This window comes from Ochotona curzoniae, unplaced genomic scaffold (genome assembly GCF_017591425.1).
Source record: "Ochotona curzoniae isolate NIBS_2020 unplaced genomic scaffold, NIBS_Ocur_1.0 scaffold_4683, whole genome shotgun sequence".
Lineage (NCBI taxonomy): Eukaryota > Metazoa > Chordata > Mammalia > Lagomorpha > Ochotonidae > Ochotona > Ochotona curzoniae.
This window is the reverse complement of record NW_024467121.1, coordinates 33,300,892-33,372,980: the sequence shown is the minus strand read 5'-3', so window position 1 is coordinate 33,372,980 and position 72,089 is coordinate 33,300,892. Positions and strand designations below refer to the sequence as shown.

Below are 72,089 nucleotides of genomic sequence, written 5' to 3'. Positions count from 1 at the left end.
CACCATACGTACAACTGCTTTCAAATTTTGTGTCTGACCTTCAAAAGTGAATTTGCCTTGTACTCCAGGACATCAACCTTTGATACAATATTTAGGATTTACTTAGTTTTAGGAGAAGTCATTCCCTCCTCCCTCACTTCTGCCCACAGCCTGGGTAGGAAGCTTAGCTTTCCACACATAGACAAACCAGGCACTGCAAGTTGAGTAATTCTGTTCACTCAGGGCATAACTAAATGCTTCATGAAATCATGGTATATACTTCAATGTGCCGGAAAATCACTAGCAAACTGTATTTTGATGGTTTGAAGGCTAACCTTTTTTAAAATAAAGTTGTTTCATTTACTAACAGAAATAAAAGAAACCCCTAATCTAGATGATTGTTCATTTTTTTCTATTGAAAATCACAACTTGATTTTTTTTTAAATATTAAAGAAAAGGCAACACAAAAGCACAGAGATTAAAAGCTCTTCTACCCACTGGCTCTACTGAGATTTTCTTAGCGAGTTATGGCAATGACTTTGGCGATTCTGCTGTGCTCCCAGCAATCCTGACATTGTAACTTACTCTGATTACCTTGTGGCAACTCAGAAGCAGTCCTCGATAAGATCACCCACTCTTTTGTCCTCATGATCCAGCCCTAAAACCTTCTACCTTCAGGAATGATTTGTAGTCACAGTTTTCTGACTGTCCACAGTAAAAAGGCTCTTCAAAGTGGGGGTCATGGTCAAGGTGTGTATGTGGTCAGCCTCTTGGCACCCAGCATTCTCTGCTGGCACTGCCCTGAGAGCCACCAACAAACCGAATTGGCTGGTCTAGCAGGATTCAAGAGATGTTCATTGTACTTATTAAAATGGCCTCAAAAATATGTAAATTCAGATGTACTTAAAATCATATCTACGGTATAATAAAAATGTTTAGCAAGAAGAAACCGAGCTGCTTAATATCTGTTCTACGGCTACACTCTTCCCAGCTTATTTCCTGTTCTTATTTGTGAGCTGCATCAGCAGCATAGACTTGCACACATCCATGCCTGTGTGTGTGTGTGTGTGTGTTGAAAGCACATTCTGTCTGACATAACAAAGAAGATGCCCATGTCCCAGAAATACTTGCTACTGGTCTTTCAAGGATGCTCACTTTCTGGCACAATGTAACAAAGTTTTAGATACTCCCAACAGATGGACCTCAGTGCTTGAGTCACCTGGGAGTTAGGCAGCTCGCTGCACCTGTTGCAGTGGTGAAAGCAAACAACACATTCCGATCTCCACTAAAGGAAATATGGGACCCCACTAGCTTTCCTCCACACTGTGCCTAATTTTGATTATGTTCACACAATAGCAGCACAAGCTGGATTCAGGAGAAAAAAACAACAATGGACATGTCTCCTTTTTGGTCTACACAGTAGGATGTTTTTGTTGCTTGTTTTTAAATCTTAAGGAACTGGATATTATGAAATGACAGAAGTGACTAAGATTTTGTCAGGCAGAGGTCTCATGCTTTTTTTTCCTCCTACTTTTGTTCTCAAAGGAAAAGATATGGTTTGTATAGTGTTTCAAAGTTACCAGCTGTAATTAGTATGGCTGATCCATGTGCGCAATGCTCTGTACATTAAGTAGCCCTTAATTAACAGAGGGTTAGCCAGACAACCCCACCTTTGCTGTTCTAGACATTCTAGTGACATACACTTCTGAGGTGCCTTTTTCATATTATATATAAATTAATCCAGAGTTCTAAAGCACTAAATTCCAGAGTTATGAAAAAGTCTTAACTTACTTCAAAAACATCTTGCATAAGTGTGTCATCCCCTAAGTTCAAGCGAACGGGAAAAGTAAAGGCAAGGAAGAAGACATAAATTGAGAACTCTGAGAACACACACACACACACACACACACACACACACACACACACACACACTTCTCTCTCTCTTTCTCTCATTCTCTCCTGGTTCTACACAGTATGAGTTATTTCAGCTAATATAGCTTCTAATGTGGATTTCATCTGAAAATAGCCTTTCTGGGTGTCTGGCGGCATCATACAAAGCAGCAGTACTTCTTCCACCAGGACTTGGAAAGGTTTTTCACTTTGTCCGGAGTCCTACTTTTAGACTTCTTTGGCTGCTGCTGCGAGTCTGAGTACTGAATCCCAGCAACAATGGCCGCGTCAAATACCTCTTTGAGGTTTTTCTGAGTCAAAGCGGAGCACTCAATGTAGGAGGCGGCTTTGATTTCCTCGGCACACAGCTTAGCTGCCTCCTCCGGCACTGGCTTCTCCTTGCACTTGTCCAGCTCAATGAGGACTTTGACATCTTCTCTGAGGTCCGACTGTGTTCCGACTAGAATGATGGGGGCTTTGGGACAGTGGCAGCGGATCTCTGGCACCCATTTCTCACTGACGTTTTGGAAGGACGAGGGGCTCACAACACTGAAGCACAGCAGGAAGATGTCTGTGTTGGTGTAGCACAGAGGCCTCAGCTTGTCAAACTCATCCTGCAACCAAGCAGAGCAGCAAAAAAAAAAAAAAAAAAGATTTCTGAAATCCATCCTCACCAGCAAAACAGTTTCACATCTGTCCTGGGAGGAGCTGGCAGGTCATCCAAAGCCACTGGCTACCAAAGGAAGAACCAACATCTTAGCAGCAGCTCTGACACTTGTCCAAATGCACCCAGAGATCCAGGAATCTGGACAGGTGCAGCAGCAGTCTGCTTTGAGGACCAGCTATGGCCCTTACACTGCCAACTGCGTTTGTGTTTTGCATCAGATCTGCACCTGATCATAGGAAAAGTATTTCAAGTCACTGTTTTAGAAATGAATTTAATTTTACCTAGCCTTCCACCAGAAGGACTCAGACTTCTCTGTTGGCTCTTGGTAATTAGCTATTCTACTGAAATTCAGATTGCATCCCCAACCTGTCCCTGGCACAGGCCAGTTCAGCAACACAGTTGTATGGTGAATGATGCCGACTTCATTGCATCTGCACCTAGCACTCATGGTACCTAGAATCATGTTCCGGAGACACAAGGACAGACCCAGGGATGGAGCTGAGGAGCTTGGCTGGGCCTCTGTCTCTGGCAAACGCGGGGAATCTGGCCTTCTTGGTGTCAGCTCATGCACTCCAGTTACCGCCTCCTTATTCTGGTTCTATCTCCTGCTTTGCCCTCCTTGCCTCACTGTCTCTTTATTCCTTTTCCTTTCTTTATCTCTGCCAACACCGTAGGCCGCCACCATCTACAATAAATACAATAAACACTCTGGATGGATTTTTTACAAAAAAGAAACAAAAACAGAAAATGGGCATATCCACCATCCCCTTAAAGCCTAGAGAAATAAGTCAAGTAAGTTCTGGTTGGTTATACATAAACTACCCTTGCGCTCTTAGTCTTCATTTATTGGAAAAACATACTCAATACCAACTCTATGACTAGGTATGGTAAGGGAGTTTGATTGTAAACAAATGACACAGGACTCCAAATCATCAACAACATCTCTCTCTTTCTCTTTCTCTCTCTCTCTCCCTCCCTCTCATTTTCAGAGGGTCATGAATTAGCCAAGTCCTGGGGCCAGAGTGGTGATGTATCTGGCTGATCCACTACCCTGTGGCACTAGCATCCCATGTGGGTTCTGGTTCATGTCCTGGTTGCTCCACTTCCCATCCAGCTCCCTGCTTATGGCCTGGGAAAGCAGTGGAGGATTGGCTCAAGGCCTTGGGACTCTGCACCCCTTGGTACCCCGCTCCATGTGGAGACCCTGAAGCTCCTGGCTCCCAGCTTCAGATCAGATCAGCTCTGGCCATTGCAACCATTTGGGGAATGAACCAGTGGATGGAACACCTCCCTATCTCTCCTTCTCTCTCAGTAACATCTGCCTTTCAGATTTAAAAATACATAAATGAATGCATCTTAAAAAAAAAAAAAGGAAAAGAAAAGAAAATGGAGCCTTGTCTTCAGGCAGCCCCTCTTGGAAGGTGGCTCCCGGTGTGCTCTGGAATCTGGAGTTCTATTACCAAACAAGAAAGAAAAGGCAAGCCATGGCAGTGCAGGGGCCAGCCAGGTGCTTGGGCTTTGGAATGCTGGCTAAGGGCTCTGGGCAACAAAACAGAAATGAAACCTCTTGTACAATGCCTAGAAATCTTGGCTATTTGCTGAAATAATACAGTCCACACATGTATGCCGAGGCCAGCTGGAACGCACCCTCAAGCAAACATGTTCCAAGGCCAGGTGCTTTGCAAGCACTTGCCACGTCTGCCACATGACTGTTCCACAGGGTCCCTTTAGGGTGCTGAGGCACTGAGACTGGGGCTGGACTGCAGCATCCCTTCGGTCAAGATGAGCCTGAGGGTTTTTGTGTTTTGTTTGAAGTATAAAGATGTTCCCAAGCTCCTTATGAGTCAAAGGGCTGGAGAATTTTCAGCTTCTATTGGCAATTCTGCAGTGAGCTACTCTCATTTCAGCAACAAGCTTTTCTTTCATGCCAAAGCCACATATCTTAAAGTCATCAGGCTCTCTCTGATCCCTCTGTATTTGAGTGAGACTGTGAATCCAGTGTTAAAAACCCCTTTTGGCATCTTACAGACCCACTTGCCTGCCTATTAAAGAAAAGCAGCGACCTCCAGATATTTATCCAACCAGCAAGTCTACCTCTCTGCTCCCAGCGCAACACCTTCTTTAGTAAGTATTTTGGCTTCCTCCATCCAGTCTAACTATGTTCACTCGAGGCTGTCAACTTCATCAAGTGTTGCATCGAATCCTGTAAACGGTACCTTATCCGATAGGAACAAGGGCGAGTGGAAAATGTCCACCATCTTGCCTAGTTACGCAACTGGAAAATCTATTGGGTCACTTCCCAAATGGCAACCCCCAGCCACATCTGGACCTGGCTGAACTGGGGACCAGGAGCATCATCTAGATCTCTCATATGGGTGGCAGGGACCTAAGTGCTTGGACCATCTTCTGCTGCCTGGAAGTAGAGTAGTAAAGTGCTCCAATATGGGAAGCTAGCACCTCAAGCAATGGCTTAACTTGTGTCACAGTGCCAGCCCTTCCAAATGTTTTTGTGAAAGTATTTCTAACATTTCAAAAGTGTCTAATTCTTTCTGATAATTGAGTCATTTTTAACAAGTGGTTTTGTTTTTTTGTTTTTTGTGAAAATCCCCAAATCCTACTCTCCTTTGAAGCCTCTGTTTAGAGGTCTTCCTTCCAGGCCCACCAGCCTGTGTCCCCAGGCATCGCAATTACTGTACTTTGTCACATTTCTGCCACGAGCTGCCCTGCCATCAACCAGTCTGTCCTCCCCACAAACTGGGCTGAATGAATGGCAGGCCAATGGTCTGTGTCACCACCCTGAGGACCCAGCCTTCCTCCCCTAGCCCTGCAATGCTTCAGGCACTATGCTAGACTCCAGAAGCAGGAAGTCATGTCCTTGTGGACAGCCAGCACCTGCCAGGGAGTCCAGGGATGGAACGACGACATCTCAGTGACATCCAGTAGGGGTGCTGAGCTGCCTGCTCCCTTCTTATAAGAGAGCCCTGGGAACCGCATCTTTGGACTTCATGTTTTCCTGTCCCCGCCCCTAGTAGCTGTTACGTACCTGGGATGCTCCTCCGCCCATATTTTAAGATCAGGAAACCTGACCCTCAGGAGGTTACCCTGGTCAGCACTTTTACCTGCCTCCAAAGTAATTGCCAGCACTTTGCAAACTCTATAGCGTGCTGGGAAAGCACCTAGCATGTTATCTGTCACTTTGGCAAACTCCAGTCCCCCAAGGGAGTACTCACAAGGCCAGTCTACACTGAGTGACGTTACACCCAGCAGGAAGTCACAAGCCAATCCCACACCTCTCCATCACTGCCTTGCTATAACTTCCAAGCACCTGGCCCTTGCTCAGGATCTGGAGTGAGTGCCAACCATTTGTGCCTGCAGCTTAGGCTTGCTCTGACAACTCTCTCTTTCCTAACTCCCCACCCGCCACCTTGCTTCTTGGGCAACTGGCTGTTAGCTTAGAAATATTAATATTACTGATAAAAGTTCCATCTCTTTCTGAGCAAATTTCTTAAGATATCAGGCTCTTTGGGGCTAGCATGGTAGTGTAACAGATAAAGAAAACTCTGGTCTGGCGTGCACCAGCATCCCATGGGGCACCAGTTCCAGTCCCAGGTGCTTCACTTCTGATCCAGCTCTCTGCTAATGTGCCTGGGAAAGCAGCAGAGGATGACCCGAGGGCTTGGGCCCCTGCACTCATGTAGAAGACCAGGAAGAAGCCCCTGGCTCGTGGCTTTTAGATCAACCAAGCTCCACCTGTTACTGCCATTTGGGGAATGAATCAGCAGAAAGAAGATCTCTCTGTAGCTCACTCACACACACTCTCTCTCTCTTTCTCTCTCTCCCTGTAACTCTGACTTTCAAATAAACAAATCTTTAAAACAAAACTGACTCATAGACCATCAATGAAATAATCATATCACCTGTTTACTCTGATAAACGATTACACAGCTTCACTGATGTGCTCTCGGTGGAAAGCCCAACTTTGCCATCAGTGGTATGGGGAATGCCTGGTTAAGGAGAGTCCTTGAAGACTCTGGCTCATCCTACTTGGTGGGTTGGGAGGGCCAGCACCAGCAGCAAGGGCGGGTCTACTCCACAAGGCTACAGAGTGACCCAGTTACCGTGACAATCATTTGGAAGCACATCAACAGTGGTTTGTAAACCTTTGAAAGGGCCGGTTCCCAACCCAGCACAGTAACATGATACTGACCTGACCAGCGGTGTCACAGAGCTGGAGTCTCACAGGTCGCCCATCCACGGACACCACAGCTTCAAAACAAGACCAATAGGACCGTCAGCAGGTGCCTTCCAACTGTTTTCCCAAGTCTAATCACTTGAGCCAGGAGGCTGGTGGAGGAAGCGATTTTGTACACAAGCTGTCCTTCCAGAGCTGGCCATCCACTCCATCGCTCCCAGCCCTGAGCTCTTTGATGGTGCCCCCAGAAGGACCCTGTGCTTTGCTCCCAGCCCCGGAAGATTTATTTTCCTGTCACACTCCTTTCAAAGGATCTTAACACATCACGGAAGGAGGGGGGGGCAGGCTAGAAGGCTAGTCATTGAGACGCGACCTTGCAGTTTCCAATCGGTGGCAACTCTCACAAATCATGAGGTTGTTTTTGTTCTCCTCCTCCCCCTTGGGAAATGCTCCCCCACTTTCAGGGTTTGCCATGGAACTCTAGCTTGTGTTTTGAGAACTTGTGCAAACACAGGCAAGGCCCCGCATGGTCCTGTTTATAAGAGAGGACATTCTTATCTTGGTCTGTCAGTTCAAAGAGAGGATTAGAAAAGAAAAGGAAGGAAAAGAACTCGGGCGCCCACCTTTTGACCAGGATCAGAGCCTTTGGGGTAAGGGGGAGGGGCTGCGCCTGGGCAAGTCAGCAGGCTTGCCAAGCACTCAGCGTGTGTCTTGGTCTGCAGCGCTTTTCCAACTGTTTACAAATGTTTATGGGAGTTGGCTGTGGGCGGGAGGAAAAGAGGCAAGGCTCTAATGGGAAAGCACAAGCGGGACACCCTTTATCTAGGGTCCCTAGGCACTGAAAGACACCCCAACTTTGCCATCAGGAACTACGAAAAAGATCAAGGAAGTGTGCGGGGTGGGGTTTGGAGTGTGGGTACAGAGGACAATGTTTTCGATTAGTAAGGCACTGATTTCTCACTAGCTTTTGCGAATTTTAACTTTTTTTAAAAAAATTCAAGATCTGACACATCAAGATCGACGGACGAATTATGTTTAAGTCGATCAAACCACAAAACAGAGCACTCCATACATTAAGAGTCTTCCTAGGTAACTGAAGGAGATCCTCTCGGGAGACACGCTGACCATCGCCAACAGCCAACGGGCTCCGAAGGTCGAGGCTGTTCGTGTCTGGGGTTCAACGCCCTTCTCAGCCTTCTCTGGCGCCACCAAGGCGGCTCTTTAAAGTGTGGAGACGCGCCCCAAGGAAGGAAACGGGTGCGGGCGAAGGCACCTGCGCATCACCTGTCCTTAGAAACCGGCCGGTGGCGTCAGCGACGCCGAGCGGACGCAACTGTTCTGCGTGGCACACTGGCACCCAAACTCCACCTGTTCAACTCCCCGTTCCATGGTTGCCAAAGCCAGCTTTTTCCGTAAGGCACCGTTTGCGTCTCCCCAAGCTCTGGTTTCAAGGTTCCTCACTACGTTGCAGTGTTCTCCAGCTGCTCCCACCCCAACCCTTAAAAAAAAGCGTCTCCCACCGTTCCGCACTCGGCGGGCTTCCCCCTCCTCCGTGTGCCTCCCGACCCCGCACCCCTCCGCCTCAGGCCCCTGCTCACCCGAGAAGTTGTCGAAGGCGGTGGGGATGTACTCGGTGGGGTAGCCGTTGGTGGTGTAGCTCACCACCAGGCTGGTTTTGCCCACCGCGCCGTCGCCGACCAGCACGCACTTGACGCCGCGCCCCTCCGCGCCGGCCGCGCGCCCCCGGCCCCCCGGCGCCCCGACTCCGCGCGCCCCGCGTCCCCCGCGCTCCCGGCGGGGCGGCACGGGCGGCGCCTCGCAGCGGCCGGAGAACGCGGGGTCCCCCTGCTGCGGGGGCATCGGTCCTCGTGCACAGACTTGCAGGCGCGGGCGATCAGGGGCCCGGCCCGGTCGCCCCTCCGCCCGGGAGGGCCGAGGGAGGGTGGAGCTGTCACCGTCTGCGGCGGCCGCGTCCCCGGCTCCGGAGAGCGGCGCTTCCTGGCCCCGCGGCTCTCAGACAAAGGCAGCCGGGGAGGGTTGCGGCTCCGCGCTCCGGGGGTGCCAGCCGGCTCGGTCCCGCGCGATCGGTGCACTGCGGACCCGAGCGCCGTGTGGCCCGATCGCTCTGCCTCCGCCCGGCTTCCCCGCGACACGACGCGTGGGGGGCGGGCAGGCGGGCCGGCGGGGAGGGGAAAGAGGCGGGTCCAGCCTGGCCACTCGGTCCCCTCGCCGAGGACACAGCGCCCCCAGCCTGCGCCGCGCGTCCTAGCACACGCGGGGCGCAGGCGGCTCCGCGCCACCCGGCTCCGGGATCACCAAGGCGCGCGTTCCTGGGTTTGCGGAGTGCGAACTGGAGCTTTGGGGAACGGCGAACACCTGCTCCGGGAGCAGCGCCCGAAGGAAGAGCTCCGGAGTAGGCAACTTTTTTCCAGGCTCCAGACTGCGACCCTGAATCCGACCGGCAGGGACGGTTCCGCTTTTTTTCTTTTTTTAATGCGTTTTATTTTTAGACAACCTACATGACCATGTCTTTTTCCTTTTTCATTTTACTTCCTCCACTAGAAGTAAAGCACGAAATAAAGAGCTCTTGTTAACCTCAGTCCCATTTCTTCCAAGCCCTGGTGCTGTGGGTGCCAGCAGCCACCAGTTAGGATGAGCAGTGATAGTTCCAAAGTAATTGCCGATTTGGTTGGTTTTTGGAATGAGCAAGGATGTGCTATATCTGTTCTGTTGCCCCTGTCATAAAAGGTTTGACTCTTTCTCGTCTCCGTTCTTCAAGTTTGCCTTTGGTTTCACGTGGTCTTTGATATACTTCGTGAAGCTGGCTTCCTACAGCTGATGACTCATGACAATATCCACCGCAATAATCCTGTGTTTTCGGTCCCTTCATGCCGGTGCCTCCTGAGAAGGACTTCTTCTGGGTTTCCTCCACCCCGTCTCCTTGTCCCCACCCGTCTGTCCCAAGTTTGTACGACTCAGAGCCAATGGAAGGCAGCCCCACTGCTAGTGCCCATTGGATTTTTTGTGCCTCCATGCCATTACAGGCTGATGAATCCCATTCTTCTGTGACTTAAGTATAGTTTTGAGACTTAATGGTTAACTGAAAATGAAGTTCATTTGTTGATGACTCTTCTGTTTAACTTCCCAACAAATAGTCCATTCAAACAACAGGACCAACGCTGCTGAGCCTACTATTTAAAGAAGGGCTCCTTGGGGACAGGACATCACAGTTAACCAACAGACATAGCATCGCTCTGCTGCAGTTAACTTTCAAATTACCATGATTTGGACCCATTTTACAGAAGGGAAAACATGAGGCACAGAGCTTGTAAGTCATGTGTTTCAAGTTCCACAAGCTCCTGAGTTTCAGGGCCAGGGCTGGAGGAGAAATTCATAAAGTCTTTCTCCATTTTAAGAGCTCCTAATCAATTTTCTAAAGGTATGAAAGAAGACAATGGGGTCAGCTCAGACTTAGAAGCATGGCTGTGATCAGGATGCTGAGAAAGAGTACCAGCAGGCTAGAAGCTTGGATCCCAGGCCCCTCACCCGCAAACAGCATGTGGAGACCAGGAAAATGAGTGCACGTCAATATGTTCTTGTAAATTTCGCAAATGTCCGTGTGCTATCTTTTTTTTTTTTTTTTTTAAGATTTATATGCTTGAAAGGTAAAGTTTCAGAGAAAAAACAACTAGAGGTCAGCAAATTTTCCATCCAAGGACTCACTGCTCAAATGGGCAGAGCTGAGCTAGTGTGAAGACAGGAGTTTCTTCTGGGTCTCCAAGTAGGTTCAGAGGCCCAAGCACTTGGGCCATCTTTCACTGCTTCCCCAGGCATGTCAGCAGGGAGCTGGATAAAAAGTGGAGCAGCTGGGATTCAAACTGCCGTCCACATGGGACGCCCACTCCACAACAGCAGCTTTGCTGTGGCCCTGGCCCGCCTACCACTTCTCTACACCGTCTCTTTTGATTCTATCTTCCCTTCCTACTGAGTCATCTGACAATTCTGAGGCTCAAATCAACAAAAGTGAAGCTGGGGAGAGACTTTTTAAATTAATGGGATGCAGAGCTATGAAAAGAGAGCCACCAAAGGGGCAGAAATTAAGAGGAGACACTGGTCTTAAAGGTCAGACAGGTGCTCATCCAGCACCTGCATGAACCTGAACCCCCTTAAGGTTTTGAGCCTCAGCCGCCTGGTTTGCCTCTCTCAAGCCCCAACTTCAACATGTTGTATGGTTTATGGTTCTCCTATGTTGCATTATTGCTCATCATCCTGCAGTGGGTATGGCTACCATGGACACACCTCCTGCAGGAGTCAGATTGGTGTCCTGCGATGCCTGCACTAAAAAAGCTTCCACTGTAAAATGTACATGTTGCTGCAGAGGGTTGGCCTTACAATATACTCCAAATGTAGTCGGTGTGGCAGTTAGGGCTTGGAGGATATGGGTCTACACGCTGATACCAGTTCTTCCATGTCTAGATATCCCTCTGTCACTTGCAGTAACCTTTAGAGTAAAAGGCAGGGCTGAAGGGCAGGAGGAGGGAGGGAGAGAGAGAAATCTTCCATCTGCAAGATTACTTCCAATATGTCTTCCATCTGCTGGTTCACTCCCCATATAGCCACAACTGCCAGGGATTAGTCAAATGGAAGGCTGGGTACCAGAAGTTTCAAATGGCTCTCCATTTTGAGTAGCAGGGATCCAAACTCTTAGGCCAATTGCTGCTGCTTTTCCCAGGAGAAGAAGCTGGAACAGAAGCGGAGCAGCCAGGACACAAATGGGTACCCATATGGGATTCCAGTGCCGCAGGCAGTGGCTTTACACAATATGTCATGACACTGACCCATACTTAGAAAAATATTTCTGGATATAAGGTTTATATTGTGTGTACTTAGGTTAGGCTGTGCTCAGTGGCAAATAAGCTCAAAGTGTTAATGTCTAGAAAAATAGGAGTCACTTTTGAGTACACACAATTCGCAGCAGGTTTAATGACTCTCAAGGGCAGCTCCCTTCCAAGTAGCAGCTCAGGACTTCAGCTTGCCCGTGTCTTGTCACTGTGCCACCTGGGACACACGCATGAACACACACATGTAGCAGCAAATGTGCAGAGCTGAAGGTAAAAATCAAGCTTGATGTCCAAAACAAGAAAATGAGTACGTTAGCCTTGGAATGTCTGTTACCTTGTTTAGTCAAGAAAATGAGTGAGGGCCCAGCATTGTGGTAGAGTGGGTGAAATGCCGCATATGGGCACTGCTCTGTGTCCTGGCTGCTTTGTGTTTAATCCAGCTCTTTTGTTAAATGTAAGGAAAACAGAGGAAGATGTCCCAAAGGCTAGGCTCCTACCACCCCGTGTGGGAGACAGGGATGAAGATCCTGACTCCTGGCTTCAGCTTGGCTCAGCCCTGGCATGTGCTGTCATTTCTGTCCTTCCTCTCTCTATGTAACTGTTTCAAATCAATCAATAAATATTTTTTTAAAAGTTTCATGGAAAAAAGATGTGATCAAAAATTTACACTCAGATTTCAATTATTTTTTTGTGTCAACCCTCTTTTGGTTCCATTTTTCTTGAACTTTTAAAAAGTACCCTCTTAGTAATTAGTTATGTCATATTTTTGTTAGTCCTACTCTTGTTAAAAAATATGTTGCACTAATATTTCAAAATTATAAACGGTTAAAATAGTCTAACCTACACATCGCACTCAGGACTCACGGTTATTTACATTCCAAAGAGCTATTTACTTTAGCAAAGAATGGTGATTATCACATACTGCACACTTTTTGAATTAAACAACACTCTTAGCACAAAATTCAAACGTGATTTGAGTGACCAAAATCCTTTTTTACAAAACTTTCCCAGGAACACATATCATGAAGTATTACTGTACACTGTTTACATTGCTAATGTTTATTTTTAATAGGGATATCATCGTCCATGAGTGTTATTTATAAGGGTTTTAATAATTTTTAACCAACTGAACTGGTTCTGCAGGGTTGTTACAAAAGAGACAAATGGCAATTTACATATACAAGTTACAGGGGAAAGAAATGAAAGTTCCAGGAAGGGCCCTGGGCAGAATGGCAGGTAAACTGCTGGGGAGGAAAAGTCACACTCAACTGCTGATGTGCCAAACAGATGCTGGGCCAGGCCGGCTGGGCTGTGCAGCCGCGGCTTCCCCCTCCAGATCTTCCCAGCTGTTGCAGCTCTGTCATTCACTTTTGATGATCCAGGCCTTTTCAGTCCCCTCCAGAGCTGCTGGGGTGTTCCCAGCTTTTTCTCCCAGCTGCCTGAGTTTTCCCATTGCAAAGTTCCTTCCCAGGCCTTGGAAGCAACTGGTGTGCGTCCAATTGCACATCACAGAAACTCCCCAGGCCAAACAGTTTCCAGCTGCCCAGTTCCTTGCGGATGATAAGAATGCTTTAGAAACCCCTCTTAGCTATTGCAAAACCTTCACCTCCCCTAACTTTGCAGTCACCCAAAGATAAGAAACTGACCACGTAATCATTTCCCACCAACCATATAGTCATCTGGACCAGCTCTTGTGTGGTGATGGAACTGCCTTAGTCACTACTAAAAATCGCAACCCTTTCTTGTCTCACTCTTCCCAGCTGGGGGGTATGGAAACTCCAACAATCCTACAAGAGAAGAGGAAGTGTGTTTTTATATAGTGTCTCAGTAGTTTTCAAAATTCATCGCTGGGTTTGCAATAACACTGTAAGACTTGGAATAAATGTGTGGCTATTCAAATACCACACCAATCTGCCAAAGTCAGGGTTTGAGAAAAAACAGAAGACTACTCTACCAGGAGCGCTTCTTTCTCTGTTATGTACAACCTTGAATAATATAAGTGGAAGAAGATTGTTTCTATCTAGTGAAATTAGGAAGCAAATTTGATTTCAGAAGAGTATGGTTTTAACATTATTGAGTCTAATTCATAAACAGTGTGACTACATAGGAGTAGTGGTCATTAAGACAAGGATGGTTAGAGCATGCTCTGGGTGTCAAGGAAGTTGTATTCCCTGGAAGGGAGAAGATGGTTGTAAAATAATGATGCCTGAAGAGTTTAAAAGGATGTACAAAGTGTGATAGAAAGTATGTGCCTGAGGACGCAGTGAGACTGCAAACAAACTTGCTGAACCATGGGAGAGAAGACAGCTTGGTGCAGCCAGGGGGATGCAGAATGCCCCACCTGCCCATCATCATCCAGGTGACATGAACTTAGAAGTGTAGCCTCAGTGATGTAAGTCACACTGCCCTATGAGTTTTTCCATGCCCCGTCATACTCAGTCCTCACAGATTCCGAGCTTGTAAGTTACTGGTTAGAAGATAATGACTCAGCGACACTGATGTTGCCTGGCTGGTGACAGAGCTCAGTCCCTAGTCACAGGATACTGCCACACCCTACGCCGTGCTTTGGATGTGACGTCTCCCAAGGGTTCATGTGCTGGAAGTCTCAACCTTTAAGTAACAGCACTGGAAAGTCATGCGACTTTCAAGAGGTGAAACCTACTGCCACGTAGTGGGGTCAGAGGGGTTGCTGCCTTCAGAAGGAGATGTAATGGTCACAGGCGGGTTGTTACAAAAGGCAAGATGGACCCATTCTGGCTCCCTGTGTGGCCATGTGACCTCTTCCTCTGACATGCTCTCCCGCCATGATGCCATTGGCCAAGAGCAGATTTAGTAGCTAGGAGATCTCTGTCTCTCAATTAAAAAAAAAATGTTTAACAGATTGATTACAAAAACATCAGTTGAGTAATTTTGTTTAAGACTTCTTAAATAATCAACTACTTCATGTCTGAAATTTTTTTTTTTTTACTTTTGCAACATGTCATTAATTCAGATGGCTTTCTCATTAATCAAAATTGGGAAGTTTTGAGTTGGGTTAAAAATATTTATAGAATTGTGGGGCCCAGCACAAAAGTATAGCAATAAAAGTCCTCGCCTTGAAAGCACCGGGATCCCATATGGGCGCCGGCTCTAGTCCCGGCAGCCCTGCTTCACATCCAGCTCCCTGCCTGTGGCCTAGGAAAGCAGTCAAGGACAGCCCAAAGCCTTGGGACCCTGCACCCATGTGGGAGACCTGGAGGAAGTTCTGGCTCCTGGCTTAGGATCAGCACAGCACCAACTGTTGCGGTCACTTGGGGAGTGAATCATCGGATGGAAGATCTTCCTCTCTGTTTCTCCTCCTCTCTGTATATCTGACTTTCCAATAAAAATAAATAAATCTTTAAACAAATAGTTATAGAATTGTGGCTGTCTGGAGGCAGCTTCCCATGTCCTGCCTAATGAGAGCCTTTGGCTGTGGTTTTGCTCCAGCATTCTGCTCTTTACATGGTTCATGGCACTGTTGGTATAAGCAAAGGTAGAGGAGTCTAGTATTTTGTTGTTTAGGTTTAATTAGAAGTTTATTGGGGCCTACTTTTATTCAAGATGCATGCTGTCCATCCTCTACGATTCCTGGTACTCAGGAATCCATTAAATCCTCCATTTGTGAGATTGCACATGAATACTTATTTACCTTTATATATTTTTGTTTTGTATTTTGGATGAAAGATGTCTTATATCAGAGTGCATCGATGATATTTGTCCTTTTGAGATTGGCTCATTTCACTGAGTATAATGGTCTCCAGTTGGGACCACTTGGTTGCAAACAGTAACATTTTATTCTTTTTAAAAGTTGAGTAGTGAAATACCAGATATTAGGACGATGCAGTGTCAAGCACTGGGATTCAAGAAATGGAAAATATATCTGCTGAATACTCTGCCTGTTTGCACGGTAAGACATTTAGCCCCATCTGAATTTGAGTAATCATTTTCTCCTTCGAGGATCATGCGATCAAAAATTCATCTGCTCTGATAGTTCAGTCACCCTGCTCTGAGGACACCAGTCTCGGTAGATTTGCCAAGTGATTGATTAATTGGTTTCTGCTGCCGGGTTGGATGTCCATGGAAGGAGGGCACAACTCTAGTTGAAAATGCACAGCCTGAGTGGGTGGCACAAGTATGGGTACCCTCAGCACACAGCCCTGAACTGAACAATCTAGATTGCTGTGTCCAGCATACCCACTGCACGCAGACATTGATCTGCTTGTGTTAGCAGATACACATGCCCTGAGTGGGTTTGCCTAATAAGGCCCATGTGTGTTCTAAACTTACTAGAGGTCTTCAGGTAAACCTGACTGTCCAAGAGTGCAACAAGCATGTCATGGATATCCTTTGAAAAGATATTGAAGGCTTAATGGCTAAAATCCTCACCTTGCAAGTGCCAAGACCCCATGTGAGCGCCAGTTCATATCCCAGCTGTTCCACTTCCCATTCAATTCCCTGCTTGTGGTTTGGGAAAGCAATAGAGGATGGCCCAAAGCCTTGAGAGCCAGCACCCTCATGGAAGACCCAGAAGAAACTCCTAGTTCCTGACTTTGGATCAGCTCAGTTCCTGCCATTGCAGTCATTTGGGGAGTGAACCAGCAAATGGAAGATCTTTCTGTATCTTCTTCTCTTTATAAATCTGATCTTTTTCCAATAAAAATAAATAAATCTTTTTAAAACAAAAAAAAATATTGAAACACCAGTATCATGTTTCTTTCTTACAAAGAAAAATATTCTCTGGTCTTCTGAATATGATGTATGGTGTTCTGACAGCTATGTCTTCAGACAAGGCAACAATTACATGATAAGTCAATAGTGGGAATTCAGAGGCAACATGGAATGAGACAGGCTCTGTCAAGCCAGAAATGGCTGTGGACACAAGAGAAGAAGATGCTAGTTAGTTCATTACTGTTTCCCTGGAGCCTGTTCTGATAATGGGGAGGGCTACAGAAATGGGGAGGGCTACAGAATTGTTACGGTCTAATAAGCCTATATTTGGTCCCGTTAGTGCCACCTGATTGTGTACGCCATTTTTACTTACTTATTTATTTATTTATTTATTTATTTTACCTTGAATCTTCTAATCAGTAATGTAGGCATGTTAGTGCACTGCCATAACAAGGCAACACAAGTCAGGGACTTTTAACAACAGTGGCTTATTTCACCACAGTCCTAGAAACCAGGAGGTCAAAGTGCCAGCAGGTGAGCTTTCTCATGGGGCCTCTCTCCTTGGCTTGTTGGTGGTGAGTTTCCCTCGAGTCTCCACGTCATCTTTACCCTCTCTGTGTCTGTGGGTGCAATACCAAGTCACATTGGGGTCACCCTACTGACTTCATTCTAATTGAACTACATCTTTGAACGTCTGATCTCCAAACAGAATTACAGTCTGGGAGTGAATGTTAAGCCTTCAAAAAAGGCATTTTGGCACAATACAATTTAGCCAAATCATGTGGGTGCTGCTGTTTGTGGAACATGTTCTGTTATGCCCATGTGACTAAAAATTATGTATACACAATAAGATCTATGATGTACTATCAATTGTATCTGACAATTTTCTGTTCTTTTTTAAAACATTTCTCATACAAGGCATTTGATTCACTGCAACAGGAATTCTCATTATGCCAGGTGATCCAATACAGATATTCATGAAAAGGTGCTTTATTTTTTTAACTATAGAGATACTTTCATTTAATTTCCTTCAGGATTATTTCATGTCTTCTTGGAAGCAATTGCAATCTTCTCACAAGAAGCCATAACCAGAGAAGGTATGAGAAGAAAGCCACTCAGTGAAGAAACAGTAAGAAATTGCTTAAGGAGGACAACCAGAAGGGTTGACCAATTTGAAATCATTTGCAATTTGGAACCCCCTTTTCCTTAACTAGTGTAGTGACACGCTTCAGAGATAGGTTATTATGCTCACTATTTTTTGAAAATACTTCCATGAATTGGAAACTCAACATTTTCATCTTTTTCTGAAGAGAATCGAAGTACAAAGTAAACCATCTATGGTAGAAGATGGGTGGATGCATTCATCGATCCAGAGACAGGAAAGCAAAAATAAGACAAGGTGCAGCACAGAGAACAGACACGGCTGAAGTTTTTCGGGATCTCCTTGTCTTTGGATCTTCAGTAGCCATGATGGATTGGGGTTGGCACTGCCACCAGAGCTGGTGGGATCCTCACCTGCACTCTGCTTCCTTACTTCATGAAAGATTCAGTCCCTCCCACAGTGAGAGTCCAGAGTCAGGATCCAGAGACCAGATCGATCCTTCCGGTACACACCTTAGTCCTGACATTTTGGGCTGAGAAACATAGTTTTCTAGCTTTTCCCAAACAGGCTGCATCTGAACTTTAAGCCATTGCTAAGGCTTGAATGTAATTTGGCCTCCAAACTAATGCAGAGCTTTAAATCCGTAAATCTTAAGTTATGACAGTAATTTAATCAAATATTGAAGAGATGGGGCTTAGTGGAAGATCCTATGTCACTGGAAGTGCATCCTTGGAAGGTGGGTCTTCTGAGAAATTGCAATAAAAGCCGAATCTCTTGCACTCTGCTCCCCAGCTGCCATGTGACTTGTCTTCTGCCTGTGTCCCACCATTGCCATCTGTGGCCCTCAGACAGACCAGTGGAGTCACACAGCCCTTGGACTTGAACCAGCCACCTTGTATTGATGGTTCACAGTTTGTCTGCCTTGTGTTCTCAGAGGACCTTAAGATTCCTGGTCCCCAGTTATCCACCTTCCTCCCCGACCCACCAATTGACAAGTTTATTTTGACTTTTTAAAGATGTATTTTACTTGAACCTGAGAGACAGAGAGACTGAGAGTGAGAGAGACAGAGAGAGAGAGAGCTCTTACATCTTATGCCACTCTCCAAATTGACACAATGGCTGTCAGGAGCCAAGAGCTTCTTCTGGGTCTTTCATATGTGTGGCAGGCACCCAGGCACTTAGGTCATTTTGCACTGCTTTCCTAGGTGCACAAGCGAGGTCTGGACAGTAAGTGGAACAGCCAAGATATCAACCAGTAACCATATGTGATTCTCGTATTGCAGGAGGTGGCTTAATCTACTATGCCACAATGCTGTCCTCCAGTTTTCTCTTTACTCTGCTGGGCTCAAATTGGGCATAACCTGTTGGGGTTGTTGCCCTCTAGGAGCACATCAATGTTCCTAACTCCTGAAATTGCACCCTCCCATGCTAAGTAGGGGGGATACATGTCACCAATAAAATGTTGCCAAAATCATGGAAGGCAGCTTCTCACTCCTTATGAAACTGGCTACGTCATGAGGACTTCAAGTCGACCTGTGGAGAGCCACGCAATCAAGGAACTAAGGTCTCCTGTCAACAGTCAGGTGAGGGAATCGCCTCGAACTTAGCTTCGGAAGATGTCAGTTCCTGCTGACATCCTGGATATAATCTCACAGATCAGACCAGCTAACTAAGCTGCCACATAACTCCTGACATCTGGGAACTGGGAGATGGAAGAGTGTTGCTTTAAGCTGTTAACTTCTAGGCTAATTTGTTAAAAGACAACAAATAACTAGTATATTTGCATATTGCATGCACCTTAATAGCAGATGCCATCTGAGCTTGAAGCATGAATATCTCTCTACCATCTCTCTCTCAAGACTGGAAGCAAACTTCTTGATTTCCATTTCGACTCTCTCTTTTTCCAAACCTACCCACTAGAAATCAGGAGACAGTTAACTTATTTTACAAGCTATGGAATACTATCTCCTACTCCCTTCACTCTTCCAGCTTTTACTATGACTTCTCATGGAAGTGTCCCTAAGGAAATGATCTGGAATTCTCTTTCAAGCTGTAGAATAGGAATAGTCATAATCCAAAGCACCAATAATAACCGTATTCTAAGATTTCCTGACTCTGACCATACAAAGTGTTTTGTTCTTGCTGACTGCCAGGAGACTGATGGACATATAGGGTTACTACAGAAGCAAATCCAGGCTTTCTTTCAAAGCAGTTGTACCATTTTCAACAGTTCCAAAGAGCTGAAATTCTTGGTTCTCCGCAATGCCCCCAGAGAGAAGGAATGCCTTTACTTCGGTGACCTGCAGAGGCTGACTGGGGACCGCAGTCCCCTGTAGCCATGGTGTCCAAATCTGAGAGCAGAACCCTGGCCCAGCCCTCCTGATAGCAGTTGGCATTGCTGTGTGGGGGACGCTTTGGGAGTGCCAGCTGTGCCAGGCTTTCCAGAAAGGTAAATAAAAAGGAACTCGCTGTATCAGAGGTGAAAGTGAGACCTGAAGCATTTAGCCTGAATAGCAAATAAAACCCTCCTCCTCTCACACAGGGACGTTTTCTCGTGAGAAGCACATCAGACAGTGCTTGGGTGAGAAAAATGTCAAAGTTAAGCTGGAAAAAATTCTTGCCTGCAGTGCCAGTAACTCATTTGGGTATTGGTTCAAATCCTGGCTGCATCAATTCCTGATCCAGTTCTCTGCTTGTGGCCTGCGAAAGCAGTGGAGGATGGCCCAAAAACTTAGCTCCTGGCTTCAGATCATCGTAGCTGTGGCCTCTGTGGCCTTTTAAGGAACGAACCGGCAGAAAGAATTTCTCTCTCTTCTTTTCCCTCTCCCCCTCTCTCTTGCTACCTCTGACTTTTCAAATTAAAGAAATAAACCTTAAAAAAGAAAAAAGTTTAGAATCTGGTTCTAAAAAAAAAGTTTAGAATCAATTGGCTATTTTCTCCCCACCCCCACAAGTGCTATGATCCCATATGAGTGTCAGTTCATGTCCCAGACTTTCCACTTCCCATGCAGTTCTCTGACTGTGGCCCAGGAAAGCAGTGGAGGAGCCCAAAGCCTTGAAACCCTGCATTCATGTGGGAGACCTGGAAGAAGTTCCTGAATTCTGACTTAGGATCAACTCAGCTCAGGCCATGGCTTTCACTTGGGGAGTGAACCAGCAGATAAAAGATCTTTCTCTCTCTTTCTCCTTCTCTTTATAAATCTGTTTTTCTAAAAACAAATCTTAAAAAAATAAAAAGCTTAAAGGCGATAAAGAGGATTTAGAATTATTTAAGGCCTACTCATTAGATGCCAGCCTTACTGTGCCCCCTATGTTAAATGTGGGAACTGAATTGCACAAGAGACAGGAAAATCCTATTTCCCAGGAAACTTGGGACATTTAACAGCTAACTATTCAACTACAATTTGAGTCAAATATTTGGAAATAAAAATAAACAGGGGCAGTGAGCTGCTGGAATGCAGTTTCTCATTGACTTTTAGAGCTGGCATCGCTCCTGGCACATAGTAGGAATGTCAGATGTGCACAACGGCTTGATACGTGCTCGTGTTCATTGTGAGAAATCACAGTAGGTCAGGGAAAAGTCTGGCATGTGGATGCCAAGCAGGAAGGTGGCCAGGGATTGCTCACACAAAGGAAAGCAACATGGGTTTTTCAAAAATGCATACTGTATACCAGGCGAGCAATTATCCTCCACAAACGTACACTACCCAAACGTCTCAGCCTGCTAATTACACTGTGGCCCCTGCCTGTCAACCTGGAATGGCTCCGAGCCAACCTGGGGCCTATCAGCCGAGACCAGGTTTTACTTCACCTCCTGGAAGTACTGTGGCCCCTCCTCCAAGTGGGCCTAACCCTTATGCACGTACCCGTCCTCCCTTTGGTCAGGGCTATACCCAGCCTGGACCTGGTTATCGATAAAGAGGGCCTGCTGCACTGATGCTATTTGCCTCTCAAAAGACTCAGAAATTTAAAAAAGCAGAGCATTTTTTATAATTGTTGCTGTTAATTGAAAGTATAAATGGCAGGAATATAAAACAAGACCTAAATGAAAGTTTTTCTTCCCCTGCTTAAAAAATGTAGCAGCTTCCTAGTTATTTTGGAACACCACTCTTACATATGTGTAAAGTGATTGACCTTCTAGCTTCTCTTGTCCAGAAGATATTAAAATGCTGGGTTCAGATGTAGCCATCTTATTTGGCTTTTTACTAATAACTTGATGTACTTAGAGCCCTTTGAAATGACAATTAGATATGTATAAATGTAACCTTGATAGGTTAATAAAGATGATTGAATCCAAAAAAAATGCATACTGTAAAAATGCTTTAGCTACTTATTTTATATTTACTTCACATTTATATGCATTTTATGCTTATTTTGTAAAAGTAGGGTTATAGAAAGGAAGGGAGAGACAACGAGAAAGCAAGAGAACAATCTTCCACCTGCTGGTTCACTCCCTAAGTGGCTGCGAGATTTTAAACATGTTAAATACACAGCTCAAAGAAGAGATCGAATAAACACACACACACACACACACAAACCAAAGGAAAGCATGAAAAAGAACCAAAAGAAACCATTCATTAACCTCATCATAAAAAACATACCAAATAAGCAAGCATATCAAACAAGCAAGTGGGAAAAATAACTACAGAAATGGGAGAAACCAAATTGTTAAGAGGCTACTTCGCAGACCTCAATGCAAATAAGTTTAAATATTGGATAAGATGAATAATTTCCAAGAAAATACATTTTTTTTCCTCAAAATTGATTCCCTTGGTTCAGCCTTGTGCTACAACGGGTTAAGTCACAAAGACACTGTCACCTCCTTTGGTTTGTCTCAAACCAAAGCAAGGTTCAAATCCCGGCTGCTCTGCTTCCTATCTCATACATGCAAACAGCACTGTATTGCTGATAAGATGATTTTAAAAAAACTACTTACAATAACATCAAGAAGGTGTTGCCACGGCAGTCAATCACCTACCACTTGTGAAACAACGCTAATTAAAAACTTTACAGAAAGAAAGGCCTCTTCTGGCTCATTGGATATGCATGTGGAGTGATGGGAAAATCAGTGGATTTTACATTTTGAGGTTTGGTTCCAGCACTATCTGGCTTTATAATCTTCTCTAAGACAAACTGATGGCCATGCAGAGCCTTCGTACTTTGCTATGCCTTCTGGTGACAAAATCCCACTGTCCTAATGCTATGATTTCATTCATCACTTCACATTGAGGAAAGGGGTGTTATCTTGGTAACGGTTAATATTAACTGCAACATGATTCTTGTTTAGTTTCATGGTTGGCAATTAGTTTAGAATTAATTATTAACAGGAAGCAATGACGAGAGTTGTACATTTGATCTGTTTTTCCTTTGAATGTCCATGTCTTTCTTTACCACGCTTGCAGTCAATGCTTCCTACCTGAGAATCAAACACATGGTTTTCAGGAGCTTTTGCAGCCTGGACACTCTCAGCGCAGGTAGACGTAGACCACATCCCACCAGGACCCCCATGGCACCTCTCCACCTGACCGGTCAGGTATGAGCAACATAAATGTGAAATTACACACACACACACACAAAGGAAAAGTACCAAAAAATAGAAAAAGGAAATTCCTTCAATCTGTTTTCATACACATACGTATATATATATTTAACTGAAAATGTTTGGTTTAATTCTTTTTCCTTATTAAGCCCCAAATTCATTACCCATGGCCACTTGTTTATCTTATGGAACTGCCCACTTTGAAGAAACTCTGGGTTGGACCCTCTAGAATGAAAACCAGGTGAGAGATACGCGAGTGTTTCTGAGACATCTGCCAGACATGGATGCTGGCTGGCCCTGCTAAGCCGTATGTAAAGCTGATTTTTGTAAATCCAATGATATGGCATGATGCATTGGAGGAGCTCGCCGTTGCAAAGGAGAAGTCTCCACAGCAAATCATTGCTGTGAAAACACTCAGTTCCCTGGTTGTTTTGGCTTTCAAAGTCTTGACTTTTTATTTTATTTTGAATGTCATGGGGAGGGGTGAAAAATGACAGAGAGAAACAGAGAGAGAATTTGGTATCCTCTGGCTCACTCCCCAAATGTCTTCAATAACTGGTAGCTTCTATGGGTCTTGCATGTGAGTGCAGGGGTCCCTGCACTTGGTCTATCCTCCATTGCTTTCCCGGACACACTAACAGGGAGCTAGATTGGAAGCGGAGCAGTTGGGTCTGACACTGGCATCCATATGGGATGCCTGCACTGCAGGTGGTGGCTTAACACAAAATGCCACAACCCTGGCCCTACTAAGAAGCTTTAAGTGTTTAATTTTTAGGAATGTGGCATCTAAAATTGGTAATTTACATGCCATGTGTTGTACAGATTACATGGATTCAATGCCCATTTCTGATTTCCTTGGGAGATCTTGGTGATGGCTCACATGATTAGGTCCTCGCTTACTGGAATTAAAGTCTGTCTGTATCTTTTTCTGTCTCAAATAAATAAATAAATAAAAATAAACTTGGATAAAGACCATTAGGAGTTTTTAAAAAGTTTTTAAATGTATACATGCCATTGACCCATACATTGAATTTTTTTCTCAGTATTTGTGGACTTTAATTCTATTCATTTATCAGTCTCATGTTTTCATTGCTCACTTGGTCACAGATTCTGAATTTTAAAATATCTTGGGCGCCACCTTGTGGTACAGTGGTCCTCTTGCTTAATAAAAAAATAAAAGTTGATACAAGCCAAAGTCTCATTACTTCTGCTGTAATTACAGCCTGAACTATTTATGGTTAAAAGCAATATGCAGCATGCATAAAGGTCTCACGCAATGCCAGGACGTTTGTGATTGCATTTAGTTTGTACTTACTGGGTACTTTCAGTCTAATCATTTTCAAGTACAATAAACTCAGGATAATATGATTAAATACTTCCGCCCTGCTTCTTTCAACCTTTGTATTGACTCGGCTAACATTTGGCATGGTTGCCTTGGTGAGGAGACATATTAAAGACTAGCCTCAGAGCTGTGCTGTTTGAGTTGAATTTTACCAGCTACTGTCCTCAGCTACCCTGAGGATGAGAGATGAAAATCTATTGCCTGCAAATGTTAGATCCACACGAAAACCCGCACATGCACATTTAAGTAGCTTTATTCACAACTGTCTGAACTTGGAAACAAATAAGAGGTCAGCAGGTGAATAAATCAATAAACTGTAACACAGCCACATAATGGATGTTTTTATAGCATCCACTGGACTCCATCGGGAGCCCAAAGGATGTCATTTCAACTGGCTTCTTGGATCCCAGCTCACACACAGCATTGTGTGCTTGCTTCTCTGACTGTGGACAAGCTTGATCAGAGAAGCTTCAGGGGTCCTCAAGGTGTCATGCTGGACTGAAGTAGACTCAACCCCCAAGAGCGAAAGAACGGCACGAAGAGAAGCTCCAAAGTGTGGATCCTCCTAGGATGGAAGACAAGCAAGGGTTGGGAAAACAAGCTGCACAGGAGCTGATCAGAGGGGCGAGGAGGAAGAGCCAGTGGTCCTCCTTCCTGACGTGGCTGCAGGACCGTGGGTCCTCACTGCTCTACAACCTCTTCCAAAGGCGCATCTCCTCGCACCGGCATATGGCTTCATACTTGCTTCTCTTTCTGCTTGGAAACCAGAAGCATGGCTGAGGTCTCTGCACCTAGACACCTAGCTAAGCTGGCAAAACAAGCTGATACATGGAAGCTGGGGGAGAAGGCCATTCTGCTCATGCCAGTGACCTGCTTCTTCTACGAGACCAGGGAAGTAGAGAGAATGATCTTCTTGGACAATCCGCCCAAGGACGTGACTCTCAGAGCTCCACACGTTTGGCAGGTAGCTTTGGATACCAGCGCATACAGCAATTTATCAGTGGCTCTTGCCAGGCTTCTTGGAGCTAATTCATGGACAAAGGCCAGACCAGGGAAGGGCAGCATCTCTGGCTAGGATGTGTTCCCACTGTTTTGGTAGAAAGAGGCATCCAGTATTAGAAAGTAACATCAATCAAGCCAAGCACAGGAGAGTTCCATCTTCAGTGGTCTGGAACATGGCTCTGCTGTTTCACTGAAGTCTGCATTTCTCAGTTCACAGAGATTTGCTGCTCTTCACACATGGAGGAAGAAAATGTCAGAGCTGGAGAAAAATGAACTGCCCATTCCCCAGAAAGAGCAGTGGTTTGCCTATGACCATAGCACCTGAAATGTGCCTTATCTCGTCTGAACGCAGGGCTGAGCAGGGCTGGGTCTGGCTAGGGCTTGGATGGGAGAGCAGCAGTTTACAAGGTTTCCTTTTTCAAAAAGGCGGCAGGGCGTGGGGAGTAGAATGCAGGTGAGAATTTGGTTCAGTCACAGTACCAGAGAGCGCCAAAGCACAGCAGTGCCTGTTCACCAAGCACCTGTTAACCGGGCACTGTTCTAGACACTTGAAAAGCAGTCGTGAACCATGACAAGCAAATCACATCGCTGCTCTCTGCAGTTTGTCTTGTTGGTGGGGGGTTGGGGGTGGGAGGGGGCACAGGCAGGATCATACATAATAAGCAGGAAAGAAGGGAAGGGAATTCGGGGTATGGGGGAAAGAAGGGAAGCAGAAAGGGAGAGCGGGAGGGAGGAAGAAGGGCAAGGAGGACAAGAACAGGTTTTTTAGAAACTGACGAATATTAGGAAGGAAGACAACAGAGATGAGGTGAGGAGGGCCAGCAGACCATGCCGGTGGAGTACTCGAGCACGGAAGCCACGGTGCCCTGAGGGCAGCCCGAGCGGTGGCCAAGCAGTGCTCACAGCCCTGTCCTGTTACTATACTTTCTGGTAAAACAAAACAAAACAAAACACCAGCAACACCCTCACAAACAGAAAATGAACTAAACTGCACTCCCTCCATAAGTGGATATTATCACTTCCTGTAATTCACCAAGTGGTCATCCTTTTTTTGATTATCAAAGCTGAAAAAGTTAGCAACTTGAGATTTTAAGAGCAAACGCAGTATGGGCCAAATGCTTTCACACTGCAATAGTGACTGCAATGGCACCTGATAGCCATTAGAGGGCACAATTCTCAACTCTTAGGCACTGTGTCTTATTCAAAAGCCTTGTCTGCTAAGGGGCTGCAAGAGGGATTTAGGGAGCGGAGGGGTGGATAAAAGGGCAAGGTATGTTGTAACACTAAATATTAAAGCTGTCTAATAATACATGCAAAGAATATACCATTGGATTTCTTAAACTGAAATTCAGAAATACATGACTAAACAGCACATAGCAGATCTTCAATGTATTGTGTAATTGTATTTTATAGCTTCTTTCTGTGATTTGCTTTTATTTAGAAGGCAGATGGAGGAGAAAGAGGAGAGAGAGAGAGAGATCCTCCATATGCTGATTCACTTTCCAAATGGCCACAATGGTAACAAATCCCAAAGATAATGTGTATCTTAAAATTTTAATTGCTTAAAAATTCCAATTTTTTGTGTCAAAATAAATTTGACAGGTATACCAAGAGTCTGTCTAATGCTGCTGTTCATTTCAACATTCTGTAAATCTGAGCTTGTGAGTCATTTGATTGCCCTGTGACCACCCATTTGTTTTATGCTCTAGCCTGGCTATTCTTTAGCAATGTTGTAACGTATGATCCTGGGTGAATGACCCAATCTCTGTCCTTTAACCACTTCCAACAGTGCTCATTAATAATGGCCACTTGCTACACACATGAAGGCCAAAGTTTAATCTACTAACTCCCTCACCTTTTAATATATGCCATAACATGGGCCCGGCGCGGTGGCGCAAGTGGTTAAGGTCCTCGCCTTGCACGCCCGGGATCCCATATGGGCGCCGGTTCTATCCCGGCAGCCCCGCTTCCCTTCCAGCTCCCTGCCTGTGGCCCAGGAAGGCAATCGAGGATGACCCAAAGCTTTGGGACCCTGCACCTGCGTAGGAGACCTGGAAGAGTCTCCTGGCTTAGGATCGGCATAGCTCCGGCCGTTGCGCTCACTTGGGGAGTGAATCATTGGACGGAAGATCTTCCTCTGTCTCTCCTCTCTGTATATCCGCCTTTCCAATAAAAAAATAATAAAAATAAATCTTTAAAAAATATATGCCATAACAATGGCCGCTGAATTCCTACTGATGAGTACATGTTTAAATATGTTGCACATAAGTGGGATTTCCCTGACCCAGTTTCTAATTGTCTTCAGGTAAAAATATATTAAGATCTGGCATTCTAAAAAGAGTTCATTGAATAAGATTAGGTGTCAGTCAGTGTTCCAAGTGCTGGAAACACAGGGATATACATGATAAGGGGTGAGATGCTTTAAAAAAGGAACGTATTAACCATCCCACTTAGTGTCATGTGTAGTGGAACAAGTGTAACCATGGGAGAGAAGTAAGAACCAGTGAAAGGGGTTGTCTCCTTGATCTGAAAATCATCAAGGAAGGTTTTGCTGAGCTCACTAAACCCACAAATGAGATGGGAGAAACATGTTGCTTGTGTAAGAAGAAGTGTGGCATAGGCCCCGTAGGTGGACCTGCGCCTGTGGTTGGGAAGAGCTGTGTGCCTGCAGCAGCTTCGAGCCAGCAGTGGGGGCAGAGCAGCAACGGGGTTAGGGGGCTGCTGGGTAAGGTGTTCATCTTCACTTGGACGAGCATCCTCCAAGAGGACTGGGCTTAGAGGGGTTGTCTGTTTTGGCTTCTGCTGCAAAGTATGTACTCTAGTTTTTAGAGTTTGAGCTTAGAATGCAGAGAAAATAGAAATTGTTGGTAGACTGAGAAAAGGAGAGAAGTGAAAGAGACAGAGATAAACCCATACTTTCCTTTTAAAATTTTGTATTTATTTTTATTTGGAAGAAATTTTGCAATGACAGAGAAGGAAAGATGGGGGGAGAGGTCTTTGGTCTGCTGGTTCACTCACCAAATGGCCAGGGCTGAGCTAATCACTCCCCAACTGCCAGAGCTGAGTTGATCCTAAACCAGGAATTTCTCCCAGGTTCCCATGTGGGGCGGGGCCCAACGCTTTGGGCCATCCTCCACTGCTTTTCCAGACCATAAACAGAAAAGTGGAAATGAACCAGCATCCTTATAGGATACCGGTACCTGAAACAGAGGATTATCATCTTGAGCCACCAGCATGAAAAGAGGTCAGACAGGCTGAGCTAAGTGTTTAGGAAGCAAATTGTTCTAGGGTGTTCTGCATGCAAAGTCAGCAGTTGGTCAAAGCCTGACACCCCCAGATAACGGTGGTCCTACGATAATGAATTCAAGGAACATGTGTACTTGCCAAGAGAGTCCTTTCTCTTCCTCTTCTTGCTCATGCGCTGATCTCATCTCAATGGCTAGTTTGCAGAAAGAATGAAGACTTTTGCTACCTCAGTAAAGACATTTGATATCCTAAGAGCTTGGGAAGATTTTTTTGTTGTTGTTTGAGAGGTTCTCTCTGGATTCCCCTTTAATCTCTGCTTGTGTCTCTCACTGAATATTATTTTATCCCTTAACCCTGATTCTGACCAGACAAACCACAGAAAATCTATTTTCTCTAAATTTTCTATTTGTTGGCATTTAGCTATTTATAGTAATTCCTGACGACTCTTTTATTTCTGTGATATCCATTGTAACATCTTTTTATCTCCGACTTTATTAATTTAGGTCTTTATGCTTTGCTGTGGAAAGTTTGAATGTTATATGTCATGGTAAATTCTTTCCTGGTCGTGTCCGTTAGGAGTTCTGGGTGCGCCCTGCCCTTCAATGCCCCTTTCTTTCTCCACATTTTGGTTCCTGCTGTTATTTCACTGATGGGTCTTCTAACCCAGGCTCTTTTTCCACATCTTCAGAAACTCTCAGGATACATATGTTAGATCATTTGATGCTATCCCACTATTTTCAGTTTTTCCAACTTTGGTGGGGGGGTCTGAGATATTTCCAAAGATTTGTCTCCTGGCTTGGACACCATCTCTCCCATCTCACCAAGTCTACTGTAAAGGTTTTTTGTTGTATTTTTATTTGACATATTGATTTCTTTGTTTCTAGTATTTCAGCTTGGTATCTCTTAAGGATCGTATCTCTCAGCAACATTTTTCATCCAGGTCATGTATAGACATCTTCAACTCATGAATCTGCTTCTCATTGCTTTTGACTAATCTTACGAATGTCCTTTATCAGTCTTTTCTGTCTCCATATTCTAATATTGAAACACGCTGTTCCTTTGTGGGAGACATACTGTCTTTTTTTCGTCCTGTTTCTCATGTTAGCTACATTTATCTTTAGTCATTTTTACAGTCACTGGTTGGTTTTCTCTTCTGACTGTATCTTTGAAATATGCCTCTGTGGTTTAGTGGAGTGTCTGCTCCTTCAGTCAATATTTAAAGATACAAGTTGGGTGGGGTGGGGGAGCTGCAGTCACGTCTCAGAAATAGTGCAAGAGTTCAGGATGACACCCAAGTTGGCTGCAGGGCGGAGGGGGTTGGGGAGGGCATGATGATGGTAGCTGCTGTGGGTCCCCGCTTCACCTCCTTTCTGCCCAAATGGTCAGTGGACAGGGTTAACCTCCATTGGCTGCCCAGACCACAAGTGCATGCAGGCTGGTGAGCCACACACCAGGTCTGTGCACAGCACGAGCATGCTACAGTGACCTACCCCAAGCAGCCAGGGAACTCGGAGCCTCTGAAGCCAGACACAGTGATTGTCCAGAGACCCACCCACAGCCTGCATCTTACTGCACAGAAAGAGCACAGACACACTCCTGGAGCCTGCTGCACTTTGTTGCTTTATCTGGGCAGTTTGAGTCCAGCAGCCTGCTATAGCGTGAAGGGAGGGAGTGCCTCACAGGTTTATATGGATGCCCCACCTTCTGCCAACCCTCCACATCAAACTCAAAGTCAGTGGGAAGCACAGTTGATCCCTCAGACAAAATCCCTCCTTGTGTAAGCCCTAGCAGTCTGTGCTGAGCTTTCAAGAAGGCAGCTCCTCCCATGGTCACCTGGAGATCTGGTGAGGAAATGGGAAGTAGGCAGTGTGCTCTGCCTTCACAGTGTGCGGTGGGCTCCCTACCTCCTGCCAGCACTCCAGGCCAGACTCCTCAAAGTCAAGGTGAACCACAACTTTGTCCCGCTGTCAACATCAGCGGTGCTGTCCTCCCGATTGTAAGGAGATGAGGTCTTCTGACGTTGACTTTAATACCGTCAGAGGCAGAGCATGGAAGCACTGCCCAACTTTGCACTCTGAGTACGGTGCTCTTGGAGAGTGAAAAATGCTGCCAGTGAAATGCGGTGGTTTCTTAGCTTAGGAAACAAACGCAAGTGTAGCCTAAGTTCTGTTTAGTAGAGTGAAGCAAAGCATTCTTTTATGGAGTTGTGGCAAGATAGAGTGTTCCAGCAAGCAGCACACTGGGCCTCAGGAAGTGTCTCAGGTCAGTGGGGGCACGCAGGGAGTGAATTTTTTTTTTCTATTGCAAAGGAAAAGACCCATTGGTTACATGGTGGATTTTAAGACAGGCTGACTCACACACCTTCCCAAAACATGGGAAATGCTACCAGTTTGTGGTAGTGGGGGAAAGGAAATAACAAAAAAACAACTTTTTTTTCAGGCTCTGGACCACTGAGATTCTGGAGCTGGTCTCAGGAGGCTGCACACCACTGCTGATTACCCACTGGGCCCATTTATACATTTCCTAATTGCATTGTTTCTCAAGAGGCCAGCTGGCCAGAGATCATGACCCAGGACCCCTTCCTCATAGATTTGATAAGATAGGACAACTGCCTTCTTACTGGTTGTTTAGGCCCCTCGAGGCTTGAACAAACTGTCCTGCTATGCAGAACTAACACATTCAGTACGTACAGAGGACTACGAGTTGGATGCATGGGAAGACAGAAAGTCAGTACTTTTACCCCCTTTCCTCCTTCAAGGCCCTGGGTCCCACCTCAGGGAAGGGACTGAAATAGCTCCCCACTCCAAGCCTAGCAGTTGTTCATACCTCAGTTAGCTCCTCGGGTTGAGGTAAAAACAAATGGGTGACTGGAATTCCCTCTCTGCTAATACTAAGCATCGGGGCACACAACCAGCACTTTCCACCTTGCCACAGTAAGGTGGCAGCTCACAGCTGGCAGCTGGCAGCTGGCTATACCATACAGCTGGCTACATCTGTATCTGTCATCTGTCTATCGGCGTCTCCCATCCCGCGGAAGAAATCACCCGACACCTGAGAGGGTCTCAGAGGTGCTTTATTCCGATTTTCCGTTGAAACCGTTATGTCCATTAATTCCGTTACGCTGAAGCCCCTCCCCGACCAAGCCCCCGGCTTATATGTCAGTCCTGTCCAATCAGCTTAAAGATCACCAAGGCACACCAATCAGGGCAAAGGGCCAATCACTGGGCAGGAAATTGTCAGTGATCCCAACAGCTCCCCCTTCTTGTTTTATTAAGCAAGGGACCGTACCTGTCTTAGGTGTTCCGAGTTCAGGCTCCCCTTACCTGTCATGGGCTAACCACATGGCTAGGAATGTGGCGCCTGTCTTAGGTTGGTGAAGCCGTATCGGATACTTACCTGTCTCTGGCTACCAGTCCAGCATGCCTAGCCAGACTTCTGGGGATTCTCTATTGGAAAGGGCAAGCACAGCTTGCACTAGCAGCTGCTGTTACTGCTGCTGATGCTGTGCTCGAAGATGAAGCACCCACAGACCCCAAAGAATGATCATTAATAAGATAAGGCCCAGGCCTACTATACCGGCCCATTGGCGTGCAAAGGAAAGATCCTTTAGGATCCAATTTGTCAATTGCTCTACCGTGGCAATCTCTACTTAGGTGCTATTTATGGCTATAATTTGGGATCTTGTTTGTGCCTGGAACAGGTGTTTGGAGCGTTCAGAGGTCTTAAAAGCTCTTGGGCTGCTGTGTTGAGTAGATAGTGGTTTTGGCAGCACGTTCTGTTTCTTTTAGTCAATCCAGTGAGTTGGGGACACAGAAGGAATGAGAGGAGTCTGAGAATTCTTTTCACAACATTGATGGCACTTCAGCCATTTCACTTGAGAATATTTGAGAATATTAGAAATCCATCCACTTCCTAGCATGGGGCAGGTGAACACAGGCCTGCCCACATTGCCTCTTAGTTTGTTTCATTGGCTGCATCATTCATCTAAAAAGCTGGATCAATTCAAGTGAAACCTCTCCAGGATATTGTAGTCTCAGGCCTAGTGGCTGATGACTGATGGTCCTGCTTGCATATGTGTTGATATGCATGATTTTATCAACAATAACTCAAACACTCCCATTCCAGCTTGAGGAGCACCATAAGAATAAACAAGAATTAGGGTAAGTAGGTTGTTTGTCTTTTTCTAGGCCACAAGTATTTGATTGCCCACGGTTACACATTACCTAGCTACAGATGCTTCCCACACCTATAATCAACCTGTCCCTCTAATACCATCTGTCACATTCAAATAGACATTTACAGAGGTTCTCAATGAGGTTTTGGATGTTCACTTCTCTGGGACACTCAACTGCCATTCACATGCCCTGGCTCTCCTCTTTGGAGAGAAACTACACAAGTTTCCAGCAACACACACACACACACACACACACACACACACACACACACACACACACACACACACACGGAAAGGTCTCTAGGGCTCCTGGATTCAGTGTCACAGGAGGCAGAAGTATACTCCTTCCCCCCAGCAGAGGGCAGGCGAGGCGAACGGCTGGCATCTAGGGCTAACTGAGCCCAGCAGAGCCTTGCTCCTCAGTGCCTGCACCTGCCCCGCTGCTGCTGCTGCTGCGGGCAAGGTACTGAGCACAGCAAAAGTCAGATGTTCTGTGAGCAGCTCCTGCCATCGCCATGCAGGACAGCAGCCCTCCCCTTCAGCCAGCTTGGGGCCCTGCCCCAGGACTCAAACTCACTTCATCCCAGTCCTGGGTGACTCAGGTTTTAGTCTTTATTTGTTATCGAAATTGGGAAAACAGAAAAAAAGCAATAAAGCTTACAAGCCTCAGTGGGGAAGCTTTTTCCATTACAGAACAAGAACTCCTGTAGTTATTTATATCATTCCTTTCTTCTCCAGACAATATCAAAAAGTTGCAAACTAAGATCTCTTAGTCTTATTGATAAAGCCACTAATAATCTGAAATACCTGACAGTGTCAAGTGCAGGATATCTGACCAGTTTTGAGGCTACAGGATGCCCGTCTGATTGCCAAGTTTAAGAGCAAAAGAAATGGAATTGAGACAGTTGTAATCAACACAATTGATGTTGCAAAGGTGTCTAACTGGCCTCTAGCCTATCCTTCCAAACATTTTAGTTGTGAGCTGGGAGCATAGATGTTAGGATTGGCTTGGTTAATGCCAAACTTGTATCGACGATACCAGTGTGCCAGCCTAGCTGCTTAGTTTATTTCTTTTTAAAAGATATGTAGGAAAGGCAGGGAACACCTAGCCAGGACATGTCATCTGCGGGTCCAGGTAGGAGAGCTAAAAATCACCCAGGGAAGGGGATCCAGGGACATATTGGAGTGAGAGCAGATGGGGACATGTTTAACAGGGAAGGAATGACTACTGGGGGATTTCACGGATCTGCCACTGCCCTTGTAGCTAGGTGAGGGAGCAAAGATGGGGTGGTTTAGAGGGGGGAAATAAGAGGGCTTGGCTGGGTCAGGCCAAGGCACCCACCCATATGGGAAATCTCGGCTGGCAAAATAGCATCACCTACCGTCCACTGGCATATGCAAAAGCTGGGGCTGGGGACATGCCTGACTGAGCTAGGCTGCGGTACCTGCCTGAAAGTGTTAAAGCAGGGGGTGGGCCATGTCAGACTGGGCCACAGCATCCACCAAAATATGATAGAACTGGATCTGGGGGGAAACTCTGCAGGGAACTTGTGGGCTTACCTCTGTGGGAATGCAGCACTCTCAGGTTTGAGCAGAGAGCTGGGCTGATGATAAGCCAGGTCAGCCTGGATCAAGGAACTCACCTGACTGGATCTCACCTGACACAGAAACCAGGGCTTGGAGCAGGGCGGTCTGGGCCTTCATGCAGCATTTGCTAGCACATGCAAGGACCAGGACTAAGGGCAGGCCATGCCAAGCAATACCCACCGGCACCTATGAGATCCTGGGACTGGTAGGGGAATTTGAAGAACTCCTCTGCTAGATCTTAGCTCCCAATGGACAGCACAACAGCTGGAGTTGGAGCTGTGGGCCAGCCAAGCCAGGCAAGACTGCAGTATTCCTCAGCATTTGTATGAGCCTGGTGTGGGGGCATGCCCAGCTGCACCAGGCCACAGCATTTGCTGGCACACACTAGAGCCAGGAGAGGGTGTGGGCTGTGCCTAGCTAGGCTAGGATGCAATGCACATCAACAAGAGCTGAGACTACCAGTAGGCCATTCCTGGATGAGGTGAAGCACCTGCCAGTACACCCAAGATCCGGGGCTTGGAATGGGCCTGATAGAATTTTGGGGATTCCCCTGCTAGGCTGCAGTTTGCACTAGTGCACACGAGAGCCAGGGGTTGGGGAAGATGGAGCTGGACAAGGCCATATCATCCATTGGCATACATGTGGGCTGGGGCTGGGGCCCTGCCAGACTGGGCTAGGTTCTAGCACCCACTGGCATTTGCAAGAGCCAGAATGAGTATAGGACAGGCCAAGCTAGGACAGGCTGTAATGTCCCCGTAGTGAAAACTGGAATTGGGTGCTGGCCAGTCAGGTTAGGCCATGGTACCCAACAGTGAGTGCCAGGACTGGGAGGGACAAGCCATGTCAGGTAGGGCCACAGCTCCTGCTGGCACTTAGAAGATCCAATGCTGGAAGTGAACCTGATAGGAGAACTTGGGGAACTCCCCTCCTAGGTGGCAGCTCCTGCTAAGAGTGTAGGAGCCAGGGCTGGGAATAAGCCAGGTCAAATTGAGCTGAGGCACCTGTGACACATGTATTGGCTGACACTGGGGGCAGCTCAACTGGGGGCAGCTCAAATAGTTCACAGCATATACTGGCATGAGCGAGAGCCAGGATGGGGTGCAGGCCAGGCCAGGTTGGACCATAACACAGGAGTTTACATGAGGTCTGGAACTGGGTGTAGGCCAGGCTAGGGTAGGTTGTTATGCCTGCAGGTGAGAGCTGGAATTGGGGGCAGGTGGGGCTGAGTCAGGCTGCAGCACCTGCTGTCAATTGCCAACACAGGGAGTGGGCCATCTCAGACTGAGTTGAAGCATCTGCTGGCACTTGCAGGACCCAGGACTGGGGGCAGGTCTGGTAGGAAAGTTTGTTTTTTTTTTTTTAATAGGCTTTTTAAAATTTATTTTTTTTTTTTATTGGAAAGGCGGATATACAGAGAGGAGAGACAGAGAGGAAGATCTTCCCTCCGATGATTCACTCCCCAAGTGAGCAAAACGGCCGATGCTATGCCTATCCGAAGCCAGGAGCCTCTTCCGGGTCTCCCACACGGGTGCAGGGTCCCAAGGCTTTGGGCCGTCCTTGACTGCTTTCCCGGGCCACAGGCAGGGAGCTGGAAGGGAAGCGGGGCTGCCAGGATAGAACCAGCGCTCATATGGGATCCCGGGCGTGCAAGGTGAGGACTTTAACCACTTGCGCCACCCTGCCGGGCCAGGAAAGTTTTGAGAACTCCCCTACTATGCTACTGTTTCCAGTAGTGAGCCTGAGAGCTGGGACTGTGTGTGTGCTGGTCAGGGCTACAGCATCCATCAGCCAGCATTTGGGCTTGATCTGGGGATGAGTCAAGCTGGACTAGACACACTTAATGGTAAAAGTACAAAGACTGGGTCCAGAGATAGTTGCCTAGCGGGTAAAGTCCTTGTCTTGAACGTGCTGGGATCCCATATGGGCGCCAGTTCTAATGCTGGCAGCCCCACTTCTCTGCCTGTGGCCTGGGAAAGCAGTTGAGGATGGCCCAAAGCCTTGGGACCCTGCATGTGAGACCTAGAGGAAAGTTCATGGCTCCTGGCTTCGGATCAGCACAGCACCAGCCATTGCAGTCACTTGGGAAGTGAATCATCGGACAGAAGATCTTCCTCTCAGGCTCTCCTCCTCTCTGTATATCTGATTTTTCTCAACCCTGGTACAACGAAGCCAACAGTATCTTAGAATTTTCAAAACCACTCAAATAATACCCCTGGAACATTCTTCCTCACATTGGGCTCTCCAAGGTCATCAAATGGTCTTCCTGGATGCCAATGTAGTTTGACAGCAAGAAGCAGCCCTCTCCCCTTACCACCTGCAGACACAAGAGAACAAAAAATGAAAACATTTGTTCCACTCCTTCCTCCATACCTTAACCCTCCCCACCATAACTGGAGGTCCACGCAGCCGTACATCCCTCTCAACTATGTAAACAATAGTTAAAATAAAATTAGAAATTAAAAAACAAAAAATGAAGCTTTAGGAGGTTTTAAATTTATTTGAAAAGCAGAATGACAGAGAAAAGGAGAAACAGAAAAAGAAATCTTCCATCTGATGGTTCCTTCTCTGGATGATCACAGCGCCCTGGATTAGGTGGATGGAAGCCAGAAACTTCATTGGTTGGCAGGATGATAGGGGTCATGTACCTAGATAGTCTTCTGTTGCCTTCCCAGGTGCTTTAGCGGGGAGTTGGATCAGAAGTATGCAGCCAGGACAAGAACAGACTCCTGTATGGAGTACTGGCACTGCAGGTAGCAGCTTACCCTGCAGTACATAATGCCAGGCCCATAATGCAGAAGCTTTTAGATATTACGTAATCTTTATGAACCTTTCAAATAACATGGGTGGTTTTCAAAATAGTTCACACTAAAATAACTGGTGTCTTTCCACTCTACATTTTTTTTATACAAACTCTTTGAAGTACCCTTGTAGACTCAGCCTTGCCTTACTAGCTTATTCTGTTTATTTTGCATTGCTGAAAATCTATCTTTATGTCTAAATGTACAGATCACAGGCTACCTTAGAAGTGAGTGTTGGTAAAAACTTGCACACAGGTGTTTGTTTTTACTATAGAGTGATTGGGCAGACTTTAGCCCAGCGGTTCATGCATCCATTACTGAAGTGCCTGGTTTTGGTTCTAGCACTGCTCCTAATCTCTACCATTTTCTGTATTGGAAGATAGCAAATGAGGGCTCAGGAACTTGAGTGCCTGTCACCCATTAGGGAGGTCCCAATTTAGTACCCCCAGCTCCTGGCTTTGGCTCAGTTCAGCCCCAGTCATTGCAGATACTTGGGAAATGATCCAGAGAATGAACAATATTATTCTCTCTACACCCCGACACACTCCATCTGCCTCTCTTTAACTTTTAGATTTGTGAATTTCAGATATATTCTTCTGTAATTCAACTTATTCCATTATATATTCTATAAAATGTTGTCTTATTAAAAGTGGAATTAGTGCATTTTAATATCTTGAGTTCATTGACAAATATGTTATTGAAATGTGCAACAGAAGAGATAGAGTCCCACCTATTGTAAAGTATGCCTTTGTAAGTCTATAGAAGCATGTAACATTTTAAGGACTTGTTTTATTTTCATTTGAAAGGCAATTACAGGAAGAAGAGACTGAAAAAGAGGGAGAGAGAGAGAGAGAGCTTCCGTCTGCTGATTCACTCCCCAAATGATCACAACAACCAAAGCTGAGCTAATCTGAAGCCAAGGAGCCAGGAGGTGAAGACTTGTACACAGCAAGGTCTCCCATGTGGGTGCAGGGACCCAAGGACTTGAATCATCTTCCACTGCCTTTCCAGGCCACAGCAGGGTGCTGGATCAGAAGTGAAGCAGCCAGGATTCAAACCAGAGACCATATGGGATGCTGTCAGCTCATACAAAATCTTACTTCACTATGCCACAGCATCAGTCCAGAAAGTGTGTAATATTAATAGCATGTTAATCTATAATTCTTTCAAATCTTCTTTTAAGAGCTTTATTTATTTAGGGGTCAGCAAAATACATCACTAAACTAATCCACCTTTAACCACTGGCATCCCATATGGGTACTGGTTCGAATCCTGGCTGATCCACTTCTGATCCAGCTTTCTTTTTGTGGTTTGGGAAAGCAACAGAAGATGGTCCAAGCTCTTGAAACACTGCACCCACATGGGAGACCCTGAAGACCCTCCTGCCTCCTGGCTTTAGAGCAGCTCAGTTCCAGCTCCTGAGGCCACTTGAGGAGTGAACAAGAAGACAGAAGGTCTTTCTCTATCTCTCCTTCTCTCTATAAGCCTGCTTTACAAATTGAAAGAGTTAGAGGGAGGGACGAGGAGAGACCTTCCATCTGTTGATTCACCTGCCAAATGGCCTCGGGGGCCAGGTTTAGGCTATACTGAAGCTGAGAGCTATGTGTTCCATTCAGGTCCCATGTGGTACAGGGATCCTGCAGTTGGGCCATAGTTCACTTCCTTCCCAGGCAACTAGCAGAAAGCTGGATCAGAAGTGGATCAGTCAGGAGCCCAGCACAGTAGCTTAGTGGCTAAAGCCCTCACCTAGAAAGCACCAGGATGCCATATGGGTGCCAGTTCTAATCCCAACAGCCCCACATCCAGCTCCCTGCTTGAGGCCTGGGAAAACAATTGAGAACTGCCCAAAACCTTGGGACCATGCACCTACGTGGGAGACTCAGAAAAGCCTCTGGGCTCCTGGCCTCGAATCGGCTCAACTCCAGCCTTTGTGGCCACTTGGTGAGTGAATTAACACATGGAAGCTCTTCCTCTCTGTCTCACCTCCTCAATGTAATATGACTTTGCAATTAAAATATATAAATCTTGGGCCCGGCAGGGTGGCGCAAGTGGTTAAGGTCCTCGCCTTGCACGCCCGGGATCCCATATGGGCGCCAGTTCTATCCCGGCAGCCCCGCTTCCCTTCCAGCTCCCTGCCTGTGGCCTGGGAAAGCAGTCGAGAACGGCCCAAAGCTTTGGGACCTTGCACCCGCGTGGGAGACCCAGAAGAGGCTCCTGGCTTCGGATCGGCATAGCATCGACCGTTGCGCTCACTTGGGGAGTGAATCATCGGATGGAAGATCTTCCTCTCTGTCTCTCCTCTCTGTATATCAGCCTTTCCAATGAAAAAATAATAAAAATAAATCTTTAAAAATATATATATATATAAATCTTAAAAAAAAAAAAAAAACAAGCGGACCAGCCAAAACTGAAACCATACAGGGTTTCTGGTGTTTCAGATTTCAGTTTTTCCATTGTGTCTCTGGCACTTAAATCACAGGAAAGCGGCCCCTACTTAAGGATTATGTTCATATTTCTGCTGAACCTCACATTTTATATATAACCTGTGGTCTTTATGTGATATTCATATAAACTAAACTATTATTTCTTTAAAACAAAGGTAGGAAATGATAATTATCTTCATGGGATATTTTTTCAGACACAATATGGTTCATAATTAAATGATTGCAGTAACATAAAAATCCCCTCAAAATGTGAATGTGTGGAAAAAAAACCCAAGATCTTCCAGAATCTAGACTCTATGGGGTCTAGCAGGGAGAAACGAAGGGTGACTGCTCAAGGGTTGCAGTGCTGATGTGAGCTTTCTGGAACCTAGACAGTGGTAACTTCTGCACAGCATAGAAATACACTTAATTTCATGAAATTGTCTACTTGAGACACAGTGAGATATTTTATTAGAAACAAAATTTAGGAGGTAAGATACAGTAAACCCGTCTGAGAAAATGAAGATTGAAAACAAAAGCCTTGGCAGGGCACCTGCAGAGTGGGCGTGCAGCAGAGCCAGCAGGAGCTGCGGCTGAGGAACTGGCACCTGCTAGGATGTGCACACGCTGTGGACTTGCAGGCAGCTCTACCTGCAGCTGGTGCTCCGGAGCTTCTCGGAGCCATCTCGGGCTGTGGGACCGGGGCTTCTGATACATGCAGCTGATTCTCTGCAGTCAGTGCCACAGTGTTTTTCTGCCAGGGCTGCTGGCCACTTAAGAAACTATTTTGGCCACACAGTTTGCCAAGGGGTCTTTTCCACTGTAATCAAAACAGTCTTAGCTATTCCACTCTCCCAGCAACCACCAACAGGCAGCATTGGCTGTGGGGTTATTATTCCCTCCAGTCAGGCATAACAATGCAGGCCACCTATGCATGGACATTTGTTTGATGGTTAAAGTTGGATTCACAGGGAGTTGAGACAGAGACTCCTTTACAGTAGGTGGAGGCCATGCTTTCCGGGAGCATCGATGGCTAGTGTGTTCTCAAGCTGAGTCCATTGTGCAATCTGTTCCCAGGATAGGCAGGTTTACCAAGCTCTTCTTTAACAGCAACTAATTTGAAATGAGGGACCACTAAACATTATTTTCCCAATTGCTTCCTTTCCTCAGATTGTTCTCCTGGCCATGTGAACTGAGTTATCCTCAAATACTGCTGTTTTCTATTCTAAAATCCATGAATACATAACCATTTTGTAAAAGGAAAAAAAAAAGCAGAAACAATAAGTGGAAACAGTTGGATTTGCTAACTTAAGAATCTTTATAACCAATGGTAAGAAAATGAATATTTAAAACGAGTGAGTTAAAAATACACATTATGTTTTTTCCTGACTTTAACAGTATCTGGAGACAAAGAAATTCCATGACCTTGGCCTTCGAAAGATGACAACTTCACTGATTTGCAATTTGACAAGGAAGTTAAAGAAGATTTCCATATGAAGATAAATCCCAAGAGCTGAGAGGAAATCCCTTTTTAATTTAATAAATTCCAACGATAAAACACATTATTAAACTATTTTTACTATGGCTAAAGCTACTCAGAGATAGCATTAGATTCAGAATATCTAGTAAGACAAGATATCAAAGCAACTGGAAACCAGAGAAAGAGGTTTACCTGTTGTCACTCCCAATCAGTTCCAGTGCGGCGCATGTGTAAGCCTTTCTGACGATGAACACATCTCCTGAGAACCACTGCGGTCATGTTTACGACAACTAAGCATGCTGAAATGAACCTTAAGTTGATAAAGATTCTACTACATAATTTATTTTTTAAAAGATTTACTTTATTTTGATTGGAAATTCAGATATACAGAGAGGAGGAGAAACAAAGAGGAAGATCTTCCATCCACTGACTTACTCCCCATGTGGCTGCAGAGGCCAGAACTGAGCTGATCTGAAGCTAGGAGTCCAGAGCCTCTTTCAGGTCTCCCACATGGGTGCAGGGTCCCAAGGCTTTTGGGCCATCCTAAACTGTCTTCCCAGGCCTCAAGCAGGGAGCTGGATGCAGAAAACCAGGCTGCTGGCACCCATATGGGATCCCAGGCATGCAAGGTGAGAACTTGAGCCACTAGGCTACTGTGCCAGGCCAGATTCTACTACATAATTTAAAGCATCACCTGTGATACGGAGTCCCAAAAGTGCCAATGATGGGGCACTTGTGTCAGTATGTGCATTCATTTTCTTTATATTTGAGGGCAGGGGGAGGAGGACTCTTGTAGTGTTCTATTATTAATTTCAACAACATAACAAATTATCTTCTGTGTACACATCTTTGTCTGCATCTGGAATTTGAGCATTTAAAAATAAAGTTTTTGAGCACATTAACGCTTAACCATGGATTTAATTTTAAGTGCTGGCATTTTAATTATGGAGTGACATGGAATTCAATGTAAAAGAATCTCATTTTCTTCCATTTATATGATCTATAAAGCTGATTCCAGCTTTAAAAAAAAAAAAAAGACTAGTGCAGGGACAACATTTACAATCATGATTAGTAAAATGAAGCTCTTCCCACTTGCCATCTTTCAAATGAATACGCAGTATGTGAACAGATACATGACTTTAACAAAATTGGATATTGGAAATAGCTGTAAAATAAAGAGACGTTACTTTCACTTCACTGGGGTTTCATCTGCAAAATACAAGCTTGTCTTAATGGATCAGGAAGAGATCTGAGTCTCTCTCTCTCTCTCTTTTTTTTTTTTTTTTTTCTGCTCATATCACTTAGTCATCCTGGTAGCAAAGACCATTCTGAAACACAGAAGTTTTAAATGATGAGCCGCTTCTGTCAAGACTTTGGCTTGGGGCCAGCACTGTGGCATGGAGGGTAAAAATCGTGCCTGTGGCACTAGCTTCCTGTATTGGCACCAATTCAGTTCTCAGCTGCTCCACTTCCAATCCAGCTTTCTGCAAAGTGCACCTGGGGAAGTAATGCCACAGGGCCTCAGTGTACTCAAGTTCCTGCCCCTGGATTCAGACCAATCCCAACTCCGGCCCTTCTGTCCATTTAAGAAGTGAACAGCAGATGGAATCTCTCTTTTCTCTCTCTCTCTCTCTCTCTTTCTTTACCACCCCATCCTCGAACTCTGCCTTTAAAATAAATACATCTTTTATAAAAAGGTCTTCCAGATTTTTTGCCTTTTCATCTACAAATCTGTGTACTAACTATAGAAATATGTAAGAAGGAAGGATTTATCCAACTGAATTCCACATTTCTGAAAAGCATATATTTCTTCTAAATGCTTTTTATTGTAGAACATTCACAACTCTGGCTTGCTCCCCAAATGCCCTCAATGTCAGGTACAGGGCTGGTTCACTCCTCAGTACCCAAAGTCAGACAAGGCTGTTTCAGCAAAAATACAGAAACTCCATCTGGATCTTCTGTAAGGCTGGCAGGGACTTGAACCATCACCAATGTGACCCAGTTGGCGTGTAGCTTTAATGGTATGCATTAAGGTGTAGTATTTGAGAGGTATAAGAGCCAAGACTATTATTCTTTAAAACATTACGTTATTTAAAAGCAAAGGACTAAAATCCAGACAGCGGTTAGCTTTCAAATGAGATCTTGTTTACCTTTGACTGTTTTCCATTTCACACTATGGATTGGGTGCTTTTGTACGTTGTAGGGTGTGAAACTGAATAGTAGTCTAGAAACTAAAAAAAACATCACATGAAGCATTAGAGTTAATGGAGAAAAATACACGGAAGTCCATGTTTATAATGAAGTTCAGGAAGGTCCTTTTATACAAAATGATATTTGAATGGATACCTGAAGGTTGTACAAGATTACCCTTTGATGAAGTCAAGACTTTTCCAATGTACAGGTGGAAGGAGAATTTCTCTCACTCTTGCACTGGCTCTCTCCCCACCTCTACGTATCTCTATGGTACCTTTATGCCTCTCAAATAAATTAAATTTTAAAAATACTATACCTGTTGTTGTGACACCTATGTAATGCAAAATATCTCTAAGGATTTTCACACAATATATTTTAGTACAAAGCCACTAAAATACTGAGCAAATAATGCAGTCAGTATAGTGTTACTGTCATGCAGAGGATATGTTTAAAATATATGCACAATTTTAGGATGTTCCCGAAACTCTGTCTTGGTTTCTGTCGGCCTCCTCATGAGATCAGAGGAAGCCTGCATAAGATCCAAGTTCTGTAATAGCTAGACAGAAAAAAAGAAGTATTTTATCTCAACGACTTCATAGTTAAATCTTTATCACTATTGAGAAAAAATACATATATATACACAATGATGGCATACATTCAGTATTCAAATATGTATTTATAGTTGTACTTTGAACTCATGATGTTTATGGGTTAATATTCAGAGTTGCTCATTCATCTCCTCATCCTTGTACAATGCACTTAATAATAGGATTATAACATGAAGATGATATAGTCCATTCCTCCATTATGTAAACCTGTCTTCTCAAACTCCAATTTAAAAAAAAGCTGACTGGGCAATCATCATGCAATGCATAGACAAAAGCAGATAAATTAAACAGGGCTGTACTGAAATACAAAGGGGATGTGGCTCCTAATTTCACGCCAATATTGTACATCTTCTGGTGGGTTGAAGTGTACATTAATATCTGAACCACTGAGATCTGCAGTTCACATTTGTGTCCCAGATAAGAGGGAGAATTAAAAGATACACAGTAAGGTAGAGGTCAGGAAAAAGCCTTATGGGATTATGAGCAGTTTGCTTTGTCTTCACAAGAAATAAATTATTTCAGTGCTTTTACTCCACGCTAAGGATTTGAGAACTTATCCAGAAGGCAAAAGCTAACCCTGTGACCAGGTAAATGACAGGCCAAACATCATCTATTGGGTACTAATTTATGAACTGTAACTTCTTGAGCAACTATTACTGAGTTTAGATTTCTGAGCTTAACACTGCCATGCATCTGGGAAGTTGATGATGCCATTCTTATGTGAGAACAGCTGTATCACACAGACTGACGGTTCCACAGGGATGGCAGGACTCATAAACGTGTAATGCCACTAAATCACCTAGACTTGCTGAGCATTATAAAAGCTATTTTAAAAAGGATTTCTTTACTTTTTTTTATTGGAAAGGCAGATCAGATTTACAGAGAGAAGGAGACAGAAAGATCTTCCATCTGCTGGTTCTCTCCTCAAACGTCACATCAGCCAGAGCTACGCTAATCCAAAGCCAGGTCTTCCACACAGGTGCAGGGTCCCAAGGCCTATGAGCCATCCTCTGTTGCTTTCCCAGACCATAAACAGAGAGCTGGATGGGAAGTGGGGCATGAACTGGTGCTCATTTGGGAACCCATCTCTTGCAAGGTGAGATTTTAGCCATTGAGCCATTGCACTAGAACCCTTTAAAAAGCTGTGTAGTATCAAAACAAAGGAAAGTGATGGCATATACTACTTTCAGCTCATTCAAGAAATAAGATCATGCAAATTAAATGAAAAATTTGGGGGCATACCTCATCTGCTTCTTGAAGTAAATCAGTTTGTTCCTCCCGCATCTGTAAAAAGTTGAATATAATGTATTAAAGTTTATGTTAAGCAACATACAATCCCATGAGTATGTTATATCATTTAGAAAATGTGACCTCTATGTAAGACATTGGAAACCAAACCAAACTTCAATTGAGCAATAAATGCATAAATAAAGATTCACTTTTTTAAAAAGTTTACCTAAAAGAAGATATGAGTGGATAATGCTATTTAGATTAATCTGAGAACAACTACAGTTAGGATTACTCTGCAATAAACATGATTGTAGAAGCGTAATGCTTTATCATACTAGTATAAAATAAGTCATATCATATTTTATACCAAACGAATTATTTGTATTTGTTAGCAGGCCTTGCCTTTTTAAAGAATTCAGTGAGGTTTTAAATTCTAATGTAAGTTTTCTGTAAAACCAACTTTATGTTTCCCAGTTTTTCAGCATGGAATTTTAAGCACATAAGTGAAAAAAACAATATTGTCGTAATGTCTTGTGGGAATCTTACTGGCAAAGATTAAGTCAAATCACCATGGTAACCATATTACGATTCAGTACTTTTTTTTCATATAGACTCAGAAAATTTAATGGAATAAGGGACAAATATGGGTAAAAGCTAGCTTTCACATTTGGTTTCTGTGAATTCCTAATTTTCTAGAACTAGAAATTTAAAAGCAAGATAGAGATCTTTAAAATTTTAACTTATTTTAGATAGTTAAGCACAGTGGAATATATTAAAGCATGAGAAACTACTGAGAAGAACTGTATCCTAATAAACTGGGAAACCTCAGGGAAATAGGCAAATTCCTGGATTTATATAACCTAGAAACATTACATCAGGAAGATATAGACAACACCCACAGACTCATAACAAGCAATGAGGTTGAAGCAGTAACCAAGAAGTTACTCCATCAAGGAAGTCCAGGACCTAATTGCTGAATTCTACAAAACATTCAAGGAGGATATAACCCCAATACTTTTCAAATTATCCCAAAATATTGAATACGCTGGAACTTTGCCAAACTTTTGTCATCAGGCCAGCATTACTTTGATATCAAAAACAACTAAGACATGAAACTACTGACCATTATCCCTAAAGATTCCCAACAAGATCCTAGCAAGTCAAATCCAAAATTGCATCAAAAGGTGAGATTTATCCCAGAAATTCAATGGCGGTTAAACATACAGAAATCAATAAATATCATGAATCACATTATTAGAATGAAAAACAAAAACCATACGGTCTTAAAAGACGCAAAGAAAATATTTGGCAAGATTCAACATCTCTTCGTGATTTAAAAAAAAAATTTACAAATTATGTATAGAAGGAACATTCCTCAAAATTGTAAAGGCTATATATCACAAAACAATGAGTGTCATTAAAAATGATGGTAGTATAACATTCTTGTTTGACAAAAGTAAAAAACGAAGTGCCCACAGGGTATAGTAAAGGGTGGTGGCTTCAAGCCTGAGTCTGATATCAAAACAACTGAAATTTATAGAGTACAAGTAGGGTGAGTGTATTTTTCAAGTAGGATGAATTTTTTAAAATTATGGACCGAGGATAAACAGTGATGTTTCAAAACATGTTGGTTTGATACTTAAATACTCATCCTATTAGAAAAGGTAGAGTACGAGCCATCCACTGTCAGTGACTTGGAACGAATGCAGTGTCGCAGAAGTGTTGTCGTGTGAATTCTAACACTAGGTAGAAAGGGCTCTCCATCCCAGATGGCTTGCTCTTGGAAGCTCAGGCCACAAAGAGAGTGGAGGTGTTCAAGAGTGGCTGCCTGCTCCCATTACAGATGAAGCCAGTGATCATATGTAGATGAGTCAGGGAACAAAGCTTCAGATGATTCCACTGCCCCAGACCTCCCGCAGTCGATGGCCATAGGGATTTAGGATCATGTAATGATGCCTTGGCCTTAGACTCACGGTCCAGAATTTGAGACTTAAGAGAACCAACAGTGTGTATTTTTTACATAGAGAGAAGAACAATGTATTTTTTAAAAGCTATCTTTTTAGTTTGATTCAAGTTTGCCAAATTACTGTACTGTTCAAAGAATTCAAAGATTTCTGGTCCCTCAATGGATGAAGAATTACCTGATATTTTGCCATAGGATGGTGAATTTCCAATTCACTGGTTTTTAAATCTGCATGGAAAGTGAGAACTCCATTTTCATATTGCTTTAACTTGTTTCTTATAGCTCTTAAAAGTGTCTTATATCTATAGGAATGAACATAGAAAGTAAAAAATTTCAGAATAATAGTATTTTAAGATTATTCATATTATGAAATTGAAATCTATCATGTAAAAGAAAGAAGTCTGCAAACTATGTTCCACTCTCATTAGGTTCAATTTAACATTGAAGCATTACAATAAATTAGCGTCTTCAAAATAAAGAGTAAATTTTATGATGCACATTGCAAGATTACCATACAATACATGTTACATATGTATTGTATAGTACAATTACATATTACATAATTACCGTACATTGCATGGTTACTAATGTATGGTAACCATGCATAGTTATTATAAATTACTAATATCCTTTTTAGTATGCTAACATCCATCACTGGCCTGTTATTTAATATTAGTTGCAACCAAGAGATCACTATCGATGGTGAGGAAAAAAGCATACTTGCATATGAATGTTATTAAAAAGAAGTAAAAATACATCTTGGCATCTATTAACCATAATCTGCAACAAAAAAAGTCAGCACAGAGTAAAAATATCAACAGTGCCATTCAGAATAGAATAAGGGATAGCAAAGAACATCTCTTATGTCTGCACTGAGTGGGGACGATAATGAAGTTTAAGAAGAAAGAAAGTTTACAGAGATGACACGTAAATACCACTTTACCACACTTAGAGAGCTTTGGTTAGCACAATGTTAACCAAATGAAAAGGATGCAGAACCATGTAAAAACAGGTAAATGAGAGAACTATTAGACTTAGCACACCAAAGAAGTACCCACATATTAAAGATAAAAGCAAGCATACTGCTAACTTCAAAGACCCTGGGAAACATTCTGTTATTTTAGCCAATAGTAGAAACATCATTGCTATTATCATTTCTCTACATAATATGCAAGGTTTATGCCATAAAATTATATATACATATGTACATATTTCCATGTATATATATATATACATATTTGGGTCCATAAACATACACATATATTAATATATATTTAGTGTGTATATGTTATATATGTATGTGTATATATTGTATATATACATATATATATATATATATATATACTTAAAGCAGAAGTTAATGGGTACCATGCATACATGAGAGAAACCCAAGGAAAATGAGAAATTGCCATACTATATTCATAGCTAAAGCAAACAAAAAAGAAAGTAGAAGCCGGATCCAAGATTATTTTTGGAGGCCAGTGTTGTGGAGCAGAGAATAAAGCCAAAACCTGTGACACCAACATCCAGCGGGTGGGTGTTGACTCACATGCAGGCTAGTCCACTTCTGACCCAGCCCCTTGCTAATCGCCTGGGAAAACAGCAGAAGATGGCCTGAGGGTTGCGCCCATACAAATCACAGGGCATTAGCCTAGTACAGCCCTGGCACTTGTAGCCAGCAGGGGAGTGAACCAGTAGATGAACACCTCTCTGTCTTTCTTTCTCTTTCTCTGTGGCTCTCTCAACAAATAAATATTTTTAAAAGGATCATTTTTGATGTTGATAAAAAATGACACCGACAAACTTCAGATATTTGAATGCTGAAGAAAAGCACACTTTCAAAAAGAGGTTAAAAAGACAGCCAAAAAAAAAAAAATCCCTCAGAAATACTAATTTAAGATAGATGAAAAACACATTATTGTTTTTGAAGTTGTTGACAAAAGTCTAACACCTGGAGATGCAAGAAGGTTTCAGATTGTGTTGTGAGATTTTTTAAGGTAAAATTTAAAAACAATTTAATTATGGAAATGCAGGAAATATAGTGAACTTGCAATTGAGCTTTCATAAAGTCAGATTATAAACTACTTAAAGTATGATTCAAATGAGCTGAGATAGTACAGTCTTACTCAATTAGCTCTTCCTCTAATTCAGCATTTTTCTTGCACTGTTCATTCAGGTTAGATTGCAACGCAGTAACCTTTTCTAGGTGTGCCTTTTCTTCCTTGGACTTTAAGAAAAATTTTAAAGAAAGTTAGTTTTAAGCTAGAATGTCATCTTAAAATTATAATTTAATGAGTTCATGAATACTACAATCTATAAAAATGCAAATACCATATATATACATATATATATTAAGATTTATTTATTTTTATTGAAAAGTCAGACATGCAGAGAGGAGGAGAGACAGAGAGGATGATCCTCTGTCCATTTATTCACTCCTCAACTGGCCGCAATGGCCAGACCTGTGTCGACCCAAAGCCAGCAGCCAGAGGCCTCCTTAGCGTCTCCCATGTGGGTGTAGGGTCCCAAGGCCTTGGGCTGTCCTCAACTGTTTTCCCAGGCCACAAGCAGGGAGCGGGATGGAAAGCGGGGCTGCTGGGACACAAACCAATGCCCATATGGGATCCTGGTATGTTCAAGGTGAGGACTTTAGCCACTAAGCTTCTGCACTGGGCCCGATATATATTTTTCAAAACTAATTACTTAATTCAAACTGATGTATACTATTGTGAATTGGCTGCTGGAAGTATAGGGTTGCAGGGCACTTTTTCATATACAGATTCCACTTCATTTGGATATATCCCCAGGAGTAGGATATAGTATTTAAATATAGTCATTTAGTATTCAAATTTTTAATTTGATCACTTCTGGCACAGATTTAGTTCCTTGATCCATTTAGAGCTGATTTTTTTAGACGATGACAGGTTGCAGAATGGGGAGCGTCCTGCTTCTTACAGCTGTCAGCTAATATCCAATTGTCACAACAGTATTTCCTGAAAAGACCAGCCTTTTTACATGGATTATTTTCAGTTCTATCAAAAAGTTTTGGCTTGACACAAAAGCCAAATACAGATGAAACAGAGAAATAGAACTACAGACCGATATTCCTGATGAACACAGATGCAAAAATCATTAATGAAATGCAAGTCAACAGAATCCAACAATAACACATCAAATAGATCATTCACCTGCACTGGGTGGGATTTATCTCTGACATGCAAAGATGGTTTAACATTCACAAATCAATGAATGTGATACAACACTTGAACAGAATGCAGAATAAAAAACCATATGACCATCTTAATAGAGGTATAGAAGGCATTTAGCAAAAATCCAACACCACTGCACTTTAAAAACTCCTAAGCAAGATAGGCATAGAAGAAATATTTTACAACACAGTCAAAGCAATATACAAAAAAAAAAAATGCCACACCATACAAAAAGGGAAAACACCAGAAGCTTTTCCATTAAGATCTGACCTAGATGGATGCCCACTTTCACCACTGCTATTCAACAGAAACTGACTTTCTGACTCCCAGCAGTGGCAGGCTTTGGGAATAAAGCAACAGAAAAGGAATTTATTTTTCTGTTGTTTACTGTCATTCATTGTATTTCATTTACTCTCTTTATGTCTCCTTGATATATTTATAGCTCCTTCTCAAAAATGTATAAAAAGTAAACATGTATGTTAAAATATTTGGTTTAACACGTCCTTTTTGCACTATGGTTACACTCAAAAATGCCTCATTGTGTAGAAATGTATAAACATTTGTCTTTTATAATTAAAAAATTTAATATTATGTTTCAAAGGAGTCATCTTGCAGACACTTCAGTTGATATCTAAGGATTATATCCTGCATTGTTTCACAAATCAATATTACCATACCATTCAATATTTAACAATATGTATAGGCCAGTAATGTATTTTACATTCCTAAGACAAATGTAGGGCCCTGTGCAATGGCTCAGTTGGCATATCCTCCCCTTTCAAGTGCTGGAATCCCATATGGGTGTCAGTTTGTATCCCAGATGCTCCACTTCCCATCCAGCTTTCTGCTTGTGGCCTGGAAAAGAAGAAGAAGACAGCCCAAGGCCTTGGGACCCTGTGTCTACACGGAAGACTCAGAAGAAGTTCCAGGCTCCTGGCTTCAGACTGGTTCAGCTCCAGCCATTGCAGTTACTTGGAGAGTGAACCAGTGGAAGGAAGATCTTTGTCTCTGCTCCTTGTAAATCTGCCTTTCCAAGAAAAATAAATAAATCTTTTACAAACATAGGTACATATCATTGAAATTTTTATCTCCAAGAACTTATCCTTCTTCTTGACTTCATTTTCCAAAATTCAGAGTTCTAAGGAGATTTGCCTATTTAGTGGTTCACTTTAGAGTTCACTTTAGTGTAGTGAATAAAATTTTCTTTTGGGAATCATATGCTTTTTCTGAGTAAAGCCATTTTCACCTACTCCAAAAGCCTTTGTCTGAATGTATCTCCAAAGTACCCTGTGGGCCTCTAATCTAGTTTATCTTAAAACTGAAGATGTGGTCACCAAAGAATCGCCTTTCTGAAGTGTTGTGGGATGATGCCCCTCAAACTCTTGGGACTGACGGGATTGCTGAGACTTGAACCCAGGCACTTTGGAATGGGAAGACAATATCCTAGATGGAATCTCAACTTAATGGACTTAGATGGACTCAATTATTTGTGAAATTTACCAAAAATAGGAGATACACTGAAGATGAGAAAAACTGCTGCACTTGAAAATAGTTTACAAAATTTTACTATTCTTTAAATTATGAACATCTTCATTGAGTCTCAATAATTTTTATAAAAACACTTTAAAAAAAGGCAAACCATCAATTATTAGGAGCCAAAACCAATTAATCCTAATCAAAGAAAATAAAATTACTCAATTATAACTCAGATGACACACTGTGATACTTTTATGTATCTATAGAAACTATCTTCTTCAGTTCAAATGTTAGTTCTAAAATATATGAACATCAACTACTAATAGTGTATATAACCTCCCATAATATTTGCCATTTTCTCCTTCCAATCATATATTTTTGAAAGTTATCTGTTCTGTAACAAAACTTTTCTGTTTTAGAAGGGTTGATTCTCTCAACAGACAGTTGGGTGGCTTGGGTGATCTAATTGTCTCCCCATCTGGTTACATTCCATCACCTCTCTAGATATTAATGACCAGCAATATTAAATATTAAATTATTTAAATTACATCATGCTATTACCATTACATTATATACATAATTTTAATTGCTTAAACTTACGATCCATTTTTGAATGTTACATTTTATTATGTTAGCAAATTATAAAAAATGGTAGATGTAGAAAATTTAGGAAAATTTTGGTCTTGATTTGGAAGATGAAAACTTTATAAAGATCTTTTGAGCTTTGGAAAATTTTTAATTTAGTACTAAGTTATTATTTAGTTATTCTAAAGGTTGTCCCAGAGATGTCTTTTTCTTATTCTGTGTCATGTTTTAAGGCAAACAGAACAGTATCAGGGCAGAAATTAAAGTTTTACATACCAGAGGCTGGTCATCTTCACTTCCATTAAGCTTTTCTTTTTCTTTCCCAACTTTTGTGAATAAGTCATTAAGTTTTAGAGAACTCACATCTCCAAGTTCAGGTTCCATGCTTTTAGAGTTATTGATATTATAGCCATCATGTGCTGGCTCCTTGAGCACATCTTGTTTTGGTTTTATTTTGTTATTACGTGTGTCTGTAACATCATAAACACTATGTCAGTTTATTAAATCATGTGCTTCATTTTGGGGCAAGGTAGGTCTCAAGTAGAGAAGGCTTTCTGAACCCTATAAAGTATGAATTTGTTTCATTCAGGTAGTAAAATTTTGGTTCCTGTATTTTGTCATTTGCACTATAAAGCATACTTGCCTTCACACATCTTTATATTCAGTTGAACAATCTACTTAGAAGAGTTAAAGCCATATATTTACAATAATAGAAAAATAACATTATCGATTGAAAATTTAAATTGATCTTAACCTTTAACTATACTTACTGCTTTGAGAAATAATATTTTTCTAAAACATCAAACCATTAATAGACACTAAACATTGCCAACTTCAATACATACAAACATCTCAACCATCCATTCACAAATTCATCTATTTGACACAAATTTAAAAAGCAGACAAAATAAAATGTAGAGATATAAGGGAAATGGATGTCATGCTGTGCACTGCTCTGTATCTTACAACAGCATCACCCATTTTCTTCATTACTAGTGACTTTCACAATTAGTCTTTGTATATCTTTGCCATCACATAAGCAGTTGTTTCATTTGAAATGCTTTAACCTACTATGATGACAAATTTCTTTTCATCTTGTAAGACTCACCTTGTGGTGTAAAGGACTATTTGATTATTGCTGTCTTCCCCCCCAAAGAAATAGATTTCTCCCTTTTGGGTGGCTACCTGAGTACAGATTTTTCTACTGTACCTATGCCATTGGAACCATAACTATTTCTTTATATTCTATTCTCTTAGTTCCTATACTATATGGAACCATCTTGTAAATTATTCATATCAACAAGCCCCTCTTTACTCAATGATTATTTAGAGTTCCTGCGAAGTTATAGGCACTAGGCTGTAGAGAGTGCAATTAAAATTGGTTTTTCTACAGATAATGCCTGGCATGACTTTTTTTTTTTTTCTTAAGATTTATTTATTTATTGGAAAGTCAGATATACAGAGAGAAGGAGAGACAGAGAGAAAGATCTTCTGTCCGATGACTCGCTCCCCAAGTGAGCCGCAACGGTCGATGCTATGCTGATCCGAAGCCAGGATCCAGGAACTTCTTCCAGGTATCCCACACGGGTGCAGGGCCCCAAGGCCCTGAGCCGTCCTCGACTGCCCCACTAGGCCACAAGCAGGGAGCTGGATGGGAAGCAGGGCTGCCAGGATCAGAACCAGCGCCCACATGGGATCCTGGCGCGTTCAAGGCGAGGACTTTAGCCGCTAGGCCATGCTGCTGGGCCCAGGATTGAGCTTTTAAGAGAGTAATTAGCCAGGTTAAAAAGGGCAGTGGGTAGGAACAGCCAGAGAGGTAGGGAAGTGTTAAATAGGGGAGCTGTTTGCCTAAAAAATTGGGACTAGAGAGGAGGGTATCAGGTAGCAGTTTGGCAGTGCCCAAGAAATGAACTCTACACTGTCTTGTAGAATTAATTTGGTTTAGTATATTGTATTACTACTCTCTAAAAGGATTTTTATGGGAGGGGGCAGTGCAGTGGAATATCAGGTTAATTCTCCACCCACATATGACACCATCCTATATGGACATCAATTCCAAAAATCCCAGCTGCTCCACTTCCAATCCAGCACCTTGATGATGGCCTGAAAAAGCAGAGAGAATGTCCCAGGTCCTTAGGCCCCTGCACTCGTGGGAGGCTGGGAAGAGCTGCTGGCTCCCAGCTTTGGATCAGCTTAGCTCTTGACTTTACAGCCATTTGGGGAGTGAACCAGTAGATGAAATCTCTCTCTCTCTCTTTCTCCTTCTCCCCCTCTCTCCGTCCCCAAATCTGCCTGTCTCCTTTTTAATCTGTGGTAGGAACACTAGTAGTAATTCACTAAAATACTTACCTGGTGTATTCTTTGCAAGCATTTTGGATCTCTGTTCTTCTTCATAATCCAGAATGAGCTGGCGGTTAGTTCTACATTCAAATAGAGGTACCGAAGTTTTACATAATCAGTGATATGAAAACAATTTACCAAATGTATTAAATTCTTAAGAGAACTTCAGATAATATACAACATCAGAACTTCATATAATCCCAATATGCCTCTTGAAATTAAGAAAAAGTAACCAGATGCTCTTATGAATTGAGGGTACTGTCTTAGTAAACTGATGAGTGCTAACTTGACGTAATAAAGAACACCATGAGCTAAGAATTTGTTCTTAGATAATTTATTTCTCTTAGCCTCAAAATCTTTTGAAAAAGTATTTGGGGGATTGGCACAGTGGTGGTCAAGTTAATCCTCCATCTGCAGTGCCGGCATTTCATATGGGCTCTGATTCAAATGCCAACTGCTCTACTTCCAATCCAGACCCCTGCCGATGGCCTGGGAAAGCAGTGAGGGATGGCTCATGTCCTTGGATCCCATCCACTCACATGGGAAACTCAGAAGAAGCTCCCTGATCCTTGTTTCAGATTGGTCCAACTCTGGCCATTGTGGCCATTTGGGGAGTGAACCAGGAAATGGTAGATCTACCGATCTTGTCCTCTCTCTGTATTTTTAAAAATATTTTTAAGATACTTATTTTTTAAACAGTATTTTTAAAATAACAAGTATGTTTCAAGAGAGGTAGGTTGGTATTGAAGCAGCTGAACTCACACAGGAGCTCATAAGGGATATCAGTGTTGCAAATAGCAGCTGAACTTGCTGTGCCACAAAGCTAGCGCTGGTTATCAGTTTGTCTCAGAAGCTTTATTGTTCAAGATATTTCAGTTATTTAGTAATTTTTGGCTAAATTTATTTCAAAATATCCCATTAGTTGAGATAGAGACATCAAAGCATGAACTGGACTATTGCTATTCCTTCTCCTCTTACTCAAAAACGCTCAATCAGTACACCGTTAGAATCCTACTTAATTTTCATGTTCAGCTCCAACAGACTGAGGACATGATGAGTTCTGGATGGGGCTCACCTCTTTTCCATCTAAAAAATAACATATCTCACATTCAGAGTATTCTGATGAGTGGCACAATTCAAACATTTAAGAGAATTTGAGGTGCAAATCGAATACTCAGTATAGAAGGGTTTTGTGAAAATAGATTATATCTGGCACTTACACAAGTTGACTGCCACTCTAGGAAAAACCAACAAACCAAAGATGGTACACTCAGGAGATATGAAATGACCTCGGGGTACAAACCTGGTAGCAAACAAGAAAGGAAATTACTGTTTCCTACAATGCCCTCTTATGTTCTGGGGCTAAAGTGAGATTTTCAAGGCGAGAGAAACGGTCAGTATTTTTGGTGTGCAGGAAAACCAAGAGACTCAGCTGCAAGAGCAGAGTACTTCTGCTTGGAGGACAATAGCTTCATTGTTAAGGTGAATTAATAAACACTGTTAACATTGAAGTAGATGTGAGGATCCACACTGAGACTGGGAGAGCTGGATGAGTCAGAGCACCTTGCTGACAGGGGCCATAACCGCCATTCTCCTGAACATCTCAATACCCATGTAAGTAACTCGAAGCATCAAAGATGTGCCAATATTTAGATCCCATGCACTGGTGTTATCCATGGGATGAAGCGTACAATATAAGAATCGATAAAGGCCCACGCATTCCTGAGCTGAAGAATCTAGAACCCGCTATTTGGTTTCTAAGTGAACCAAATCCCTGTCATTTCAAAAAGTACAATGTTTTACCTGACACATAACATGTAGTAGCTATGATTACTTTGGCCTTCAACTTAAAATTGACTAGCATTTTAGCGTGAACACTTACATATTAAATGTCACAAGAGCAAACTTCTCTGCGGGCCATCCATTCATGCTTTGGCAAGAGGCATCAATGCCTTTTTGTAGAAGAAGCCTCACTATCTTGGTTGATCTATACTGTGCAGCCAGCATGAGAGCCGTCCTAGGAGCACAGACATAACTTCATGCTTAAAAACTTTAATGAAGTGACTTAAAGAGCTAATGTGACATACATTACCAATTTCATATCTTACCGGTCTCTCTAGAATTGACCACATACATGTACTAATAGTCCACGTGGGAGCCCAAATGTTCATGTTTATAATTTACAAGGCTAGACGAAAAGGACCAAAAACATGTCTTTTTCCCCCATAGGGGTAATTCCACAGAAGTGGCCCATTTAACATCCATTAATGAACAAGAACTCTGCCAAGGTTACTTTTCTGAAGTGGGTTATTTTTTTTTTAAGATTTATTTATTTTTATTGTAAAGTCAGATATACAAAGAGGAGGAGAGACAGAGAGGAAGATCTTCCTTCTACTGATTCATTCCCCAGGTGGCCACAATGGCCAGAGCTGAGCTGATCCAAGGCCAGGAGCCCAGAGTTTCTTCTGGGTCTCCCATGAGGGCGAAGGGTCCTAAGGCTTTGGGTCATCCTCGACTGCTTTCCCAGGCCACAAGTAGGGATCTAGAAGGGAAGTGGAGCTGCTGGGACACAAACTGATGCCAGCATGGGATCCTAGCAAGTGGAAGGCAAGAATTTTAGCCACTAGACTTACAGCACCAGACCTGAAGTGGGTTACATTTTAAATAGCAAATATTCGCTAATTTGTTGTAACTCAAAATCGTCTCAAGTCAGGATAAATAAAAGCTAACTGGAGGCTGAAGATGATAACATTAAATATAATGGAGATAATACTAGTGGTAGTTTTATTTAACCATGCTAAAAACAAAAACAAAAACAAAAAACCTCCGGGTACTAAAGTCAATGCCTCCTACATGTATTTCTATTCATCTCTAATCACTCATGAATGTTCATGTCAGGTAACACTTGGTAATAAATAACGCCATCAAAGTCCCCCCATATATCTTACTAGGTAGGACACACTAAGGTATTGAAAATTTCCCTGCACACACCCCTGCTAAAACTGTTCTGCTCTTCAATCATTAACATATGGCTTGTTAGAGTTATAAGTTCAGTAAAAATCATGCTTGAGTACTATAAGCTGCTAAATATAAATATGAAGAAAAAAATACATGAGACAACTGAATAGTACCCTATGACCATTTTAAGGTTTATAGCAGTCGGTTATGTATAAACTAAAATTGAGATGTTAATGAAGTAGTTACAGGATGTGATTAAGAACCTGCATTCTCTAACGCATTGGTCACTCAGTACCATGTCAATTAACTTCATGATGTTGTAAATTTCCGTGTTTCTTCCTGTTGTTGAATTTGTGCTGTGGCTTTTCATTGGAGGGGATGATATTCTGCCAGCTCTACTTTCAGATCAAGGATGATCTCCCAATGAAACTGTTGGATTTATCTGGACAATGAGATGCTGGACTCTGCATGGTCCATGCCCACAATGATGGAATTATGACTGGTTATGAGCTGTACTGCTATAATTTGGAGGAAATCAATATGGGGGGAGGGTTTGGGGAGGGGTTGGGGGAATCCCAGAGCCTATGGAACTGTGTTATAAAATGAAAATTTAAAAAAAAGAATGATGAAACAAAGTCCCATACCTAGTACTAGGCATAGTGTGCCTTTTCTCTTTATCACTTATCTATGACTGGTCTTCATTAAAAGAAAAGTTTATCTAGCTGAAATTGTTCTTCCTTCCTCTGCTGTATATCAATTAAATGTAGAAAAATTATTTCTACAATTATTTAACCCAATTATTTAACCCAGCCATTAAGACACCAGTTAAGATACCCACATTCTATATTGAAATATGTGCATTTCCAGCCCCAGCTCTGACCCCAGCTTTTTGCTTCTTCAGGCTAACTAACACAGAAGGGATGGCTCAAGCAACTGGACTCCTGCCACCCATATGAAAGAACTGGATGGTGTTCCACACGCCCAGCTTCAGCTTAGTCAGATTTGTTCTAGAATCTGGAGAGTGAATAAATGTGTAGGTCTCTCCCTCTCTCTCTTGTCTCTCTTTAAAATATTTTTTCATTGGGAAGGCAGAATTACAGAGAGGAAAAACAGAGAAAAAGATTTTCCGCACATTGGTTCACTTTCCAAATGGCAACAATGGCTAGAGCTGTGTCAATCCAAAGATAGGAGCGAAGACTCTCTTCTGGGTCTCCCATGCAGGCGCAGTGTCCTAAGATTTTGGGTTGTCCTTCACTGCTCTCTCAGGCCTAATACAGGGAGCTGGATCAGACATGTAGCATATGAGATCCCAGCACTTATATGTGGAAGATTAACAAACTGAGTCAATGCATTGCTCCTCTCTCTCTTTTAAATGAATGCATTTAAAAATAAATAAAACTGTCAAAATATGCTGTAAAAATTTTAAAAATTGATGCAATGACAGTATCTGATAATAGCAATTTACAACTAGGGATAACCTATCAGTATTATTAAAAAAAATAACTAGAGATAGTCATCAAATGGACTGGCTGATTTTTAACATTCTCAAAAATATGTGAAAAGAGATTAAAACTTGTAAAAGGATTAAGAAGCTTAATAATACATAAACTAAATAAAAAGTATATGCACTATAAAACTAAGAAACTAAAGAGAACCTTCTGAAATATGATTCTATGTTCTTAAAAAGCTACACTAAAATATAAGCCAATACAACATAAGAATTGAATCCTACAACATATTGGTCTTCTTGTTGCTTAGTCTAAATAATTGTTTTTTCTTAACCAATGATTTGCAATTTATACTACACACCAGTAATTATAAGTTAATCTTCTGGTTACTTATTTTTCTGACAAGTGGTTTTTGTTACTCTTGGGCTACACTAGACTTAACAAAAAAAAAAAAAAGGAAATGACTTATACCGTCTAATGTTATCAACAGCATGAATATTGGCTCCTTTCTTTATTAAAAATTCTGCCATGTCCTCACCATCTTCATATATTGCAAGTAAAAGTGGTGTGAAGCCATCCTGTAAAAACAATTTAAGATTCACCAAATTACATGTTTCTCAACAAAAGTGAAGACCTTATAAGCTCAAGCATATATCATCCACAAAGGAAATAAACGTGTTGTCATTTCCTGCCATGGTTTCATATGTGCTACTCCTTCAGGAAAAGATCCTGTCGTCTGCCTCGTCACGCAGACCACAGCTACCTCACTTACATGGGACACTTGAGGCATCCAGGACTCCCTGATCGGAGCCTTTACCATAGCGTATGAAGACCTCCTGATTATTCCTCATCTCAACCTGGTTTTATCTCTGATGCTCCAAACCCTGTGACACAGTAGTAAAGATCCAGGTATTTTTACCCTTATCTTCGATTATGATTTGTATTAGTCTCTTGGGGATGATAGTAAAGCAATATAAAGATGTTTCTCATTTTACACTTTTTTCTGCTTCCTCCCTGTCTTTGTTCCTTAAAAATAAAATTAATAGTTAAAAACATAAAGAAGTAAGATTTTTGGTTTTCTAAAGTTTTCTTTTATATAGATTATGAATAATCACACTCCTAATGCTTATAAATGTGCCTCCCCCCCCCAAAAAAAAAGCGGAGCTGTAAATTCAAATAGGCGTGGAAACAAAGCAGTGACCTGTGGAAGTAAAATAGCAGAGTGTGGAAGACAGCAGACAGGAGAGGACATGACCTGTAAAAACGGGAGAAACCTCTACACAGCAGACCAAACAGCTCGATGGCTCAAGGGACATCAGAAATTTGAATGATTTCTGCCTGCAAATCCTACATTTATACATGCTAACACAACTGATGAGGAAAACTACACATATGCTTAGGCCATACTGCTCCACTAGGAAGCAGTCATCAATGTAATCTCTTCTGACACCAACCAAGCTCAATCATCATTTGAAACTTACACAAGAAAAAGGAAAAAGTAAGAGAGATATTTCTGAAACTGCATTAAATTTTCCCATGCAGAGGCAAATCAGAGACTAGCAAACTCAAAATCCAACTGGCTTTATTATTTCTGAGTTCTTTTTCATCCCCCTTCCCAATGAGATGTTCTAGACTGTGGAACAGACCCCCATCTACACAGCTGTGTCTATCAGGCTAGAATAATGCCTGGTAACTATTTGGATCTCCCGGTTGTGTGCCCATTAATCACCACCTTTTCACTCCCAGTCTGGTTTCCACATACCCTTCTCCTAAAATTGATCAAAATGCAAGATTTACCACCCTCTTTGCAAAACTCAAAATCATTCAACCTAGAATAGAAAAAAGCTTTTTCTTCACATGTCATCAGAAAAAAAAGCAATAAAAAAAGCAAAAAGTGTCCTCTTAGGATTTCTCTGGATGACTTCATATCCGCATTGGCCAGTTCCTGCCTGTTCGTTCCTGTTCTCGTTTGCCCCTCCTTAAGACTTGCCATTGAATAATTCTTTTTTTTTCTACCAACATAATCATTCAGAAACTTTTCATTCATGAGTTCTGTAACATGTTGTAACATTTACTGTAACATACTTCTTTTTTTTTAAGATTTTCTTTATTGGAAAGGCAGATTTACAGAGGGAAGGAGAGACAGAGAGAAAGATCTTCCATCTGTTGGTTCACTCCCCAAATGGCTGCAATGGCCAGAGCTGAACCAATCTGAAGCCAGGAGATTCTTCTGACTCTCCCATGTGGAGACAGGGTCCAAAAGCCTTGGATCATCCTTCACTGTTTTTCTCAGGCCACAGGCAGGCAGCTGTATAGGAAGTGGAGCAGCAGGGACACAAATCAACACCCATATGTTATTCCAGCACTTGCAAGGTGAGGATTTAGACCTTAAACCATTGTGCCAAGCCCTCTGGGTTGTTACTGAAAGCAAAGACCGTACCCAAGACAAATTCTGCTGCCCTGTTATTTTCCACTATTAAAAAAAAATAAGTTAAAAAATCTTTAACAAAGAAGTTACAAAGTTTTATATTTAAAATTTTTCCTGTATTCATAAATATTAGCTATTAGTACCTGGAAGATGGTTGTATTCTCCAACATTCCTTTAAAAATATGTCTTTTCAAAATATTTCCATTCAAGAAATGATGAATCAAAAGGAAAACTAACTTTATATACAACTACATAAAAATGAATGTATTTCAAATACGGAAACAGTGGAGTTGGCTGGCCCTACCTTGTTCCTCCCTTCCATGTTTGCACTGTGCATGAGCAATTGGTTCGCTATTCTGACGTTATCACAGTAGGCTGCATAGTGGAGGGCTGTGTTGCCATTCTCATCCATCACATTTGGGTCAGCCCCGTGAGAGAGCAGAAGACTGGCACATTTCGCTTCATGGCACTGGACAGCCTGTCAGGAATGTGCCAAGAAAGAGTGTGTAAAAGCTAAGAACAACAACATTGCACAAGTTTCACCAATCTGTTGTGCACGAATGAGATTCAATTCGTTTTTATTCTAAGTATTTGCACAATATCCATCTCACATTAAACTGAAGGCTTGCGTACCTTCATGAGAGGTGTCATGTTGTCATTGTCAACGGCATTGATCATGCATTTTCTCTCCAGAAGCAGTGTCACCACTTCTGGCTGGCCTTCGGCACAAGCCAGGTGCAGAGCAGTCCTGTGGAAGGGAGAGGGCTTGTTAGGAAATGATAGTGGACAACCCCAAAACAGCCATTCCTGTATTCATCAACTTTAGATAACATGTTATTCTCCTGCTTCTCAAACAGTTGTTTTTCTTCTGAAGCAACTGCGTTATCTGTGAAGTTCTACATACTAAGTTACTGAAAGAACAAACTTTTAAAGGGAAAGAGCATGGCCTTTGCATTCAGCACAATTCAGCAGCCAGGATACTAACCAGCGCCCGTATGAGATCCCAGCACATGCTAGGCAGGGACTTTTGATACTAGGCTACTGCACCAGGCCTCAGAGTTCACTATCTTTAAATAAAATACTGTGGAATGATAGTTTGCAATAACAGTCATCTATACCTGCTAATTTTTATTTTCATAGGTTTACATCTAAAATAAAATAGTTAATCTATAATCATCACATAGGTTAAAAATCTATAGGTGACAGAATGTATAATGAGAGATACATATGATAAAGCAAATGCAGATTAAAAGATCTTTACAATGGCTTAATGGTTAATCCTCACTTTACAAGCGTCAGTATCCCATATGGGGGCTGGTCCACATCCCAGCTGCTCCACTTCCCTTCCAGCTCCTTGCTTGTGTTCTGGGAAAGCAGGAGATGATGGCCCTTCGGACCGTGCACCCACATGGGAGACCTGGAAGATGCTCCTGGTTTTAGACTGGCTCAGCTCCAGCCATTGTGGCCAACTGGGGAAATGAAAGAGCAGATGGAAGATCTTTCTCTCTGTACCTCCTTTCCTCTGTAAATCTGATCTGCCTTTCCAATAAAAATAAATAAATCTTTTTTTAAAAAAAATTTCACTTTCAAAGAGAACAAAATTTGGAAAGTAATACTACCCTCACACACACACATACATGCATGCCAAAACTAACAGAAAGTAGGAAATTTTTATTTGTGCAAGATTCATATTCTGTTCTGCCCTGAGATTATTTCATTAGTAATACTCTTTAGAATAGAAAGGACAAAAGGAGAGGGAGGGAATATGAGAGAGAGAAATGGAATATCATTATATTCTCAGAACCATATCTATAAACTTCATTGAACCTGCTAAAAATAGGAAAAATTTAAAATATATATGTTTTTACTAGAACTTTTGCTTATTTTCTTTATCAAAATCACATATAATTACATAGAACCCACCAGGAACACAATTTATCCAATATAACATTTTTCTTAGCTAGAAGACCATACTCTCTGTGTATACATTGTGAAACTGACATTTTTCTCACTTGATACACCTGTTTATATTTTTGCATGTGCACATAATCTGTATCTGCACCACCTTCAAGGCTGTGTATTATCACAAGTATGGGTACAGTGTCATTTACCTATAAAATCATAATATGGAATCTTCTTACTGCTATTTTTTCTTTTGAAAGTCAGAGAGGTACAGAAAGCTTTTTCTCTTGCTGGTTCACTCCCCATGAGACCCACGTTGACTCCCAAGCTCATTACCAGAAGCTGTATTAGAAGTTTAGAGCAGCTAAGGCATCAACCAGTCATTTGATACATGGGATGCAGGTGCACAAGCTTTGGCTTAATCCATTGCACCACACAAGGCAGGCCTCCTTGAGTTCTACCAGTTTGTTTTCGCTGATTTGTACTTTTCATCTCCATGTTTCCATGTTGAGAATGTTTTCTGATTTCCTTTCTTCACTTTAAAAAATGTGCATTATTTCTTTTTTTTTTTTTGAAAGGAGATTTGGAGAGGTTTACCACCTACTGATTCACAACATAAAAAATTAATAAAACCAAGGCTGAGCCAGGCTGAAGCCTGGGTCTTCTATGTGTGTGGCAGGGATGCAAGAACTTGAATCACTATCGTTTGCCTCACACAGTATGAAATTGCAGGAAACTGGATCTTATAAGAAGGCAGGACTCCATCCCAGGAAAATACAATGGAGTATGTCCTAAGTGGTAACTTACTGTGCCACAAGTTCACTCTCTGATAATACTGTTGTGAACAGTGTTGGGAAAAAAACTGTGTTTCTTAAGTATATGGAAGTATAGCATAATTGAAATATAGATGGTATACACAATTTTTAAACATGGCATAGTACTTCACCACTAAATGTTTTTAACTGAAAAGTCATAATCTAAACTTTAAGCAGAGATATAAACATCACTGCAGTTCATCTTCACAGACTTTGTGAATAGAAAACATTATTTCATTGTTCTTTTAAATTCTTCCCTTACCAAGTAGCCTAAATAATTTTCTATTCCTATGTGTTACTTCAAGATTCATCAAAAGTACTCTGTTCAATTTCAAAGACTTCAGTTTTATTCTTGTTCATTTCAAAGAATATTCTATAAAATTTTCATCTGAGATATAAGTGCTGTAATTACTTTCTATGTTTCTTGTTAACTTTTTCCTGAAAATAGCAGCACATTTTTATATCTTTGAGGCTAAGAATTTAATACATTATGGTCTGATCTTACCACAGCAGTAAAACAAAGTTGGGCCCAACGTGATATTCTAGTGGCTAAATCCTCACCTAACACCTGCCAGGATCCCATATGGCACCAGTTTGTACCCTGGCTGCTCCATTTTCCTTCCAGCTCCTTACTTGAGGCCTGGGAAAGCAACAGAGGATGGCCCATGGCCTTGACACCCTACACCTGCATTGGAGACCCAGAAGAAGCTCCTGGCTTGGACTGGCTCAGCTCTGGCCATTGCAGCCACCTGGGGAGTGAACAATCGGATGGAAGATCTTTCTCTCTGTCTCTCCTTATCTCTGTATATCCGATTTTCCATTTAAAAAAACAGAAATCTTTTCTTTTAAGTTATGTGCTGCATCTAAAAAATTAAAACTTTGATATTTTTATTTGGGTCATGTAAAATGTCAACTGTTAAAACTTCACAATTTGGGGCCAGCATCATTTTATAGCAAATTCTCTGCCTGAAGTGCCAGTGTCTTATATGAGTGCCAGTTCAAGTCCTGGCTGCTCCACCTCTGATGCAGCTCTCTGCTAATAGTCTGCCTTCCTTCCTTCCCTTCTTCTTTTCATCCTCCTCCTCTTCTTTCTATTTTATTTTTAATTTTATGATACAATTCTATAAACTATGGAATTTCCCTTACCCCCTCCTCAAATCCCCTCCCGCAACACATTTCCCCCATATCATTACAGTAGTATAGTCCTTCATTAGCCGTTTAAGTCCACCATTCTGCTGCTTAAGTGTATCCTGACATTGCAGGTACAGACAATGGCAGACAGTCCAGCAACCTATTGTCAAGATATATCCAACAGCTTCATTGGAAGTCCATCTTTGATTCTGAAGTAGAGATGCATACTGCATTGTATCTTCACGTGTGGATATGACAGTCTCCATTACACAGCTACTCTACATCTTCTTAAATAAAAAGCCATAAAAAGAAATCAAGAACTGGAATAAAGTTTAAAAAATGTACAACACCATGGAGTTAAATAACATGCTACCAAATAATCAATGTGTCGATGAAGAAATGCAAAAGAAAACAAAAAGTCTTCTTGGAGAAAATGATCATTTGAGCTAGTGAAGGATTCAATAAGAGAAAATAAACTATTTTGAAGAAATGGAACTTTAAAAAATCAAAACTAATGAGTTGCAGCAAAAACAGTATTGAAAGTGCTATTGATATAATTTACATGAAGGTTACCTTATATCAGAGAGAACATATAAGTTCTTTTGGGATTGAGTTATTTCACTGAGTGTAACGGTCTCTAGACATTTGCTTGCAAATGATGGAATTTCATTCTTTTTAATGGTTGAGCAGTATTCCGTGGAGTAGATGTACCACGGTTTCTTTATTTACTTCTCTTTGGATGGGCGTCTGGGTTACGTGTCTTTGCTATTGTAGATGGTTCTGCTGTGAATATAGGATTACAGATTCCTTTCTCATATGCAGCTTTCATTTCCTTTAGCTACATTCCTAGGAGCAGGATAGTTGGGTCGTATGACAGCTTTATTTGCAGTTCTCTAAGACTTGCCTAGTGGCTGTACTAGCCTTCACTCCACCAACAGTGAAGGAGGGTACCTTTCTCCCCACATCCACAAGCCTGGCCTGTTTCTGGCCTTGTTGAGCTCACTGGGGCACGGACCAGTGGATGGAGGGTGTGTGTGTGTGTGTGTGTGTGTGTGTGTGTATGTGTCTCCTTTTCTCTGACTCTGCCTTTCAAAAAATATACAAATCTTTTTAAAAATACACACACACGATTTGGTTTAAAAAGAAAATAGTTCGATCTGGGATCTTTCAGTCAAAAACAACAATACACAGAGGTGCAAGGGATAGTTGATTTTACCACAAGAATTTCAGCCAGAAGCGATAAATTACTGAAATGCTTTCACTACGCCCTCTCCCATACCATCTGCCATGATACGGTTTTGAACACACGGGTAGTAAAGATAAACTGCTTCGGAGAAGTAGCTGTGCCGGTTAAATCCCTTGAAATGGCTCACTGAGCACTCTCTAAGGAGGAATGCAGGGACGCCTGTGTTCGCGAGTGCAGGGCACTCAGGGGTCCCTGTCCCTGGTCCTGGGCACCTGCTGGAGCCAGGTCCAGCCCTGAGGGGAGCGCCTTGCACGCCCTGCTACCTGTTCTTCCTGTCTCGGTCGTTCACTCTGCTTTTCCGCAGCAGGAGGAGGTACTGAACTGCAGCCACGTCCCCTTGGCTGGCGGCTCTGTGGATCTTCCTCAGGTCCTTGGGTCGGATGCGGTAGCCGAACTGAGACTCCACCCCGTCCTGGCCCCGCACCGAGGACTGGAGAAGCCCAGGGTGCTTCCCGGATGCCCAAGACACCATCCTCCTCATCTCCGAGGCAGCTGGCAGCTTTCCGCCACTTCCAGAGCCCGACTACAGACAACAACTGGTCCGACCACCATGTTGCTCCAGCGGGCTCCGAGGTCGCCCGTCCACCGGCACCGAATAACGTAACCTAGCAACGCCACTGTACACATTCGGCGGGGCGCGCTTCCGAGGGCCAAGGTGCCGCACATGCGCACAGAGGCCCGCGGGTGCTCAGTGCGCATGTGTAAAGGCCAGGCCGAAGACGGTGGCCCCTGCGACCCGTGATGAGGTAATCCCCTCACAGATTGACGCCCTATGTTGTGGCCCATATACAGAGCTTACATATTAAGCCTATTCCATTTCCTGTATTTCATACACACACACAAACCTCCGTATCTTCGCTGCGAATGTTAAATGGCATTGGAAATGTGGAGTATGAGTACCACAGTACTTTACGGTGGAACGTGTTCTGGTATTCCACAAGACAGCAGGCTGATTGTAGACAAGTATAATTGATCTACAACAACAACAACAAAACCCCACAGTATTTCGTGTCCATCCAAAATTTGAAGGGGGAAAAACAAAGTCAGTGAGTTTTGGGGGCATTGTGGGAAAATCAACCGCCAAGGCCTGTGGGAATTTCAGAGTAGAAACGGCGCCACAAGACAGCGGAGGCCTGTTCCTCAGGTACATGGCTGCGTTTGTTCAGTTTATTCTCCTTCCTCAGTGTTTTTGTCTTTGTTTTTTTGGGGGGGTAGTTTTTTTTGGTTTTTTGTTTTTGTTTTTGTTTTTTTAATCCTGCTCTGTCTCCAGTGGAAATGAACAGATGCAAGGACGAAAAGCTGTTATTGTGTTTCAGGGATAAGGGCAGTGTGGCTTCCAGGACGAACTTAATAAGAAACCAACACACATCTTCCAGAAGAAACCCAAGGTAATACTGCATTTTGACCCACTTTCTCTTTATATTTTCTTCACTCTGCATTTTAGCTTTGATCTGCACAATAGAATCTTTCATCATGATTTGTCTTCGAACATGTTGGAACTCTTAAGGATTGGTTTTTGTTGATGTCATTTGATTTAACAGATGTGCACTTATCCCAAATGTTCCATTTTCTGGCATTAAGTAACAATGCAGCTTTCTTTACCTCGAGTTTTTAGATGCTTTTTTTTTTTCTGGTTTGGGGTTTTAATTTATTCTCTTCCCCTAGCTTGTCTCCTTTGTATACGAAATCTCTTTCAACATTTTTTATCTATAGATATCTATAGATATGTAGATAAGCATGTATACACATGCATTCATCTAGAGGAACTGTATAAGGGAGACCAGCCTACCGACAAGTGAAGACAGTGCAGTATGTGTCTCTACTCCCAAATAAAAGATGAAATCCCAGTGAGACTGTTAAATGTGTATTGACAATACAACACTGGGATTTCTACCATTATCTGTAACTACAATGTAGTGACACACTTAAACAGCAGAAGAGTATAGAGGAAAACAGTAGGGGAGGGGGAAATAGGGAGCGTGGAAGGGGAAATTCCTGAGCTTATGGAACTGTCTCTCTCTCTCTCTCTCTCTCTCTCTCTCTCTCTCTCTCTGTCTCTCTCTCTCTCACACACACACACACACACACACACACACACACAGAGAGTAGAGCAGTTGGGGCTGGTGCCATTTTGTAACAGCCTATAGGAAAGATTATAAATATTACATATTGTGTGTTCCCCACACCTCAGTCTCTGTGCACACTTAGTTACACACATGAACCTACTTCATTAAATAACTCACATATTTTCATCTTAAAGAATAGTAGTCTATCACATCTATAGGCAACTGCCTAGATTGGCTGGTACCTAGGCAGGTGTTACACTGCTGGGAGAAAAGTGCTGGGGGGACAGGTGACAGGCATCCTGGATGCGATTAATGCCAACTCTGTATTAACCATACCAGTGTACCAAACATAGTTGCCTCCTCTGCTTTTTAAAAATATCTGGGAGGAGGGGGCAGAACATCCACTGTGCTACTGTGGGCACACACCAGCCGAGGCCACCCCACCACCATCATCACCGCCATGAGTACATGGGACAGCATGCATTGCTAGGGGCTGGAGGACTGGGGGCAGGTTAGAACAGGAACCACTGAGGGCTTGTTTGTAATATATAAAACAATTTCTGGGGGCTTCCATGGACTGGACCATAGCACATGCAGGTGGTCAAGGGAGCTGAGACAGGGTGAATCAGAAGCAGAGAATCAGGAGGATGTTTTTTGGTTAGCCAAAGCACAGGAGCTTGGGACAGACTGGGCTAGGCTAAGCCACAGCACCCACTGGTGAGTGTCAGAGCTGGAAATGGGCTAGGCCCAGCTGGGCTGCAGCACCTTCCAGTGTGCACATGAGCTGGAACTGGTGGCAAGCTGGGATGAGCTGGGCCACAGCACCCACCAACACACACAAAAGCCAGGGCTGGGGAAAGACTGAACCAAACTAGGCCGCCATACCCACTGATAAGAACTGAGGGTGGGGCTGAGCTGCCTTAGGCTAGGCTACAGCACTCACTGACAAATGTAAGAGCCACGTCTAGGAATGGGCCAGACAGGAGTCCTCAAGTGTCTTCCTAACTAAGCTGCAGCACTCATCAGTACAAGAACTGGATTTGGGAGCAGGACAGGCCAACTCACAGCACTTGCCGGTGTACATGAAAGCCAGGTCTGGGGGCTTTCCAGGTCAGGCTAGGTTGCAGCACCCACTGGCAAAAGTGAGAGCTGGGTCTGAGGGCCAGGCCTGGACAGCAGTCTTCCTGAATAGGCTATAGCACCCACCAGTAAAATAAGACTCAGGTCTGGGTTTGGGCAGGGCCAATCTGCAGCATCCCCTGGTGTTCACAAGAGGTAAGTCTGGGAGCAGTTCAGGCCAGACCACTGCATGCCTCAGTGTACACAAAAGCAAGGTTTGGGAATGGGTCTAGTTGGAGTTCTTGGAGATTGCCCAAACCAGGCCACAGCACTCTCTGGTACACACAAAGCTAGGTATTGAGGCAGGCTGGTCTGGATTAGACTCAAGCACCCACTGGCACATGACAGCCAGGCCTGGAAACCAACTCAGTAGAGGCTCTTAGGAGTCAGCCCAATGGGTTCGCTCCACCTGATCCTCAACCTCAGGGAACACCACATGGATGCTTGGTCAGGTATCGAAGCACATATTGTAGGATTGGGCTGACTCCAGGTAAGCAAAGACAAAATACTAAGAGGTACACAAAAGGCAAGCCAGTCAACGTCTGTGATTCAACAGAAGACCTTGAGTGTCTTACCAAAGAGAGAAAGAAGATCAGGTTGAACAACGCTACAGGCCAAGTTCACCAAACATCTAAGGCTATAGACATACCAAAACAGACATAGACAACCAGCAAACATGGGAACTGGTATCTCACACATGGCACAATGAAGCCAACACCATCTCAACACCAACAATCAAGGCTACACCCTCAAGTCATTCTTCCCCATTCAGGATCCCTATGGCGAAATCAGGGGGCGATCTCTGTCCCCTGACATTGAAGTGATCAGCCAACAAGGAGTGGGCAACATCTCCCACATCCCTGAAGCCCCAGGAGGAGGGCAGGGTCTTTCCTTACCCACCTTCTCCCACTCCATCCTTTCCTATCCCACCAGAAGTCTGCATGAGTCTGCAATTCCCTCACTTAGGTAACAAATGTTTAAAACTCAATAATTCAAATTTATAAAAATCTTTAAAAGTAGCCAAGCCCTTATCCTAGCCCAGCACATACATGCACACCTACACATAGAGATGTGTATAAACTGAACAGATATGGAGAACTTAACACCTTATACGAAATAATGGGATTTGTATAAGATATGAATTTGAGACTGTTCTGTTTATTCTTCATTATCCTACCCAGGTGTTGGAGAATGTGTGTGACAGAAACTCTGTACATAGTGCTTTTTATTTTATAATAAAGTGAATGTAAAGGGCAGAATTGTCGCCTCACAGTTAAGGTGCTACTTAGGACAGCTGCATCCCTATTAGAGTGCCTGATTTCAACCCCCAGTTACAAGATCATGTGCACCCTGGAAGGCAACCAATGGTGGCTCAAGTACCTGGGTCCCTGCCATTAGGGACTGATGGAAATATCATTTCTATCAGGGAAATGCAGTCTTAGTCTGCAGCACCTGGCTTTGGCCTAGATCAGACCCATCACAGTGGACATTTGAGGAGTGGGCCTAAGGATTGAATCTCAATCTCTCTCTCACTCCTCTCTCTCTCTCTCTCTCTCTCTCTCTCTCTCTCTCACTCACTTGTTCTCTTTCCCTCCTCCCTTCAAATAAATAGATAGACTTGAAAGTTTACAAATCTGAATACTCAGTAGGTAAAGTGGTTTTATTGCAAACGCTTGCTTCGAAAGTTCAAGTCACTCCATGATCTGTTTCATAAAATCACGTATCTCTTATTTGCTTACAAGTAGTATTTCTGCAGTTTTAGTATCCTGACTTTATTGAATGTGTTGCTATTTACTGAAACCTCGTTATAAGTCAGAAACTTGCCAACTGCAGATAAGAGGGTTCCTTCCATTTAAGCAAATAAAAGGAGAAGCAGAAGAGAGTAAGTCTAGGAACAATGTACGATTTAAATTCTATTGCATCTACACTAAGAGTTTATATTAGTGTTATAGTTCAGCACTAATGATTTCAAATGTATTCCAATTTGCAACCTCGAGCTTTTATAATATTAACCACTTGAGGATGTTTTAAAGTAATGTTATTATGAGTAGTTAATTTTATATTACTGTACCAAAAAGTAAAACTGCGTTATGTCAAACATGCATGATGTTCTCCAGACAGTATCAGAAATTTCAAGCAAAAAGTCATATTAAAATTTGTCATGTTTTTCCCCAGTTTATCTTGTGTGTACATCAAAGTCATAAAGACATACATTTTAATTTGAGTATGCACATTGGATCACTTTGGAAGTCTGCCTTTTAACTGTTTTTAGAAACCTATTCATAAACAGTAAGGAGGTAGTAGCACTCTCAAGTGTTTTTCAGGGCATCCCTTATTGACACGCTCCATCTTAGCTGACAGAACAGCATTTGAAAGAAGTATTATTATAGCAATTTTATAATTAAGAAACAGAGTCAGACA

General features: G+C 42.9%; 2 protein-coding genes across 2 annotated transcripts in view; both read right to left on the bottom strand.

The window, feature by feature from the left end:
* The window catches only part of RHOU (ras homolog family member U), a 9,536-nt gene extending 696 nt beyond the window's left edge, over positions 1–8,840 (bottom strand). The window contains exons 1-3 of the mRNA XM_040968089.1: positions 8,327–8,840; positions 6,744–6,802; positions 1–2,483 (exon numbers count right to left, since the gene is read on the bottom strand). The exon at positions 1–2,483 is cut by the window's left edge and continues 696 nt beyond it. Coding sequence (XP_040824023.1) covers positions 2,028–2,483; positions 6,744–6,802; positions 8,327–8,588 — 777 coding nt within the window. The 5' untranslated portion in view covers positions 8,589–8,840 and the 3' untranslated portion in view covers positions 1–2,027. The remainder of the gene's footprint in view (positions 2,484–6,743; positions 6,803–8,326) is intronic.
* A 34,606-nt stretch (positions 8,841–43,446) lies between these two features.
* Positions 43,447–59,722, bottom strand: LOC121148014 (POTE ankyrin domain family member G-like). Its single transcript, XM_040967980.1, has 7 exons — positions 59,433–59,722; positions 56,438–56,572; positions 54,565–54,635; positions 52,492–52,685; positions 47,124–47,247; positions 44,995–45,036; positions 43,447–43,700 (listed from the first exon to the last, which is right to left on the bottom strand). Exons 1-5 carry the CDS (start codon positions 59,489–59,491, stop codon positions 47,242–47,244), a joined length of 465 nt encoding a protein of 154 aa, XP_040823914.1. The 5' UTR covers positions 59,492–59,722; the 3' UTR covers positions 43,447–43,700; positions 44,995–45,036; positions 47,124–47,241.
* Between the last annotated feature and the right edge of the window lie 12,367 nt (positions 59,723–72,089).

Bases quoted from the DNA above. Each gene is read 5' to 3' on its own strand.
- LOC121148014 (XM_040967980.1), bottom strand. From the start codon at position 59,491: ATGGCAGAATTTTTAATAAAGAAAGGAGCCAATATTCATGCTGTTGAT. The intron at 56,573-59,432 runs GTATAAGTCATT...CTGTGCTCCTAG, and splicing joins GCTGTTGATAACATTAGACG to GACGGCTCTCATGCTGGCTG. The intron at 54,636-56,437 runs GTAAGTGTTCAC...ATTTGAATGTAG, and splicing joins GCTCTTGTGACATTTAATAT to AACTAACCGCCAGCTCATTC.